General features: G+C 34.1%; 1 protein-coding gene across 1 annotated transcript; it reads right to left on the minus strand.

Annotated features, from left to right (window-relative positions):
* Nucleotides 1-39,185: 39,185 nt before the first annotated feature.
* On the minus strand, nt 39,186-58,296 carry LOC143069727 (uncharacterized). The gene is made up of 4 exons (XM_076244499.1): nt 57,341-58,296; nt 47,495-48,077; nt 46,305-46,331; nt 39,186-39,677 (listed from the first exon to the last, which is right to left on the minus strand). Exons 1-4 carry the CDS (start codon nt 58,016-58,018, stop codon nt 39,235-39,237), a joined length of 1,731 nt encoding a protein of 576 aa, XP_076100614.1. The 5' UTR covers nt 58,019-58,296; the 3' UTR covers nt 39,186-39,234.
* Nucleotides 58,297-72,089: the final 13,793 nt, after the last annotated feature.

Genomic DNA, 72,089 nt, shown 5'->3' on the forward strand with positions numbered 1-72,089 from the left:
AACTATTAAAGGTCGTCTGCTTAACATTAAATTATCATGAATTTATTATCATTGTCCTTATCCTTATATCTATGGTAATTAATGAGTTTTAAATCTAACGATCCATTTAATCTCGGCTTTGGTCAATTAAATTCGTTTCGATTTATCTCAGGTGAAAAATGTTTAACACACTAACATTCCGCTTGAACGATCAACAAAGGGGTGTTGATTATCGGTCACTATAAACATGTAATTTTAACTGTTATACAAACAAGTATGTTTACTCAGCTTTAATCTCTTTTGAAAATGATAAGTTGACATAAGAAATACATCCGATTTGAATTTTTATCATTAGGTCTGCATCTTTCGAAAATTTTTACTTTCGCAGTTCGAGACATCGAGGTCAATTTATATTATTTTACTTCGACGGGACTTTAAAATTTACTCGACTTTACCGAGTATTCGAATCAACCGAGTTCGACTCATCAGAAGTAATTATGCCTTGATTAAACGGCAATTTTAGAGGGACCGAGAAATTACTTCGACTCATCCGAGTTTTCGACTCAACCGAGTTCGACACAACGAGGTTCGACTCTATAAACACCATAAGATGGTGACAAGGGAGCGTCACCGTCTAAAAATGGAAAATTAACGATAGGAAATGAAAAATCATCTCTTTAATCATAATTTTTTGTATTAAGCTTCCCGTAAATGATATAGATATCAAGATCGAGGAAAGGGCAGTGGTCATTGTTAGTATCAGCTTTATTTAAAGTAAGTTCAACAGGATACATTTTTTTAGTATACATACTGAAGTCGTTATTATTGAGAGCCAATATATCATCCAAATATCTAAAAGAATTGTTATTTTTTCTATCAAATGTTGTTTTGATGGGTCTTGCTAATTTTAGTCATAAATTGTAACTCATAATAATACAAAAACAGGTCCGCAACAAGTGGTGCACAGTTAGTCCCCATTTGAATTCCAATAACTTGACGATAAACTGATATACTTGATGTTATCAAGTCTTTTTCATTTTAGGCCTTGGCGTAGTCAGTTTATTTTCGATTAATGGCTTTGATTGTCCCTCTGGTATCTTTCGTCCCTCTTCTTTGCAATATGAAGAAATACAATAGAATATGATTTTCTTTGTTTCAATCATTTGTAAAAGTAGAATAATGAAATAGTTCGTTTTTAGCAGCCAAATCAAAGGCTGGTATTAAGTTACATATAATGATATGTATAATTATAATTAAGTTTAATTTTACCAAAAATAAAATAAATATTAATTATCACCATGTTTTAAAATAAAAGATATATATGGGGAAAATACAAAAGCTTATTGTAAACCATCTCAAAGAGTGAAACAAAATAATCTACAAATGCACAAGGTTGACCCTCTTCTTTGTTTGAGTTTTGGTATTTATCTTATAAAATCAAAGATGGATTCCACTGTGGAACATAATATTATGTAGAACAGCATTTAAAATTTATACAAATAACTTCTTCTTTTAAAATTTCGCAAATATTTAAAAGTAAAAAAAAGTCAAATAAAAGATATAATGGTGATGAAATTATACTTAGTTTGAGTATTTGGTGCTAATCTGAAATAAACAATTGTTGACAACAATGAAAACAGATTAACATAGAACCCAATGAGAAAGACAAACATGCACACATGGGTACTAGGTTGGTGAACACCATACTTAGTATACATTGCAGTTATGTCAGTAAATTCAATAAGAAAAAAAATACCATCAAGGTCTGATAAAAAAGCAAAGACAGGAGTGACACCGCCATAATATATCTATTTGTATGATATCTTTTCGCGAAAAATTCAGATTGAAAGTACCAGAACTTAAACTCAACTATAATTACTATCCATACTGATCTGTGTCCACACTTGTAAACATTTACAATATAATTAATACAAAACCATTAATGTATATAAAGAGGAGTAACTGTTTCTTTTCAGTTGTTTTTTAACTGAATAACTCCAATAGGTTACAAGAGCGCAATTATTCGTAATATAGCGTATCACTGGTGTTCCGTATTATTTCCCCTTAGACTACACAAACTAGGGGAAAAGGGTAGCAGATCCTGTTTCTAGGAATGCTAATATCGCATTACAACCACAAAAATATATATGGTCATGCAACAAAAATTGACCTAAAATGCAGTTGATAAAGATCGTCTATTTTTTTCGTTAATCGAAAAAGGCATATTTTTAATGACTCCGACGTGCAGAAATGGAAGATATTTTCTATATTTTGTAAAATGTGAATATGATTTTCTGCATTCTTTAAACCTTATTGGATAAGCTTTGGATTAAATGTAATTCCAATCCTGTATCACTGAATCAGAAGCCATAAACGATTCTACTCTGAGTACCATCTTTTGGTAATATGTAAACAAATAATTGCCCTCTTGTAACCATCAATATAATGAAAATACGTTCTTCTATTTAACAGACAAGCAATTGCATTTTGATATGCACAATGTTTATCATGAATTAGTGGAAATTGGTATTAACCTATGAACTTTTGATCTTAAATATGTATTTGAAAATAACATTTTGTCAAATGGAAAAAGAAATGCTGATATATATATATCTCAAAACGATAGATTTTGGAACTATTTAAGTACTTTTTGTAATATAAAGTAAAGACATAACCTGAAATTGGAAGTAATGAATTTTCTTGAAATGTAATTGTTTTCGGCTATTTAAGTCTTCGAGGCAAAACTTTACTCTTTTAACATATTATAGATTTGCATACATTTAAAATTTATTCAGTCAAACAGTATTTGAAAACTATCTTAACAATTCCAGCATTCATTTTTTACCAAGTTTACTAAAACAATCTTTCATGTTTTTAAAATGTACGAACAAACAGAAACAAGTTTGTGAGAAAAGAAAACCCACCTTGTCCAGGTAAGGTTAAAAAAACGGGCATTATCACTGGTTCTACAACTATCACTGTGTATTATCGACTCCGGACATTGGGTTCTAACGAAGGTACTTATTTTCAATCCTGGAATCTATTATCGATTTATTTATAGACATTTTAATGTAAATGGAGTAATTGTCAACCCTATAAGCTTAGTGTCAGTAGGGGGTACCTTTCTCATTCTCTTTAAATTCCTTGATGTCTATTGTTGTGCCGCATATAAAATGTTTTTACATAAGACTCAAAAAATTTAAGGCAACTCGAATTTTTAGTAGTTTGTCGACACTTACTTTTTTATATATATTATACTTCTAAGAATTTTCAGATCTGTTCTTTGTTGATAAGGAAAGTTTGTTATATATGTTTGTAATATATTTACCACTATAGTCATTGTGTATCATCACCACCGAAAATTGGGTACTTACGAAGCAGAGAGAAAGGAAAAAATAAATAAACAAGTCTAGAATTCCTTTAATTTGATTCATTTATAGCGGTGTGATGAGGTTATCGCTTTGAAACGATTTACTGATGTATAAAGCTTTTTCTTTTATACCAACAAGTAGCAAACAAATACAAAAGTTTGTGTTATACTCCAAACCGGTGCACATAGTACCAGAAAATTTCGAGGCCAATGGCCCTTCGTCACGCCGTTTTCATGATACGCAGCTGTTTTTCATTTTTCTTACAAACACACATTTCGATTTCGATAATATAATTTCATATTTACTGAAATGAAATTCGCTATCATAAAGATGTTTTCAAAAGAATATGAACAAAATAGATTTTGTTTATTGTACAGCAACTTGTATCACGTAGTATGGCGAATTACTTCCTAGATAACAATACTGCGTTGGCCCAACGTTGGTGATTGTTTGACACAGTTGGTAAATAGTTGACGTTGGTAAGACAAAACGAGACCAATGTTGGCCCAACAAAACTCAGCTAACAGGTATTTTTCAGCAATTTTAATTTTTTTGTGGTTGGCCAAATGTTGGGCCAACATTTTCTTACCAACTGTTATTTAAGTATTATTGGGCCAAAATGCTCTCACCATCTGTTAATTTTGGATATTCTTACTTGATATAAATCACAGGGGCAAGAATCATGCAATTAGAATCAAACTTTATATGAATGATACTATGTTATCTAGCAAATAACGATTGTGTTTGAAGAGCAATGAGCCCGAGGACTCAGTAAATAAATCAAATAATGAAGTCATACCAAATAGGACTACGGTAATCTGAGCCTAGAAATCGAAAATTCTTTTTATATTGAACAGGTGAAATTTTGACATACAATTGACATCAAGAATGGAAATTGGGAATGTGTCAAAGTGACAAAACACTTGTATACATTTAGAAAAATATGCATTTTTCATGATGCTAAGGATTCAATAGGACTGCGATGCAAAATATTATGTATGATACATGTACGATGATCTACAATGCCGTTAGTCAAAATATATTTAATATATTTGATTTATGATTAAATTATTTAAAGTTGCTAGCTTAATGATTTGTATAAGCCGACCTTTAAAAAAAAATGCTATAAGTCTTGAAAAGGACGGCATAAACATACAATAAAACTATAAAAAAAAAAAACAGTTGCCATACAGTTGGAAAACAAGTTGCCGTAATGTAAATAAGGGAACAGAGGGAAGTTGTCGTACCCTAGGCTGAATTCATTTTTTCTGATATTCTTTGGAATACGTCTTTTTGAGCGCGAATTTCAATAAATTTGAAGTCATACTATCATAATCAAAAGATGTGTCAGGAAAAGGATGACAATCAGTTGAGTATCATGCAAACAGGGCGACTAAACCCGATTAACCCGTCGAAAATTTTCTGGTACTAAGTGCACCGTTTTGGAGTATAACATGACATCTTGAATGTTGCATATTGATTAAAAAAAATACTCACATGATAAATTGTAAGTAAGTAAGTACTGTTGTTTAGTTCCATCAGTAAACCTTGGTATAATACTGTTACGATCTTCATAGCTTTGATATTTTCGATTATTTTTTTTCCCGCGAGCGTAGATGATGAAAGTTAATGCATACATAAGAATCTTATGCTCTGAAATCTGTAAAATAAATTTGCAATATACTAATATACTAGTATGAAATCTAATTATTTGAATTATTGCTAGTGTGAATGCAGAAATATTTGCTCTACTTTCATTATTTCAAAAACACTTGCATTTTACCAATGTTTTATAAGTGGGTTCTATTTCTTGTGTATACATTCAACTGAATATCTTACTAGAATATGAGAAACTACTAGGGGTTCTATGTTTATTTGTGTATCATTGTCATTTTGTTTAGTTTATTTTGTTACCTATTCTGACATCGGGCTCGGATTTCTTTTAAATTGAGTTTAACTGTGCGTATTGCTGTGTGTTTGTTTTTTCGCATGTGGTGGTGGTATGCCGTAAATACTACACGGACGTTCTTAAGAATTAAATTTTGAATTCATCTACATTCAAGTCAATCCGCGCCACAGAGAGTCATATAGTAAACAAGCATATCACAACCACATCAAAGCTTAAGGCTTCTTCTGAACATTTGAAGGTCCCTACTATGTATTGGCTACCTAAACTACACAAAAAACCATTTAAATATCGTTTCATCTCGGCCTCCAGTAAGTGTTCTACAACTAATCTTTCAGTGCTCTCAACTAGTTCATTAGCTACTATTAAAGAGCTTATCATAAACTATTGTAATAAAATATATGAACATAGTGGTATAAACCATTTTTGGAGTGTCAAAAATCTTTGTATGTTTTAGATAAATTACGTGCTTTTGATGGTCCTTTTGAATCTGTTAATAGTTTTGATTTTTCTACTCTTTACACTACACTTCCACACTATCTTATTAAACAAAAGTTTTCCTATTTAATTAAATGGTCGTTTGGTAAAGCTGAATGTAGATATATTTGCTGCAACTCATTTAAAGCCTTCTTCTTTAATGAAAAAGGTAAATATGCTAGATATACTTACTGGAGGTGTGATGAGATGATTGAAGCTGTTAATTTTCTCCTTGATAATATGTTTGTACGTTTCGGCAACAAAGTTTATCGACAGGTTGCAGGTATCCCCATGGGCACTAATTGTGCCCCTTTAATAGCAGACTTGTTTTTGTACTTTTACGAATCACAGTTTATGACTAAACTCAGTAAAGACCCGTCGAAATTGCATTTAATTGATAAATTCAACAACACTTACCGTTATCTTGATGATATTTTTTCGTTAAATAATCAAGAATTTTCTCAATATACTGCTGAAATTTATCCCAAGGAACTTACTTTAAATAAATCAAATTTATTCGTTAATAACTGTCCTTTCCTGGATTTAGATATTTCGGTTTTAAACGGGAAACTCCACACTAAAATTTACGACAAAAGAGACGATTTTTCGTTCCCTATTGTTAATTTTCCATTTTTAGATGGTGATGTTCCTTTGGCACCATCTTACGGTGTTTATATTTCACAACTTGTTCGCTATGCCCGTGTCTCTTATGACGTTTTTGATTTTAACGAACGCAACCTATGTATTACTGGTAAATTATTAAACCAGGGATATCGTTACCATAAATTACTTAAAACCTTTACTAAATTTTCCCATAGATATAAAGATTTGGTTTTGAAGTTTGGTTGTACTTATTTCAAACGGGATAGCACATCCTCATTTTTACGGAAATGTTGTTAACCGTGCCCGGAAATTTAGAAATGATGTAAACTTGTCGCTCCTTTAAATAAACTTATTCTAAAAGGTTACCTTTTCAACAATGTAATAAGATCATTGGATATTGTTTTTATTGGTATAAATATTGATTTGGTTATCAGTAAATTAAACGCTAACTAAATATTACTAGTATGTTATATACATATACATACTTATGGATCTACAATCTGTCGATACCTGTAACTTGGCATTGCACAAGGTCATTTTTTTCTCTGGCTGTTTATTGCGTCTTTACACTAAATCCATTGGATGTTGGATGTGTACGGATTGATAGTTTAGTCTGAGATGCATGATTTTTTTATTAGTTGTTAGTGGCTTTGAACTAGCTGTCAGATAACTGCGAGTACTCTCAGATCTATTCATTGTGTCTTTTTGTGTCGGGATGTATAAGTACTCGACCACGTCCACTTGTATTTTTGTCCATCTGGTGAGTTAAGCCTTTTTCAACTGATTTTTATAGTTCGTTCTTATGTTGTGCTGTTATATCACTGGCCCAGGTTAGGGGGAGGGTTGGGATCCCGCTAACATGTTTAACCCCGCCATATTATTTATGTATGTGCCTGTCCCAAGTCAGGAGCCTGTTATTCAGTGGTTGTCGTTTGTTTATGTGTTACATATACATATATGTATGTGTTTTTGTTCATTTTTTTACATGAATAAGGCCGTTAGTTTTCTCGCTTGAATTGTTTTACATTGTCTTATCGGGGCCTTTTACAGCTGACTATGCGGTGTGGGCTTTGCTCATTGTTGAAGGCCGTACGGTGACCTATAGTTGTTAATGTCTGAGTCATTTTGGTCTTTTGTGGATAGTTGTCTCATTGGCAATCATACCACATCTTCTTTTTTATATTGGCTTGATATATTAGGGGAGGGTTGAGATCTCACAGAACATGTTTAACCCTGCTGCATTTGTACGACTGTCCCAAGTCAGGAGACTCTGGCCTTTGTAATTTTAGTATGATTTTCATTAAAGTTCATTCACATATTTCAGAGTTCAGTATGACGTCCATTATCACTGAACTGGTACACAGATTTAAGAAAAACATGATCTTTGTAATAACCAATAGTCATATTGAGCGAGAAATTCACATGACGTTTTTTCCAAAGGTCAATGTAGATGAACCGAAACTTGACCACATATCGCATCAGATGAAATCTGTCAGAAGGACTTGGACGCCTGACAATCATTCAATCGAGCCAATGGTTAATCTATCAATTGTATTATCGGAAAAACAGACCTATCGAAGAACACAATGCATCTTGAAAATGAGTTCAAGGTCAGACAATCCTGATAGACAGAGGTCGAACCCTGAACAGTTTGGACACAATATTTAAGATTGATACTGTCTGAATTTGGATTGTGATCAAATATTTGACATTATATATGTTTCTGACACAAAATGAATGTGGTACAAAATCTTAATTTTTTTAAATGGGTTGAAATATTTGTATTAATTTTCAATTGAAGAGTTCTTGCTACTGCGCAATACAGTGCAATTGGATATTATTTGTTATTGCGCAATACTGTGCAATAAGATATTTTTTGCTATTGCGCAAAGGCTTATTTCAAGCTTTTGTGCAAAACTGTGCAATTGAAGATTTCTTGCTATTGTGCTATACTGTCCAATTGAAGATAATACGCTATATGATTTGCTACTTACCCCCTACGCATTCATGGAGGGTTGGTAAAATCCATAAGGGATGAGGTCTGAGTCCGAATCTCCTATGGATTTTATTCACCCTTTATGGTCCGTAGTTGGTCTATAGTTAACCGTATAACGAATTTATCACATCCTGGACTGTTTAAGAAAAATAAACAAAGAAACACAACACCATTGATAGATGACGTCCCCATTAACAGCAAACGTGACGTCATTAACCCTCAATGAAATTAACTACCCCTCCTACGGATCCATAGGGGGTTACCACGTGACGGTGTAAAACAAATCACAACGTGCTTATTTACCCGCGGTGCGATAATTCTTGCTATTGTGCTTTTTAGATTTCTTGCGATAACACCATTCTTCGTATAATTGACACATCATGTTTGGTGTGTATCTCCTGCTTTATCAGTATTTTTTTCTTTTATATATAAATCAGAAAAAATCAATGGAAAATGGAAAACTTTTAGAAAACAAAACCTCAAAAATTGCGAAAAAAAGTCCACACCCTCAAAAGTTTTTAGCCCCCCTTTTATTTATTACCACCAAACTCAATCACAGCTTTCCCTTTATGGTATGGTACCTTGCATTAAATTTCAGAGAGATTCAAACACTTAAACACAAGCTATTATCTTGAAATTAGAACTAGATACTCTCAAGAGACTATGCGGCTCGCCTATATTTACTGTTGTTTTGGAAATAGATTCAAGATTAAAACAAAAAACTTAAAAATTCCCTTAAAATTACCAATTCAGGAGCAGCAATTCAACAACATTCGTCTAAAAAGATTGGTCAAATTTGGCTTAGTCGTTTCAGAGAAGATGTTTGTAAAAGCAAACGACGACCGACGACAACGACGGCGACGACGGACGGCAGACGCCAAGTGATGAGGAAAGCCTTCGGACCAGGTGTGCTACACATGCATGTTTTGGCCCTCTTCTGGCCCTTAATTTCTTAATTTCTAAACTATTGGTAACATAACCCCAAAATCGACCACAACCATTTTTTTTGTGGTACTGAACCTTCTAGTAAAATTTCATAGAGATCCATCCACTAGTTATCGTCTAGAAACAAAATGTGTCTTGCCGATGCGGACTACGACGACGACGACGCTGACGACAACTTCATACCAATATAAAACGCAAAACAAAAGTTTGAGGTCGTATAAAAATAGTTGACATAATTTAAATATCTTTTGTACACTAGAAACAAATCTTACATAAAATATTTAACTTTGACCAATGAATCATTGAAATGAGGTCAAAGTAGGATTAACTCTTTCGGAGCACCTGAGATCATCCCCCAATTTTTTAGTGGGTCTGTGTAACTCAGTCTTCCATGTGGTGTATTGTGTGCTGTCGTTTGTTTGTCTTTTTTTCTTTTTTTACAATGGCTTTCTGAGTTTAGTTTTTTAGTGATCTTTGGGTTTGAATAATCCTTTGGTATCTTTCATCTCTCTTTTACAAACAAGAACACATGTCGAAAATCTGCTGGAACGAAAAAGTATGTTTATATATATCGCATTTAAATTTGAAAGAGAAGTTGTTATAATGAAATTGGCTTTCAATTTCCCGGTTATAACTCGGGGTTGTGTAGCTCCCTTACAGAAAGCAACAAACACAAAGTAAAGGTAATGTTTATTCATCATAATATACTCATAACGTTATACAATGACATTAAAATAATAAGTTAATATTGTAATTACAGTTTCATAAATTTACATGACCGCATACTTCCTAAATACACAAGCAAGCTATGTACGATCCTTTAACGATCTACAAAGTTATTTACATAATGCACTTTTGAGGGAAACAATCATTTTTATGTTTTACATTTCCATATCACCAGTTTAGGGATATCTATAGCCGACTAAAAGGTATAGGATTTGTACATTGTTGAATGGCGACGCTGACTTGTAGCTGTACATCTTTGACATAATTGAACGGGACTGATAGCTGCTTCATTGGCGAACATACTTCATCTCGATTTGTTTTTATAATGAAATGTTTTATCACTTCGACACGGAATATGAGAATTCTTCAAAATGAAAATAGATAACACTACATAATATTATCTTACAATGGCTTACATAACTTACAAAGTATGGCTGATTGGTCTCACGAAAAAACAAAACCAATGAAAATCTAAGTACAAATACAATCAAATAAAAACTTAAAACCAATGACAAAAAAATCGAAGCCAAAGGTACACTAAGTACAAATACAATCACATCAAACAAAATCAAGCCAATGACATACTATGTACAAATATAATCACATAAAAAATTAAAAACAATGATATACTAAGTACAAATACAGTCCACATAAAAAATTAAAAACAATGTCATACTATGTATACAAATACAATCACAAAAAAAATGAAGCTAATGACATACTATGTACAAATACAACTACATCAAAAATTCAAAACAACGACATACTAAGTACAAATAAAATCACATGACAAATTTAAATCAATGACATATTAAGTACAAATACAATCACAAAAAAAAATCAAAGTCAATGACATACTATGTACAAATACAATAAAAAAAATCCAAACCAATGAAAATCTAGGTACAAATACAATCACATAAAAAATTAAAACCAATGACATACTAAGTACAAATACAATCACCAAACTAAATGATAGCCAATGACATACTATGTGCAGATACAATCACATCAATTTTCAAAAACAATGACAAACAAAGTACAAATACAATCACATGACAAATTTAAATCAATGATATATTAAGACAAATACAATCACATGACAAATTTAAATCAATGATATATTAAGACAAAGACAATCACATGACAAATTTAAATCAATGATATATTAAGACAAATACAATCACATGACAAATTAAATCAATGATATATTAAGACAAATACAATCACCAAACAAAATCTTAGTCAATGACATTATTATGTACAAATACAGTCACATAAAAAATAAAAAGCAATGACATATTTAGTATGCTTGACATGCTTAAATATCTAACAAATGGTCAACTAATGAAATATGGTTGTAGCTTGATAAAGACATGCAAACACCTTTAGATAGCTTTGTTATACTCTAAAGATGGCTAAAATATCAGGAATTGAGACATTCTGTAGAATAGAAGTGGTAAAGTGATAATTTTGCATCAATTTTTATGGCTTTTTCTGCCTTTTTTGCAGAGTTATCTCCCTTATCAATGCAAATCTCCATAGGCATTTTAAAATCATGATTTTTAGTTTTCCTCAAGTTAGATTTTATGGGACTGTTTTCTGTGGATATGTTGGGTATAATGCTAAAGATTAAAACTTAGAAGTCTTCTTTTGCAATTACTTCAAGGTAAGGGTCAAATTTATGCTAGATTGACAAATTTAAAAGCAACTAAATAGACATTCAAATTCATTAGTCCAAAAAACACTGTTATAACGCAATTACAGAAAAGAAAAAGATAAAAATATATACAACTGTATACCAAACAACATGGAAAACTAAAAACTGAGCTAGACAAACCTTACAAATATTTCATCAAATAAATGTAAGTAAAATATTCTTATGGAAATCCTTTCATATTGGATACAAACTTTATAAAATCTAAGGCAGACATTTTGAAGTCAAAGAGTTTCAACTGAAGTACTACACAGGCATCATTATGGGGTAAAGGGGTGGCGTCAAAAGGCATCATTATGGAGAAAAGGGTTAAGTTAGTCACTTTGGGGCCCTTCCTAGCTCAAAGTAGGCAAGACACTTAAGCTTGGTTCCATGGAACCCTTACAAATTTTCTGTTGAAAAGACCTAGAGGACTCAGCTGTTGAAGTTTTTTAAAATTAATTATTTAAATTATTTATAAAAATTATCTACCTTTAGATATTTTCATTTTACTATTCACAATATGTCTTATTTATTAACTTGGATACATGTGTGTTTGACATTTCAGAATATAGAAGGTGATGATGTTAAGAGTAAGTTACTTCTATAAGTCCAAGGAGATGACCCCGCCACATCTTGTCAGATACATGTGTGTTTGAAATTTCAGAATATAGAGGTGATGATGTTAAGAGTAAGTTAAAGTCCAAGGAGATGACCCCGCCACAGCTTGTCGTCTTCAAATCAGATTCAAAGAAGTTGTCTCTATATATAATTGGAGACTCTATTCACATCAGCTGTCAGGGAAATAGTGTAACCTCTGCACTAACCCAGTTGTTGGCTATATATTACGTTTTTGATATAGATTATCCTAAGTGTTACGCAATGGTTTTGGGATTGTTGCAAATATTTGTAAAGTTTTTTGCAAGGAAGTTTTTTGCAGTCTTTGACTCCTTTGCCAAAGATGACTAGATTTTTTTTATATTTCTACAAAATTGGGAAATTTGAGTCCGTCAATAATTTCCCTCAACATTTTTAACTGGGTTAAACAGACTCAAATTATTATAATTATATTTATTAAAATAACTATGTTAAGTAAACTACAGTCAATCAATTAATGATAAATATAATTTTTGGTGCTAAAAATAAGGTTAGGCCTTTTCATGCTAGTTGGTGAAAAGACATTATTTTATATATTTGCGTACGTTGCATATGGAACAAAATATTTTATTTTTGGGAAGTAGTTTAACCTTTGTTGGTTTTTGAGAAGAAGTAGAAAAGTTTTTTTTATTTTGTTATTGTTAAATTCTAGTATATAAATGATATTTATGCTTATTTGGATTTAATGGGAGATTGCACTTTTATAGTTTTTTTTTTGGTACTTTTCGTTTATTTTGACGAAGAAATGCAAATATATATGTTCTTATTGCTTCCAAATTCATAATTTTAAAATGATATCTTCTTATCCATCTTTTATGATTATTTTAGCTTTATTGAAGATTTTACTATGTTTTTGTTTTACATTTGTTGACATTTTATTAATGGTGTTGTGTGACTTGTAGTATGAAAATGTTTACTGTGCCAAAACCTTAAATTATCATGAAATCATGACTTCGCCAAAAATGTGTACTTATTTTTGATAATTATTTTTTGATGGTTTCAATCCATTCAATTTGTTTTGTTTTCATGTGTATAGTCATCTTTTTTTATTACTGCTGACGGGTAATTTCTTTAAATTGTTACACTCATTCAAGGTTAGTGTGTTATGTGTTAGTTAAAGATCCGATCTTCATCACCATAACTTATTTGCGCCTTATAGTTTCATTTGGTATTGTTGTGTAACTTTACTTTTAAGTGATAATCATGAATTGAGTCATGGAAATTTTTTATTTTCAAAGACTAATTTATGGAGCCAAGTAAAATGTTGGTTTTTTTTACCATACTTTTTTTGTTGTGGTTATATATAAAACAAATTTGAACCAGATGCTCCGCAGGGCGCAGCTTTATACGACCGCAGAGGTTCAACCCTGAACGGTTGGGGCAAGTATGGACACAACATTCAAGCTGGATTCAGCTCTAAATTTGGATTGTGATTAAATAGTTGACACAGCATAGGTTTCTGACACAGAATGAATGTTGTCTAATGAACTTAAAATACTTTTTTTCCGTTGAGCAATTCACTCAAAAAAAATGTTTGAAGAAATTTTCTTTTTATTTATGAAATCAGAAATGAGAGAAATTTACCCCCCCCCCCATTTTTTTCACATCCCCCTTTCCCTTTTTCCAAAACTGACATCAATTCCTAATGGAGTTTGCAACAATAACTACTCATTTAAATACATAATAAAATATTAAAATGTAACAAAAGGTGCTTGTTATCATTGAATGGTAAAGATTGTTTTAATTTATCAGTTGGTAATAAAAGTGAATATACATTGTATATTGTATAAAACAATGATTTAAGTTGATTCAACTACTATTCTGGACAAAAAAAGATAACTCCAATCAATTGAAAATTTTTTGCTATTGCACAATATTGTGCAATTAGATATTTCTTGCAATTGCGCAATATTGTGTAATTAAAAAATTTGCTATTGCACAGTATTGAAGATTTCTTGCTATTGCGCAATACTGTGCAATTGAAAATTTTTTGCTATTGCACAATACTGTGCAATTTAAGATTTCTTGCTATTGTTGAATACTGTGCAATTGAAAATTTCTTGCTATTGCACAATATTTGTACATGTTTAGATTCAGCATATCAAAAAAGCTCAAGAATTCAATTTTTGTTAAAATCAAACTTAGTTTAATTTTGGACCCTTTGGACTTTAATGTAGACCAATTTGAATACGTGACTAAAAATTAGGAATCTACATACACAGTAAGATTTGGCATATCAAAGAACCCCAATTATTCAATTTTTGATGAAATCAAACAAAGTTTAATTTGGACCCGATTTGAACCAACTTGAAAACTGGGCCAATAATAAAAAATCTAAGTACATTTTTAGAATCAGCATATCAAAGAACCCCAAGGATTCAATTTTTGTCAAAATCAAACTTAGTTTAATTTTGGACCCTTTGGACTTTAATGTAGACCAATTTGAATACGGGACTAAAAATTAAGAATCTACATACACAGTAAGATTTGGCATATCAAAGAACCCCAATTATTCAATTTTTGATGAAATCAAACAAAGTTTAATTTGGACCCGATTTGGACCAACTTGAAACTGGGCCAATAATAAAAAATCTAAGTACATTTTTAGATTCAGCATATCAAAGAACCCCAAGGATTCAATTTTTGTCAAAATCAAATTAAGTTTAATTTTGGACCCTTTGGACCTTAATGTAGACCAATTTGAAAACGGGACTAAAAATTAAGAATCTACATACACAGTTAGATTCGGCATATCAAAGAACCCCAATTATTCAATTTTTGATGAAATAAAACTAAGTTCAATTTTGGACCCTTTGGGGCCCCTTATTCCTAAACTGTTAGGACCAAAACTCCCAAAATTAAACCCAACCTTCCTTTAGTGGTCATAAACCTTGTGTTGAAATTTCATAGATTTCTATTTACTTAAACTAAAGTTATGGTGCGAAAACCAAGAATAATGCTTACTTGGGCCCCTTTTTGGCCCGTAATTCCTAAACTGTTCAGACCTCAACTCCCAAAATCAATCCCAACCTTCCTTTTGTGGTCATAAACCTTGTGTAAAAATTTCATAGATTTCTATTTACTTAAACTTAAGTTATTGTGCGAAAACCAAGAAAATGCTTATTTGGGCCCTTTTTGGCCCCTAATTCCTAACATGTTGGGATCAAAACTCCCAAAATCAATCCCAACCTTTCTTTTGTGGTCATAAACCTTGTGCTAAAATTTCATAGATTTCTATTCATTTTTACACTTTTAGAGTGCGAAAACTAAAAGTATTCGGACGACGACGACGACGACGCCAACGTGATAGCAATATACGACGAAAAATTGAAATTTTTGCGGTCGTATAAAAATTGATATCATGTTCATTCTAAACATGTGACTATGTACATACCACTATTTATTATCCTATTGCATGGTGTTGGTTTTTTTTTGTGCAATTATATATTAATTTTCTCCCATTCACCTCAATATATTTACCTCCCCCCCCCAACACTTTCTGAGTTAACTGTACAAGATTTTTCTGACATGTGAGTTTTTCTCATCATTTGGGGAGCGAAGTCCGGCGTCGGCGTAAACATTTTACATTTTGAACTTCTTCCAGAGAACCACTGAATGGAATGAAACCAAAAATGGCATGAATGTTCCTTATGAGGTGCTGACCAATCGTTGTTACTTTGTAGCCGAACCATCATCCAAGATGGCCGCCAAAGGGGGGGCTTAGTTTAACATAGAACCCAATGGGAAATACATATAAATGTCTTCTTTTAGAGAACCATTGAACTGAATGAAACCAAACATTGCATGAATGCTCCTTTCTAGTTTGACTTTGTGTAAATCTTTAGTTATATCTTGCATGTTGTATGAAACATCTGTTCCACATTATTTAAACAGTAAACTCATGGACTTAAATGAAAGGCTTTCATAACATGCATTGTACTTTACATATAAGGAATTATAGATATTATAATAATAATGGGTCAATTTTTGTTTTCAGTCATTTCTATGTTCCATTTATGGGCATTATGTTTTCTGGTCTCTTAGTCAGTTCATTTGTTTGTTTGTTGCAGGTTAAAGTTATTGGTCGAGGTAATTTTTTATGAAGTCCATGATGTACTGGGGACACATTCTTGTTTTATCTTATTTTACATAAGCCTAGCTAGATTTGAAATGGTACTATTAAAGGTCAAAAATTAAGTTATGTGGGTATAAATCAATTTTTTTTAGATAATGGACTTCACTATTTTTTTCTATAGATAAACTTTATCTTACACTTAATAGAAAAATGAAATAAAAATATTGGGTCACCGTACATTTAAGCTCACAATCTGCCTAAGAAAGAAAATTGCATTTTTGTTCTGGTACTTTTTTTCTTTTGAACAAATATGAGAAATAGAAGTAATATCCAAATATAAAAAGAAACTTTAAATTACAGAAATCAATTAAATTTTACAATAGTTAAGTTCAAGTCCAGCTTGTTTGAATAGAATGACAAAAAGTATAGATCTATTTCAATTTTTATGCAAAAAAGACAATTTTCACCAAAAGGAGATGATACGGAGCTTTTTTTAATGATATGAATATAAACTCATCATAGATACCAGGACTAAATTTTGTTTAGACGCGCGTTTCATCTACAATAGACTCAACAGTGACGCTCGAATCCAAAAAAGTTAAAAAAGCCGAATAAAGTACAAAGTTGAAGAGCATTGAGATCCAAAATTCCTAAAAGTGTTGCCAAATACAGCCTAGGTAATCTATGCCTGAAGTAGAAAAGTCTTATTATTTAAAACAATTCAAAATTTTGTAAACAGTTAATTTATAAATATAACAATATCAATGATAATTCATGTAAGCACAAAAAGTGCTGACTACTGGGCTTGTGATACCCTCGGGGAAATAAATCTCCACCAGCAGTGGCATCGACCCAGTGGTTGTAAATAAACTCATCATAGATACCAGCACTACATTTTGTATATACGCCAGACGCGTGTTTCGTCTACAAAAGACTCATCAGTGACGCTCGAATCCAAAAAAGTTTAAAAAGCCAAATAAAGTACAAAGTTGAAGAGCATTGAGATCAAAATTCCTAAAAGTGTTGCCAAATACAGCTAAGGTAATCTATGCCTGAGGTAGAAAAGCCTTATTATTTCAAAAAAATCAAAATTTTGTAAGCAGTTAATTTATAAATATAACAATATCAATGATAATTCATGTCAGCACTTTTTCTCCTGGGCTTGTGATACACAGGGAAATAAATCTCCACCAGCATGAACATTTTGAAAGTTATCTAGGGCCGAAACAAATCGATTTTTTTTGGTTGATTTTGGTAATATATCATAGTTACAACTACTAATGTTAGAAATAAAATTACTAATGAAAATTAAAAAAATGTTGATGAACTTTTGGTACCCTCTTGGGAGGTAGAGAATCAGCACTCTATAACATTTTTTATAATGGAGGTAAATTTTATCAGAATTTTTGCTTATCAAATGCACATTTGCTAACTGTCTTGTAATTATGAAGTTGACTGTATCTTAAAATATTGTACTACCATGAAAACATTGTTATTGAATAAAATAATTTAATTTGTTAATTATCGTTTATTTTTTTTAGTGCACATTATGTGTTCAGGATTTTAACACATATTTCTGGAACACAGTCCGAGCGTTCCAGAAGTGTTACGAGGCTTGGAACATATAAAGGCGTACAATTTTGCTCACAATGACATGTTCCAGAATGGAACCTTAGTGTTAATGGGATTAACACGATATGTTTCAGAGTTGAACATTACATGTTCAAAGAGATTCACACTATCTGTTCCAGAATTGAACAATATGTGTTAAAATATTCACAGTATCTGTTCCAGAAGTACACACATAGCGTTCAAGATTTGCATCCCTGATGTTGAATATTGGAACACTAATGTTAATATTAAGAACACTTTTACATGTTACAAAAGTGTTACAAAGGGGCATTCAAAACGTGTTCAGATTCTTAACACTTTTATTTACAGTGTACCTATTCTGAAATCAGACTCAGACTTCATTTGAACTGAGTTTTACGGTATGTTAGCTGTTATGGCACCGCTAAAGCCCACCTCCTCTGGAGGCGTGTTTTTTCTCGCTGTGTTGAAGATCCATTGGCAGACTTCGGATGTTTTCTGCCCTTTGGTTGGGTGTTTGGCTCTTTGACACATTCCCCATTTCCATTCTCAATTTTACTCACGAACTCATTACTCATTTAGAAGAAGAACTACAAAAGGGAAATCATTTCGTGCTCTTAAATGATTGGTTTAAGATTAATTGATGAATGATACATATTAAAGAGGCACGATTGTAACAATTGATATACAGACGGATTGTTCAGATTTCAATGGCCAGTGGTAAATGTAACATGCATATCAGGATTAATATGATAGGAATAGAAACCCTGCTATGTTCTAGACTTAATCGTCGAGAGCTTGCTCGTTACTCCAAAATCATACATGTTTAGTTGATAATCAGCAAATACTAATTTTGAGGTGGTTTAAACCAAAATGGAGATCAAGACTTTGACCTGCCACAACGACAAAAAAAAGCTACCAAAATATTAAGTTCATATGCAAAATTTTATTATAAAAATATCAATAAAGTAGTGTAGGTAATGAATGGACATTAGGTCGTTCATTTGGATGATACAAGTAAAACATATAACAATCAAGTGTGATCATTTTTAAAACTGATCATTTGGATAATACAAGTAAAATAAAATACAATCACGTGTGAAATGTTAGTTGATCATTTGGATAATACAAACAAAATATAATAGAATTAAGTGTGAAATGTAAGTTGATTATTTGGAAAATACAAGTAAAATATAATACAATTAAGTGTGAAATGTTAGTTGGTCATTTGGATAATACAAGTAATACATATAACAATCAAGTGTGATCCTTTTTTAAATTGATCATTTGAAAAATACAAAAAAATATAAGACAATCAAGTCTGATTTAAGCATATTGTAACAACTGGACAAATATAACATTTAATAATTTTTACAACCTGGAATTTACTATGCCAACAGAAGAAATAAGTCAACTACAGATGGATGAAAACTTTATTGGATGATGGCCTGCAACAGAAATATTATTGACTTTATGAACATTTATTTGAATTGGACATACTGTTATATTTGCAACTTTTTAACTTTATGCATTTTGTTTGGCAAGTGCCCCTTCCACTTGTTTACCAAACTCGTTTTACTGCATAACATATTTTTCATAGATTGTAAGGTGTCTGGCACGAATAAGCATATACCTGAGATTATATTTCAACCCATTATAAGTCATGAAAGTGTCTCAGTAAGGAAATATTTAAGTTTTACTATCGGTCCAAAGCATTTTTGTTGTTTCTCCGTGAAGAGCCATTTTACAGGTCATGTGACCGCAGTAGGAAATATTTTTGTCGTTGTCATTATATATCTTAAATCTCTTAAGGATTCTATAAGAGTAAGAAATAAGTCATTACATTAATAGTTTTATTAAGGCTCCATTATTTATATCTGTTAAAGATTAGTTTCTTAGGGATTATATTGTAACCAGTTTACTGCTGGAATTTAGTATCAGTACTCCCGGCGTCTGCTCTAGTCCTACGCACGGCTAGAAATTGGAAACAAGTCTAGTAACGAAGTTTTAAGCTTCTTTTGCTAAATTTAAATAAAGGAAAAGTTAGGACTTCGGCCCATTTGTATAATAATTAAAGAACAGGCATTTTACTGTCCATTTTACATGTGATTTTTAAATGTGCAGGTTTTCCTGTCAAGCCCCTATTTTATCGGACATTTTCCTGTCAGTCCTGACAGGGTTCTCATTGGCCCTCAGGGATCCCTGGCTAGATCCCTTATTTTTGATTGGCTTTCAGGGATCTCAAAAGTATATAAATAAGGTTCCACTCAGTGAAATGGCGGATAACTTGTTAGCTCAAGCCTAACTAGTAGCTTTAACTTGCAACTTGAAAGTTTATCTTTACCAGACCCAGCCCAACAGAAAAGCCAAGCAGGTTAATATGCTTTAATAATATAAGATGAAGTATTTTTAAGGAAATGTAAATATAAAGGCAGTTATCCCCACCACACTGAGTGACCTAAATGACCCGAAAAACTGATTACTGATTAAGCGTCTGCATGTCTGCATTTGTCTGTGTACTATATACCATGAACATGTAATAATAAATATAATATACGTTCGAACCTATAGTTTATGGACTGAGAAATATGAGTGCATTGCCTGGCATCCATTCGTCTTTAGAGGTGGAAGACGGAAAAACCCCAAGATGCAGAATATTCCTGACGAGAGCCCCAAAACTTGTCAACAGACCCTTCCACAATTACTCGGCCTGTGGCGGCGGTTTGTTACACTGGTGTCAGAAGTGGGATGTCAATTCTTCCAGACATCCCGTGATCGTACCCATAGCCAATTCGGGATTATTTTAGCTTCGACGTGTGGTGGAATATGTAAATAATAAATTTGTAAATAACGTTTCCAGTTACTGTTTTTATCGTATTTTGCGTTGTTCCGTTACCGTTGTATTTATGAATTAAAATTTAGATGAACGTTTAAACGACAGTATTTTAACCCTGTATGTAATTAGTTTTATAAAACAAACACAAAATAATGTTTGTTATCTTTTTAATAAAGCCAAGCAGCAGCAGAAATGTCAGACTTTGAATGTGATGATAATGAGATGCCCCAATTATTAAAACCTCGAGATGAATCTCCCGACCGAGAAATCATGTTCAGACGGAACATAGGGCCGAGTGGCAGCGGTACTGCCGGTGACGACGACGAAGCGGGTCAAGGTGACGTACCGATCAGAGACGAATACCGAGGAGTAGGCGAGAATTTTTACCGTAAAGAATACCAACTTGGACCAAACCAGAGAGATTTACCAGAAAGAAACCAAAATATCCGTGGCAACAATCCAGATTTTGACAACCAGATACCGACAGGATTTCCAAGAGGAAATATAAGTGGAACTACCATTAAACCAGAGCCCTACAATGGAAAGGACAGTTGGGAAGAATATATTTCTCACTTTGAAAACTGTGCAGACCTTGGAAGATGGAAAGAATCTGAAAAAGTTCTTTTGCTTGCTGCTAGCCTACGGGGACCAGCTAGGACGTTCTATATAAGCCTTACCAGTACTGAGAAAAAATCCTACTGTTTATTAGTCAGAACCCTTGAGCAGAGATTTGGAAATGCCAGACATCAGAATAGATGGCTTTCAAGATTTGAAACAAGAACCAGACAACCTCAAGAGCCCATTGCAAATTTTGGAGATGACTTACGCCAAATGGCCCAAAAAGCATACAGTAACCTAGACACAAGAGCCCAAGAAGTCCTTGCCCTTAACCAATTGTATAAAAATATTTCCCTTGAAATGAAGTGTCGTTGCATAGATAAAGATTGTCGTTCAGTTACTGAAGCAGTAGACCTAATAGAGAGATATGAGGCTCTCTTGGGGGATCCTAATGATAGAAAAAGGGGGAATATAAGACAAGTTTTAGATACTAAGACCTACCCAAACACCCAAGATACTGACATACCAGTCCAAAGCAAAGAAAATGAATCAATCCTACAGCAACTTATTAACAGAATAGATCGACTAGAACATGGTTCAAATAGTAGCCAGACCACTCAAAGAGGCCCAAGAACTTGTTTTACCTGTAACTCTCCTGACCACTTTTACAGGAATTGCCCTTTGTACAAGAGACCAGCAGGACCAAATCAAGCTTCCCCACCAAACTCAAATTGGTCGAAAAACAGTCCTAATTACCAAGGACAAAGAAGTGGAAATAACCAACAGAACCAGGGAAACGGTTACCCGTCAGCTCACCAGACCGGAGCCAGACGGAGTTAGAAGGGTCTGACACGGATATAGAGAGTAATGCTGAATTTAATGACAGAGTAATACAAGTAGGAAAACATTTAGACCAATGGGACAATGGATTGTATACCAATGGTACAATTTCTGGATACAAGCTAGATTTTCTGATAGATACTGGTTCTACAGTATCTCTTATATCAAACCAAGTTCATAAAGATATTTTCCAGTCCAGTCCAGATGTAAATCAGGAATACCTATCAAATGGTATCCAAACCAATAGTTTTAATTACCCCAATATTGAAAGTCCACAGGATGAATACAGTCTTCAGAACGTAAATGGGACCATATACATATGTAATGGTAACTCTTGAGTTTTCCTTAAGAAGCGCCATCTTTTGTCACCAATTTATTGTATGTGATATCACACCTGATGCCATTTTAGGACAAGATTTCCTACTTAAGCATGTGAAAAAGATTGACTACAGATCTCATATATTCCAAACAGAAAATTTAGATATTAAATGTTGGGTGGGGGGAGAATTTAGAATGACCTGTCGTGTGTTAGCCAAAGATACTGTTGTTGTACCATCAAACTCTAGTATGACCTTACCTGTTAATGTACCAAACAAGGAGCATGTTACTAGCATAGCTATAATAGAACCCTGCAATCTTTTATACGAAGAAAAAAATATCTCTGTAGTTAGTGGTATAATAAACTCTGATGACGATTATCCGTTCGTCCAAGTGGTTAATTACAGTGACTCAGATGTTAAGCTTTATCCTAACACCATGCTTGGTACTTGTGAATCTGTAGCAGCCTTCCCGGAGTTAAGACAAGACAGATGTGCAGGCGTCAACATTATTCCAAGCAGGCAAGTAGAACCTGATGAAAACGGAGTACCAGAGCACCTCCAAGACCTTTTGACAAGAAGTTGCACACATTTGACGCCCAAAGAAAAGATGACCCTTGCAGAACTCCTGAATAAATTCAAAGATGTATTCTCAAGGTCCCCTGAAGACATCGGAAGAACTAATAAAATCAAACACAGCATTGATACTGGAGATGCTCGTCCAGTTAGAGTACCACCCAGGAGACTACCAATTGGTAAGAGAGAAATAGAAAGGACAGAAGTTTCAAAAATGTTAGAACGTGGCATTATTGAGCCTTCAAACAGCCCCTGGAGTGCACCTTTAGTCTTAATAACCAAACCAGATCTAACTACCAGAGTATGTGTGGACTTCAGATCGTTAAACCAGCTGTCCAGAGTCGATTCGTACCCCGTTGGGCGAGTAGATGACTGTTTAGAGGCTTTATCTAACTCTAAATTGTATAATTTAATGGACTTAAATTCAGGATTTTGGCAAGTGGAGCTTTTAGAATCTGACAGAGAGAAAACAGCTTTTTCCACCAGTCAGGGCCTGTACCAATTCACTGTAATGCCATTTGGATTGTGTAACAGCCCAAGTACCTTTCAGCGTTTAATTGAAGATGTCCTCAGGGGTCTACAATGGAGGGAATGTTTAGTTTATATGGACGACATCATAGTACCTGGATCAACATTTGAAGAATGTGCCAAGCGACTGGAACATGTTTTTGAACGCCTTTTAGAAGCTAATTTAAAACTAAAGCCCTCAAAATGTAGTTTTTTCCAGAAGAAAGCAAAATTCCTAGGTCACATTGTTTCAGAAGAAGGTATAAGCACTGATCCAGGAAAAGTAGAATCTGTTAAAAACTGGCCAGTTCCCAAAACTATCAAGCAAGTTCGCAGTTTCCTAGGCCTAGCCTCGTATTACAGACGATTTGTGGAAGGATTTGCCAAAATAGCCCGCCCATTAAACAAATTATGTGAAAAAGGGGTAAAATTGACCTGGACTGACGAGTGTAATGACTCATTTCAGACCCTGAAAGTGGCACTTACAACGTCACCCATTCTTGCTTATCCTGTACCGGGCCAAACTTTTATTTTGGATACGGATGCCAGTCAACAAGCTGTTGGTGCTGTACTTTCACAAGAACAGGAAGGAAAGGAGCATGTGATAGCTTACATGAGTAAAGCTTTATCAAGGCCTGAACAATCTTACTGTGTAACTAGAAAAGAACTCCTAGCAGTTGTAGCAGCTTTAAAACATTTTCATTCATATCTATACGGTCAAAATGTACTTTTAAGAACAGACAATGCTGCAGTCAGTTGGATGAAAAATTTAAAGAAACCTACAGGTCAGACTGCAAGATGGCTCCAGGAGCTAGGTACCTATGATCTGAACGTCATTCACCGCCCTGGCCTGAAACATACCAATGCAGATGCCCTATCCAGAGTGCCCTGTACGTCCTGTCTAAACCAACAGACACAGAATGATGTGCAAAATATTGAAGAAGACAGCAAAGAGACAGCAATCCCCCAATGCACCCCACTTAATCAAATCAGAGCTGTAACCAGATCCAGACAGGTTATTCCAAGTGCAGGATTAACGAAAATTAAAGACCTAGTGATAGATGGTTGGGACCAAATCTCACTAAGAAAATCACAACTAGATGACCATGAGATATCTAAAATTCTAATGAGAATAGAAGACAAAAAGCGCCCAGAGTGGAACGAAATCTCCAATCAATCTGCAGTTATAAAAACCTTATGGAGACAATGGGATCGACTGGAAATACACCAAGGTCTTCTTTACAGGAAATGGATCGAAAATGAGACAGAAGAATTTCTTCAACTAATCGTACCAACATCAAAAAGACAGGAAGCTATCAGATATTTCCATGATATCCCAACAGGAGGTCACTTAGGCATAGATAAAACCTTAGATAGAATGCAGAAAACTTTTTATTGGCCCTCAATGAAAAACACCATTGTCGAATACATAAAACGATGTGACAGTTGTGCCGCCCAAAAGCAACTACAGGCAAGAAAGGCCCCTATGGGAAAATTCCTCACTGGTGAACCTATGGAGCGAGTCGCCATGGATATACTTGGTCCTCTCCCAATGTCTAAAAACAACAATAGATTTGTACTAGTTCTATCAGATCTGTTCACTAAGTGGACAGAAGCATATCCTCTACCAGACCAAGAAGCAAAAACAGTGGCCCAGGCCCTAACCAATGAATTTATAAGCAGATTTGGAACACCTCTCCAACTATACTCAGACCAAGGTCGGAATTTCGAGTCAACACTTTTAAAAGAAGTATGCAACCTGCTACAAATAGAAAAAACGAGAGCGACCAGTATGAGGCCACAAGCAAATGGCTCTGTTGAAAGATTTAATCGCACATTAGTATCCATGGTTAAAATGTATTGCCAAGACAATCAAGACTGTTGGGATGAGTTTATACCCCAGTTACTGATGGCATACCGGTCATCAAAACATGCAAGCACCGGTGTAACACCAAATAAAATGATGTTAGGAAGGGAGATAACTCTTCCAGTCCAAGCCTTTATCCCAGAACCAGAAATAGAAAATGAAAACAAGGTTAAACCCCATGAATATGTAGAATTGCTCCAAAGTTCCCTTATCAAAGCCCATGCCCATGCAAGAAAACACCTTAAAGGAAGTCAGGAATATCAGAAAAAATATTATGACCAAAGTGCCAAGAAGAGAGAATTAATTGCAGGACAACCAGTATGGCTACATGACCCAACCAGGAAACCAGGCGTTTGTTCAAAATTGTTGCCTAAATGGAAAGGACCCTTCATAGTTTTGAAGAAAATTGATGATCTTATATATATGGTGAAAAAGTCACCACGGCAACCAGCAAAAGTTTACCACATAGACCGGCTAATACCATACAAGGGCAGAAACCCACCAACCTGGTACAAGGATAAAGTAAAAAAAATAAATAATGAGAAATAAAAGTTGTAGCGATTGGCAGAAGATTTGACACATATGTATATACTGTTTATTGTTAATTGTGTATTATGAAGAGAGACAGGAAGAGTAATACTGGTGACGATGCGCACTTGCCAGTAAATTTTTTTGTTATAGATCCTGTGACGTCTAGACTCATTGGATACTTGAAGATAATCCTTTATTTTTAGAGTGGAATTATGGGATTGGCCATCCTAGGAGTTCCGCTAAATATTTTATGTTAAATTTTATACTCCTGAAGGTAGGAGAGAGATGAAGAAGAGAAGTCCTGTACAGTCAGCGAAGAGACTGCTGATGATGTATATAATCAGTTTACCATGCCATATGTAAAGATAACCATATTGTAATCCTTGTACCAGTGTTGAAATGTGACAAAAGAAATAAAGTTATTTCACTTGTAATTGAATTAGTTTTGTGTGTATCAAAAGGCCTGTCCTGTCCAAGCCTCCCTTGTAGCCAGGTACTCAGTGTGGATATACTGCCAGTATCCTTTACTATAGTAATACCTTAGTGTAGGAATATTTAGATGTATAATATACACCTGTATCATTTACCATACAGCCAGTTCCCAATGAGAAGTAGCTGAAGGGCTATATTATATTAAACAAAACCAAAACCAGATGCTAAGCCATCCTATTACCAGGATTCCAGTTGTTCCAGCCATTTAATTTCCATGAGTTATGTTATAATGAATATTCCAGAAAAAAAATATATACAGTTAAGGGGAGATAATTGAAAAGAAAATATTACTTAACCGCTTTCAAACCAGCCACAGAAATTACTAAGGGAGACCAGTTCCAAAATAACAAACCATGATTGCTTTCCTAAAGAAAAATACCCAGAACTACATGTAGCCATAAGAGAGACAGAATAGGAAGATATTTATGTATACCTATAACCAAGAAATAGATATCATACTGTTCAATGCTTAAATAAAATACCATATCACTGTTAACACCCTAACTTACCATCCGGTTCAAATTGATATCTTTCAGAATGAGACCACTGAACTTAGATGAGTGCTGGATTTGTCAACAGCAATTCCCTGGCCAGAAGACATTAAAGAGACATCTAGCCAGTAAGGGAACGCATGGAGGCCGACTATCTGTTGTTGGTCTGTGGTGTTTCTCCTATGAGAAGAGGTTCTCCAGGATCAGTGACCTGAAGTGCCACCTGGACGAGAAACACCCAGATATAGCACCAAAATTAGAAAAAACCTTCATGTCTGAGGCCAATGGATACTGGTTTAGCGTTTTTCCTGAGGACTATAGGAGAATTGTCACCAAAGTCACCCCAAAGGGAAGTCCTTCTGCAGTCCAGGCAAGGAGCCATGTCACCAGTTGGTTGGGGAAGTGCAAGTCCATACGCAGATTAAGACAGAGCTGGGTGGAGGATTGGGCAAACCATCCCAGAGATACAGATGTGGTTGGAACACCTAGACAGGGGATCAGGGAACCATCTGTGGAGTCGGCAGTGAGTGAGTGGGAGCAAGACGTGCCCACTATCACCTTGGAAGAGGACGCACCAATGGAGGAGTATGACCCCCTGTTGCCATCAGTGCTCACACTCCACAGCATTCAGATGAACACAGATGGACCCCTGATTGCCCTCTTCACCCTAACAGTTAAGGAGATGATCTGGTACAGGGTCGAGATTGACCAAGTGATAAGAATGGTGGAGAAGTTTAAGGCAGCATTAGAGAGGAAAGCCAATACCATCAGGCCAACTGACATTTCCACAATGTCCCATAGCGGATCACCAGTTTACGGGGAGGAATTTTATCACAAACAACAGATGTGTGCTGACACCCTTAACATCTCTCCTGCCTTAATAACCAGGATAGAAAGACGACCAGACATCTTCTCCTCAGTCTCCAAGACCAAACCCATCGTGGCTCCAACCAAATCTCCACTTGCTCCAACCAACCAGTCTCCATCTGCAACATCATCTGCATCCAAGTCTTCACCATCTATACCCAAGCCTCCATCATCTGTACCCAAGCCTCCATCATCAGCATCCAAGCCTCCATCATCAGCACCGAAGCCTCCATCATCTGTACCGAAGCCTCCATCATCTGTACCCAAGTCTCCATCATCTGTACCAAAGCCTCCATCATCTGTACCCAAGTCTCCATCACCTGCATCCAAGCCTCCAACATCTGCATCCAAATCTCCATCTTCTTTGATAGCCAGCCGTCCAGTGGTCCAACCCCCTTCAAGTTCAACAGATTTGACCCTCGCAGAGGAAACCCCCATCCAGAAGAAAGCCAGGGAGATCTTAACCCTGGGTTCCATGCCAGCAATACCACCTGCCAGAAGGGACTGGAAAACCAAATCTATTAAGATCCCAACTGGATCCACATTCTTGCAGTGGCCACCTAGGGAGTGGGAAACCCTAACACCAGACAGCAAGTTGTTGGCCTGGGAATTCGCCGCTTCCCAGTTGGAGTATCACTCCACTGGGAAATTTCCCAAACTGGATAGAGTTGATTTGTTGGACAAGTACAATTTCCTGGCCCTTCCTGGCACAAAAGAACAGAAGATCAAAGGCAAGGAAAACCTAGTTAGGAAATGTAGGTATTACAACTACGAAATCCTTAGGACCACCATCAACAAAGACAACCCGGACTTCAAAATAATAGTTAACCAGTTGTATATAACAAGGGATTTGAGGGACACTTCAACCGACAAAATAATTGATCTGTGCAACCATAGCAAAATACCTTTGCGTTTATTGTGAATTAACATACCATGTACTAACTTTACCATATATAGCAGATAGAATTTTAATCACAGTGGAAGTAATATGTCTTTTTGCGTTCTAAATAATGTCTCATACATTAACTATATTATATATAAAATTCAGGAGAATTTCCGTTTCTAAGGAGGGGATAGTGTAACAACTGGACAAATATAACATTTAATAATTTTTACAACCTGGAATTTACTATGCCAACAGAAGAAATAAGTCAACTACAGATGGATGAAAACTTTATTGGATGATGGCCTGCAACAGAAATATTATTGACTTTATGAACATTTATTTGAATTGGACATACTGTTATATTTGCAACTTTTTAACTTTATGCATTTTGTTTGGCAAGTGCCCCTTCCACTTGTTTACCAAACTCGTTTTACTGCATAACATATTTTTCATAGATTGTAAGGTGTCTGGCACGAATAAGCATATACCTGAGATTATATTTCAACCCATTATAAGTCCTGAAAGTGTCTCAGTAAGGAAATATTTAAGTTTTACTATCGGTCCAAAGCATTTTTGTTGTTTCTCCGTGAAGAGCCATTTTACAGGTCATGTGACCGCAGTAGGAAATATTTTTGTCGTTGTCATTATATATCTTAAATCTCTTAAGGATTCTATAAGAGTAAGAAATAAGTCATTACATTAATAGTTTTATTAAGGCTCCATTATTTATATCTGTTAAAGATTAGTTTCTTAGGGATTATATTGTAACCAGTTTACTGCTGGAATTTAGTATCAGTACTCCCGGCGTCTGCTCTAGTCCTACGCACGGCTAGAAATTGGAAACAAGTCTAGTAACGAAGTTTTAAGCTTCTTTTGCTAAATTTAAATAAAGGAAAAGTTAGGACTTCGGCCCATTTGTATAATAATTAAAGAACAGGCATTTTACTGTCCATTTTACATGTGATTTTTAAATGTGCAGGTTTTCCTGTCAAGCCCCTATTTTATCGGACATTTTCCTGTCAGTCCTGACAGGGTTCTCATTGGCCCTCAGGGATCCCTGGCTAGATCCCTTATTTTTGATTGGCTTTCAGGGATCTCAAAAGTATATAAATAAGGTTCCACTCAGTGAAATGGCGGATAACTTGTTAGCTCAAGCCTAACTAGTAGCTTTAACTTGCAACTTGAAAGTTTATCTTTACCAGACCCAGCCCAACAGAAAAGCCAAGCAGGTTAATATGCTTTAATAATATAAGATGAAGTATTTTTAAGGAAATGTAAATATAAAGGCAGTTATCCCCACCACACTGAGTGACCTAAATGACCCGAAAAACTGATTACTGATTAAGCGTCTGCATGTCTGCATTTGTCTGTGTACTATATACCATGAACATGTAATAATAAATATAATATACGTTCGAACCTATAGTTTATGGACTGAGAAATATGAGTGCATTGCCTGGCATCCATTCGTCTTTAGAGGTGGAAGACGGAAAAACCCCAAGATGCAGAATATTCCTGACGAGAGCCCCAAAACTTGTCAACAGACCCTTCCACAATTACTCGGCCTGTGGCGGCGGTTTGTTACAATATTATTAGGAAAATACAAGTAAGATTTAATACAATCAAGTGTAAAATAAAAAGTTGATCATTTGGATAATATAAGTAAAATATAATACAATAAAGTGTAAAATGTTAGTTGATTATTTGGGAAATACAAGTAAAATATAATACAATAAACTGTGAATATTTAGTTGATAATTTGGATAATACAAGTAAAATATATTACAATCAAATGTGAACAACAAGTTGATCATTGGATAAATGAAGTAATTATAGATTATCGTTGATCATCTCAACGAGATTGATATTCTCGCTTGAGCCGGGACGGCGAAATCGAGAAAGGCAATCGAGTTGAGATGATCAATGATAATCTGTTTATCACTATTTACCTATGACGACGTTGTCAATTTCATGTCAATTTCGTTAGCAACGCCACGTGCCTGCTTAGTTTCTAGCGATAATTTTCCATCTGAAGCGAGTAGCATGATATGAAAATTATCACAAAAAAAGATCAAAGGAAAAATGCACAAAATAGCGATAAAACACAATACAGTAAATAGTAAACATTTAAAACTAATAAGTGGATCATTCAAAAATAAAATAAGCCAAATATAAAACAGTAAATGTGAACATTTAGTTGATCATTTGGAAAAATACAAGCAGTAAAATGCAGTGCAGTGAATTGTGAATAATAGTGTGATCAGTTTTAAAATTGATCATTTGGATTATACAAGTAAAATATAATGCAATAAAGAGTGAATATTGAATTGATCATTATTTAGAAAATACGAGTAAACTATAGTAAAATAAATTATGATCATTTGGATTATACAACGAAAATATGATACAGTAAATATAGTGAACTTTAAGTTGATCATTGGAAGAAAAAAAACAAAACAAAACAAATCAAATATGATACAGAACAATGTGAATATTAAGTTGATCATTTGAAAAAAACCGAGAAAACCATAATAGTACACTAAAGTGTGAACATTTAGGTTTTTTTGGGGGAAAATACAAGTTAAATACATGTATGATACAATGAAGTGTGAACAGTAAGTTAATTATTTGGAATCTGCAAGAAAAAAGCTGTGCAGTGAAGTGTAAAAATTAAGGTGATCATTTGGATTATACAAGTAAACTATAATACAGTTTAGTGTGAACACCAAGTAGATCATGCTGATTGTAAAGGTAAATAATCATTACAGTATAATGGTATCTTTAAATAGAAAATGTTGATAATACAAGTAAAATAGAGTACAGTAATACATGACCATGTATGATTCAAACATTCAGATAATACAAATAATTGTTAAATACTCATTTTAAAGTATAGAAAAAAAGGAACTGAAAAAGAAGGAAAAAATTAAGGGTCCATGTGCTTGTTTTCGAGATATAAGCCTTTTAAAATTTGGCGGCAGATGATTCTCTATAGATTTTTCATACATTTCACATTAATATATTGTAACCTTTTTTTTTTCTATCAAAAACTATGAATAAATAACTAGAATATTATAGGATTCAATATGGCTTTTAAACATTTTGGAATAAATTTATGAAAAGAAAAGTAGGAATTAGTGGTCAAAATTTGCGATGGCTACATGGATAAACCAGAGGAATTCCGCATATCTGTCAAACATTCAAAAAATAAAAGGAGCGGCCATCCTTAAATCGTCATCATAAAGAAACATTTTTTCCCCTTACGTTCTGAAAATTATCTTATACGGATGTATTCGGCTTTTATTTTGTTCCTTACGTGATCAACTATGCATTCGTTTTTGTTTGTTTGTTAAACACTGCTAGTGATCGAAATATCCTCTCAGAAAAATGTTGAAAAGAAGCAAAATATCATTTACTAATATCATTGTAGATCATCCTTTTCAACCGCGAACTTACTCTTCGCCATCCATAGTCATAAGCTTTTCCCGACACTGCCTCTATATCACTTGTTGAACGATTAATATATTTTAGCAAAATGAGTACCAAGTTTTCATTTAAATGACTTTGACATGCTTCCATTATCGCAGTATTGAAGTTAAAATTTTCGCGATTAACCTTCTGAATGAGCAACTCAACAACGTCTGTTTCTCCACACCGACAAGCCTCATTCATCGCAGCAGTAAAATCAAACAGGGAATGGTCAACTCTTTCTAACAGTAAGGAAACAACTTCGTCCCAGCCTTTCTGGCATGAGATATTCATATTAATATTTACTCCTAGGAAACTTGTATCAATTTTCTCAAGCAATATTGAAACAATTTCAGTTTCGCCACTAATACAAGCATTTTTCATTGCTTCTTCCATAATTTTTTGGTCATTTTTGCATCTGTCTAAAATAGAGCTCACAATTTCCGTCCAACAATTTTTGCTTGCACTTTTAATAATGATATCTAAATGTGATTGTTTTAGGTCAAAGTTTTCGATTAAAAACTTTATCACACCTGCGTTGCCACAGTTATTACACGATTTATCTATCAATATCTTCACATCGAAGTAACTGGCGCCGTATTTTGAAAAAAATAGTTCGGCGATTTCAAGTCTACCTTGTGCGCATGCTTCGAACATGCATGATTTTAAATCAATAGATATATTAATTGTATCTATATTGTCAAACAACCAAAGGGTAATGTCTGTCCATCCGTATCCACAAGCTTTCTCCATAACTAATTTAGTATCAAACAACTTAGAATCGATATTTTCAAGAAGAAATTTTACAATTTCATATCGACCATATGAACAAGCCTCTTCCATTGAAGAACGCATATCAAAATTTTCTCTTTCAAATTTTGACAATAGCAACTTTACGATTTTTAACCAACCATAACCACATGATTCTACCATTACTGTTTGTACATCAATGTTTGTTAATTCAATGTTCTGCAGAAACCAGTCAGCTATTTCAAATTTGCCTGATTCACAGGCCGTGTTAACGATAGCTCTCGTATTAAACATGCTTTGTTCAGTGTTGTTCCATATCTGTTGTGCCATATCTAACTGTCCTATACTACTTACAGCTTTCATAACATCAGAGAAATCATTTCGTTCCAGCTCTTTAACCTTAGGATGCTTTAGCATATACCAAACAAGAGATTCGTGATCAGATTTCTCTTCATCATTTGATTTGTTTATTGTAGCTTTGATACTGTATATTAGCATTTCTTTAAATTCTGATGGCTGAATATCAGTATTGTCCAACAGCCATTCTACTATAGGTTGATTCGAGTGAACGCATGCTTCTTTCAGTACCTTTTTACAGTTTTCTGGTGTATTCATGTTTGGTTGTTCAAAAAGTAAAGAAATAACCCTATCACCTTCCTCATAATTCCGACAAGCCCGATACATTGCCTTGGATTTATCCAACATGTTTTCGTCCATTGTCTTGATAAGGTATGATAGCAATGGCTTGTTACAGTTATAACATGCATTGTTCCATGCGGTTTTCACATTTAATAATTTTCTATCTAGTGTTGTCCAGAACCATTCAACAACAGCAACTATGCCATAACGACATGCATTGTTCATTGCGCTTTCCAAATCCAACATAGTATGTGGAATGTTTTCCCAAAGCCATTTAACTGTTTCTAGAGAATTTGGTTTTGAACTGCGACATGCTTTATTCATTGCCGTCCTAACATCGAAACAATCTTTGTCCATATTTTCCATGACATATTTTATTATCTCTAAATTACTATTTAGGCAAGCCTCATTCATCACATATTTCATTTCAAATAATGAACTATCCTTATTTTGTAATAACCACAAAACTTTTTGAGTGTGGTTCAGACGAGAAGCTTGTTCGATAACAGTTCCTATATTAAACAAATTTGGACTGATGATTTGCAAGAGTAACTTGAAAATGTGAAGAGTTTCTTCGCTATCATGATGAATGAAAAGATTGAATGCAGTGTCTACATCAAACATAAAATGATCAATATTTTCAACTAACCATCTGACAATATTTAACCAACCGTTTCTGCAGGCTTCGTTCATTAGTATCTCCATATCAAGTAAGTCAGTTTTTACTTTCTGTAGTACTGATTCTATAAGTTTTTCATAACTACTACCGTCGTAAGTTTCAGCATCTATCGATTGGTTGCATGCTTTGTTTACTGCTTCCATTATATGCAACTTTTCATGATCGGTGTTTTCTAACAAAAACGTGACAACATCAACATAACCATAACAAAATGCGTCGTCTATTATCTCCTTCAAGTCAAGTAAGTCATGATCCACTTTTTTGAGAATCAGTTTGATTAAGAGTTTCTTCTTTTCTCTATTCTTATTGATATCATCCTCGTCGTCATCCCCACCCTTGTTTGAGCTATATGCACTGCTTACTGCTTTCATTATATCTAGTTTTTCATGATCTGTATTTTCTAACAAAAACGTGACAACATCTAGATAACCATAACGACATGCTTTGTTCATTAACTCTCCTAAGTCAAGTAAGTCATGATTTAATTTCTCGAGAATCTGTATGATCAAATGCTCCTTCTTTTCTCTCTGAACAGTAATATAATCCTCATCACCATCGTCATCCTCATTTTCATCCTCATCGTCATCCTCACTTTCAACCTCATCGTCATCCTCACTGTCATCCTCATCGTCATCCTCACTTTCAACCTCATCGTCATCCTCACTGTCATCCTCATCGTCATACTCATCGTCATCCTCATCGGCATCTTCGTCCTCATCATCATCGTCGACATTGACCCTTATTGGGATGCATGCATGGTTAACTGCTTTGATTATATCTAGCTTTTCATGATCGGTATTTTCTAACAAAAACGTGACAACGTCTAAAAATCCATAACGACATGCTTCGTTCATTATCTCTTTCAAGACAAGAAAGTCATGATCCACTTTTTCGAGAATCAATTTGATCATAGATTCCCTCTTTTCTCTTTGCTCATTGATATCATCATCGTCCCGAAATGACTCGTATGCATTTTTTACTGCTTTCATTATATCTAACTTTTTATGATCGATATTTTCTAACATGAACGTGAAAACGTCTGAACAAACATACAGACATGCTTGATTGAACACTTTTTTCAAGTCAAGTGAGGTATGATTTACTTGCTCGAGAATTAGTGTGATAAGAAGCTCATACTTTTGTTTTCTGCAGCCTAAGATATTGTTACCAAGTTGGTCGTACGCCATATTCATTGCTTCATTAAGATCTAATTTTTCATGATCGATATTGTCTAACACAAACTTGACAACGTCTAGATAACCATACCGACAGGATTGATTCAATACTTTTGCCAAATCAAGTGAGTTATGATTAACTTTCTCAAGAATCAGTTTGATCAAAGGTTCGCATTTTACAATTTGAACCGTTTTATCATCGTCACAGTCCCTTATTGAACTGCAAAGTCTGTTTACTGCTTCCGTTACATCCAACTTTTCATGATCGATATTTTCTAACAAAAATTTGACGATTTCTAAACAACCAAACCAACAGGCTTGATTTAATACTTTTTTCAAGACATGATTTGTCTTCTTTATAATGAGTAAGATTAAAGTCTCATAATTTTTTCTTATACTATCATTATCGCCGTTGTCCCACAGTGAGATATATACTCTATTTATTGCTTCAGTTACATCTACCTTTTCATGATCGACAGTTTCTAACACTAAAGTGACAACATCTATACAACCATAACGACATGCTTGATTCAGTACCATATTTAAGTCAAGAAAGTCATGATGCACTTTTTCAAGAATCAATTTCACCAAAGGAACATACTTTTTACTTATATCATTAATATCTCCGCCACAGCAGAAGGAGAATTCAATCTTCCAATTCTCGTAAACTATATTCATTGCTTTGTTCATATCCAACATTTCATGACTGCTATTTTCTAAAACTAATGTGACAACTTCTAATGCACCATAATGACATGCTGTATAAAATACTTTCTGTAAGTCAAGCATGTCAAGTGAGTTATGATTTACTTTCTCAAGAATCAGTATCATCATGGGTTCATACTTTTCCCTTCTATTACTAATTTCCTCGTCGCAGCATATGGTGAAGTCATACTTCCAATTGTCGTAAAATATGTTCATCTCTTCTTTTACATCTAATAGGGTATGATCTGCATTTTCTAAGACCCATTCGACAATGTCATACCAAAACTGCTCACATCCTATCTTAAATAATCTTGTCATATCAATTAGCTTATGATCGATATTACCAATCAAAAGCTTTACCAGAGAAACATTCAAATCAGAGTGGTTTGCATGTATGGCGTTATTAAATGCAGAAGGCAAGTCCAACAAGTTATTGCTTACATTCGATAATAACCATTCGACCAATTCAAAATGATTTCGGCTACATGCTGTATTCATAGCCTCTTTCATATCTAGTTGCTTGGAATCATTTTTTTCGCAGATTAGTTGTACTAAATCTAAGAGTCCCCACCAGCAACATTCTTTGATTATTTCAGTGGCATCAACTTTGTTATGAATTGGATATTGAAGTAATAGACTTACCAATGTATTATCAGGTCCCACAAATTCTCTATGCAATAAAGTATGCATAGCTGTATTTATATCTAATGATGAATGTTCTATGTTTTCTAACAACCACTTCACAATATGGGTCCATCCATACCTACAGGATTCTTTCAATACGTCATGTACATCATACAAACTATGATCAACATTGTACAAGAAAAATTCCAACAGCTCAATCTTTTCTACAACACAGACTGATGTTACTGCTTCTCTCATGTTTAATTTATCATGATCAACAACAGATAACAGAATTTTTATAAGTTCTAACTGTTTGTTTTTACATGCATTTCGAAGCACAGTGCTGTGATTTTCTTTAATATTTTTCAATAATATCTTAATTTCGTCATATTTTTTTTCTTCAAAAGCTTTTTCAATGACGTTTATTATGTCGATTTTTTTTAAATCAACATTTAAGCAAATCCATTGTATAAGATATTTATTGTCATCTTGCCATTTACTGTTTATCGAAGATATCAAGACCGACATGACATCCAATGGACCGAGATCAATATTATTAAATAAGTACTTTACTACTTCAGAGTCCTCGGTCAAGCATGCCAGATTTGACATTTCGAGCGTGTTCATTTTTTCTTTTTCTACATTTATTCCCATCCATTTTAATAGACTCTCTATACTGGTTCTTCCTTTTTTATATAGTTTATTGAACACTGCTTTTATGTCCAACATGCAGTTATCAACATGCTGTAATAAAAAATGTAAATCTTTCTCACATCCCACTTCAAGAACTTCACTTGTAATTTGTTTCATATCAAATAGTTGGAGGTCAATATTGTTAATCAACCATTTTGAGACAGACTCATCTGTATCATTCCAAACATTATTTATTGCTGCAACAAATGCAGCAGTAAAGTCCAGCTGATTGTAATTGATAGTTTCACATAGAAACTGTACGATATCAAGTCTTTTGAATTCACATGCCCTTTTCATTAATTGATTCATATCAAATATTTTTTGATCAATGTTGTTTAACATCCATCTCATCGTTGTCATTGGGCAACGTGAACACACTCTATTGATACTACTTCTAATGTATTCTGTAATCTCAGACATATCTAAACTTGTAACTGATACCCACATATTGTCTAGAATGTTTTCATTGTTTTCCAAATCACACACATTTAAAAAGGCATCTAACAAAAATGATTTACAAACAAATTCAATGTCTTCTTCGCCTTTTGAGTTAAGCATTAACGCTATGTGATCAACCAATATAGTGATACTAGCATTCATTTTGTTTTGATGTGTAATGCGCTCTAACAGAATTGCGGGTAAATAAAGTTTACAGAGTTTGCACACACCTTTGTATGTCACAAATCTTTGCAAATCGTAGTCCGGTTGAAAGTAAGCATCGTGTGCTTTTTCAATCAAAGATTTCATAAAACATTCATCGTTTTGCCTTATTATTTCTGATTCACACAACAACTGAAAATTTAATGACAGCGATTTGTTAAAATATTCAGACAGAATTATTTCTATTATTCGAATTGCTAGCATGGAATAAGATTTGGTGGATATTTTCATTACTATCTCCCCTTCTCTCACTGTATAATTTTGAAGTCGCACCATCTCTCTAATAAAATCAAAACTTAGTCTAGACAAGACTAATCCAGGATCAATTCTGCTGTACGATATTAGAATACTCTCAAATATAGTTTGATGCTGGAGGTGATATGTGCCATCATTGCTGTGAAAAATCAGATATCTGCCTATCATTTCATTTGCAGCATCTATAATATGACATGATGGTAACTCCTTATTTGAAATACCGTAGCACGACTTTAAAATGTCAAAGCAAATTTTCAATTCTATATCATCTGGATCAAGGACATCTTCTTTCAAAAGGATGTAGATTAATGTCACGTAAGACATTCTGTCCTGCTGGCTGTCTTTGCCATTTTTCCTTAGTTTCTCAATTTCTTCATATAAATACTTTGATGGGTGTTTGAAGAAACTTAAACCAAGACGAGTTAATTTCCTGTTACCCGTAAATAATGAACAAGCTTCAGGAAATCCCAAAAGCGGTTCTGATTCAACTATATTGTGTAATGTTACTCGATTGACAGTGACAGTAATTTGAGGGTCCATTATTGCTTCTTTGTTATAATTTTCTGGATCATTAAAGTCAAGAAGGCGAAAGTTATTTAAGACAAAATATTTTAATAGAAGCGATTCTTTTTCCGTTTTCGTCATTTTGAATTTTTCTGAACTAAGATCAACTTCACACTTCAACTTTGTATTTATTTGGCTTTTTTAACTATTTTGATATGAGCGTCACTGATGAGTCTGATGTAGACGAAACGCGCGTCTGGCGTATAAAATTATAATCCTGGTACTTTTGATAACTATTTACCATGGAATATCGTGTGTGAATTTAAAATCCATTCACACGACATTCTTATTGTATCTCTTACAGTTAAAACAACCTTAATGTTACCTTTAATAATACATGCGTGCAATCTATCGATAATTTGAACATCTGTATTTTCTGAAAACTTTGTATTTGTTCTGCCAAAAATATCTTCAAACAATACGACTAGGTTTTCTTCGTCTTGAACTAAATCTGTAAAATCATGTAAATCTGTCAGTTTAACTGACTTATATTCAGGATGTTTGATACCGAATTGATGGAGTATTTCTAAACTGTTTCTACTTTTTCCTGTACCAGCTGCCCCTGTTAAAATCAGAAGTGAGTTCGTTTCCAGTAGTTTGATACAAGCCTGTACAGCTGGTGTCTCCACAAATGTGCCTTTCTTTAGATGTCCATCAATTTCTGTCTGCGTTAAACCTGAAGTATAGGATATAAAGAATTTTTTTTTGGAAATACAGACGTATATGTAATAGCATTCAATTGTTATCATGTAGTTTACTGTTATCATGAAGTTAATACTTATGCATAGGTGACTTCGTTACCTTCCCCATCCTTGTAACTTCCATTATTAAAATAAAACGTGCAACGCAACTGTGGTTGTTATTACATGTTTTGACGTATTACACGCCGTAATTTAAGTAACAATTCAACTAATCCTGTCAGCAGTAATGTCCGGAAGATATTTAAGAGAATATTATTGCACAATTTGTGTACAACAGGTAACATTGATCAGTAACAAAATGGCAACTGGGTTTCAGTTCGAACACCCATCATTAAATTGGTATGCACCAGACGTGTTCCAAGAATTTCAACGATTTAAACAACATGTTGAGTTTACATTCAAGGGTCCCCTAATTAAGGCAGAGCCTGCTGACCGCGAAAGTTGGTTAGGACTATGGATTGGAAAACAAGGACGTGAAGTCTACAAAACTTTTTTGTTGCAAAAAAATGAGCAAGACAACCCCGACATAATTCTAGGAAAACTGGAAACATACATCCGCCCTAGGGCAAATAAACGTGTCGCCAGATTGAAAGCATGTCAAAGGAAGCAGACTGAAGGTGAGAATTTTTATAATTTTGTTAAAGATCTTCGACTATTATTAGATTGTGACTATGGAAAACCCGAGGATATCTTAATCGATCTAATAATCAGTAGCGTTAAACATTCAAAAGTTCAACAGAGAATGCTCGACAAAGGCTCAGATTTGACTATAGCAAAGGCTATTGAGATTGGGCAACAATTTGAACTATCACAAAAACAACTGAAAATGATTCGTGGCGAAGAAATTCTACGCGTCAGTGAACACTCTTACGACAAAAAGTAAGGTAACAAAGGTACAAAACAACAATACTGTAGACCCCCTTAAACACTCAAAATAACAATAGACAAGATAAAAGAAGACAAGATACCTATCATCAGTGAAAATGTGGAAATTGTGGAACAACGCATGGAAACAACAGATGTCCAGCAAAAGGCACAACATGTAAATACTGTAAAAAGCCTGATCATTGGTTAATAGTTTGTAGAATGAGACTTAGAAAAATCAACATGATTCAAGAAGTAGATAAGAGCAGTTGTGATAGTCGAGATAGTGGAGATGAATTATGATACATATCAACCGTAAAGACCGAGACTTGGCGAAACTCAGAAGATAGATGAATTGTAGACGTTCACATCGGTGACAAGGCACTTCCGGTCAAAATTGACACCGGTGTAAAGTGTAGTATAATTTCCAAGAAATCACTCAATAAATTTTAATTAAAGAGCAAAATGTTTGAAATTACCGAATCGAAGAAAATTCTGAAATCGTACACAGGACACAAGATTCAACACATCGGTAAAATTAGACTTCCGGTTATATTCAAGGATCGTGAAATCGATGAAACTTTTGAAATTGTCGATATGGAACAGGACAATATTATCAGTGGCAACTTTGCAGAGAGTTTGAATCTCGTGAAAAGAATAGACACAATTGACACTATAGAGGAAATTGTTAAGCCAAATAAATTGTCACATGATTTTCCAGAACTGATAAAAACTTCAGGAACACTACAAGGTGAATATCGACTCACAATAGCTGAAAATGCAAAGGGTGTAGTGCATGCACCGAGACGAATTCCTGCCGCTATTAAGGAAAAAGCAATAACTGAACTTAGAAACATGGAAGAAAACGGACAAAGTGTGTCAGTTCCAAAGTAGTTGCAGTCAGAAAGGACAAAGTTAGAATTTGTATAGACCCGAAAGATCTGAATGAAGTGGAAACTATCCGTTAAAGACAATTGAAGACGTAATACCGTTGATACCAGATGCGAAAGTATTTTCGGTACTAGATGTTAAGTCCGGATTCCTACAATTAAACTACAAGAACCGTCTTCATATTTGACAACTTTCAATACTCCGATTGGCCGATATAGATGGTTACGCTTACCGTTCGGAATCAAGTTCGCACCAGAAATATACCAGCGTATTATGGATCAGATGCTCGAAGTCATTATAGGAGCTACCGCTATAATAGATGACATTCTTATTGCAGGCCGAAACATGGAAGAACATGATTTTTTTTGAAACAAGTGGTTGAACGTGCTGAAAAAAAATAACTTACGTTTAAATTTTGATAAATGCTTTGTGAGAAAAGCAAGAGTTGCGTACATGGGTCATGTTATCACCGACAAAGGACTCCTACCGGATCCTGCTAAAATTCAGGCCGTAGTCGAAATGCCTGCTCCACAAAACAAGGAAGGTGTTCGTAGATTCTTAGGATTAGTTCAGTATCTTTCAAAGTTTATACCAAGTCTCAGTCAAGTGGACGCTCCGTTGAGGACACTATTGAAATCTGATGTTTTATTCATAAGGGAATATGAACAGGAAAAGAGCTTTCACAAATTAAAGCGTTTGTGTAGTATAACGCCAGTTCTTGCATTTTTCGAAGTAAAGAAATCTGTTGAAATCGAGTGTGACGCTAGTCAAGATGGACTAGGCGTCGTTTTGATGCAAGAAGGCCGTGTTATTGCTTATGCATCTCGTTCCTTATCTGAGTCTGAAAAACGTTATGCACAGATTGAGAAGGAGATGCTCTCCATAGTGTTCAGTACTAAGAAGTTTCATTGTTATAATTTTGGGAAGAAAACTGTAATACACAATGACCATAAACCGCTAGAACAAATTTAAAAAAAAGCCATTAATAGCAGCACCGCTTCGTATTCAGAAAATGATGTTAAAATTACAATGGTACGACATTCAAGTGTGTAATCGGAAGGGAAAAGACATGAACATATCCGATGCTTTATCGAGAGCGTTCTTGTCCGTTGAACACAAAACCGAAGAAGGAGATATCGTCCAGGACATGATTTGCATGATATCAGTCAGTAAGGACAAATGCTCTGAAATACAAGATGCAACGAAATCTGAATTACGTGAACTACATGAAATAATTCTTAAAGGATGGCCAGATCTTAAAGTCGATACTCCGTTGGAAGTCCGAGAGTACTGGGATTCTCGTGATTAGTTATTTGTTCTTGATGGAATTATTTACAAGGGACTCAAAATTGTGATTCCGCCCAGTTTGAAGAGACATGTATTGTCGAAATGCGCATCTGGTGCAAGAAAATTGGTACCGTTAATTTTATTACTACCACTGGGGCGATGCCTCTGCTGCTGGACTATTATTCCCAGAGGGTATCACCAGCCCAGTAGCCAGTACTTCGGTACTGACATGAAAATACGGATTTTTTTTATTAAAATTTGCTGTTACAAAATGATAGAAATTATTATAAATTAAAGAATGTATCTCCCTCATGCAAAGCTCTGATTCCTTTCAAGGATATGGCAATACTTTTTGGACCTTTTTGATTATAGCTCTTCATCTTTTATATAAGCTTTGGATTTCAAATATTTTGGACACGAGCATCACTGAAGAGACATGTATTGTCGAAATGCCCATCTGGTGCAAGAAAATTGATACCGTTAATTTTATTGCGTGACAACATGTCAAAACTCATACATAAATCTCATCTTGGCATGACAAAATTGAACAAACGTGCTCGAGAAGTAATGTACTGGCCACGTATGAATACGGAAATAGAGCGATACATTGAAGATTGTGCACTTTGCGCGTCATATCAAAATCAGCAACCAGCTGAACCGCTTAAACCCACTCCGACCCCGGATGTACCGTATATGTTAGTATACCAACTACATTACGTTTAGACAATGGACCGCAGTTCAGTTCGTCCGAGTTTGGGAAGTTCAGTAAGGAACTCGGAATTGACCACCAAACATCGAGTCCACATTTTCAAAGTGCAAATGGTGAAGCCGAAAGATCAATATAAACTGTCAAAAATCTCTGGAGAAAATCTGATGACAAACATTTGAGCCTTTGAAATTACAGGACTATGCCATTACAAGGAATTGACTTGTCGCCTTCCCAACTTCTAATGGATAGACGACCGAGAAATACTCTGCCTGCGTCAAGAGAAGTGTTGAAGCCAAATATGATCAACTCAAAGAATGTAAAAAGACATTTTGACCTCGAGAGAGAAAAGCAAAAGTTTTATTACGACAAACGCAAAGGAGTGAAAGAATTACCAAATTTAAATGATAAATGTGCTGTGCGTATGACACCTTTACCCGCCTCGCAGGAATGGAAACCAGGAACTATTGTCAAGCACAGCGAAAAACCGAGATCTTATATTCTGCAAAGGTCCGATTCAGAAAACAACCGCTTGTATAGGAGAAATCGTAAACACGTGCGTACTTCTACCGAAACAGCCTCCAAAGACATTAACCGCGGGACAACAAATGACAATTTCGAATTAGACAATAAACCAAATAGAATCTAGACCGTCCCGAAAGAAGCAATTGACAATACGCTAGATGTAAGTAAAGAACGCAACGAGGAAGTGAAGAGCTCAGATGTGACAACGACTAAATCAGAAAGGATTGTCAAGAAACCAGAGAAGCTTAATTTAGACTTTTAAGTTTTCTCATATTAGCGTTGAACTTTATGAGAAAGTTTCATTTTTTAGTTTTCTTTAGAATAGAAGTTGCTAGTTCCGAAATCCGAAAATTTCATATTATGACAATTCAAATTAATTCAATTTGTGAGTGCGATTAGTGACTTTTAAAATTCTTCAATTTGTTTCAATTGCGAGAGAAAGAGAGATGTAATATCATTCAATTGTTATCATGTAGTTTACTGTTATCATGTAGTTAATACTTATGCATAGGTGACTTCGTTACCTTCAACATCTTTGTAACTTCCATTATTAAAATAAAACGTGCAACTCAACTGTGGTTGTTATTACAGTATAGGAAGATAGTCTTTTTAATTTCATATTAAAATATTCATATGCGTCCGTGAAAGAAATGCATAAGATATTAAAGTGATATTCAAACACAAAAAATGCTAAAACAAACTGAAAACGCCATGGTGAAATAAAAAACGACGAACTATAATGTTAACTGGCCGATTTATATACTTCTTATGATAGCTCTTCTGAAATGTTGCTAATCAGAAATGGAAAGATTATACTTGAACAGTGTTTGAGCTTTCTAATTAAAAGTGAACCATTAAAAGCGCTTTAGACGCACCAAATTGATGTAGTATTATTTTCATTTAAAATCAACTATTTTGTTGTTGTCATTGTCTAAAGTAAGTCAAGATATGAGGTCGACTTTATTCTATTTATACATTATTTTTTGAATATTTTGGATAGCTGGTTAATGTCACATGACATAAATGCAGAATTTGTAAAATATGCTTTGAATCATTGCAACTAAATGATGATTACCTGTACAGTTAACATAGACACCAAATTTTGAATAAATTAGTGAAAAGACATCATTTATATAGCGGACATTGAAATTATCTTTAGCCTCCTATGCGTGAAATAGGATTCAGAAGTATAAAGATGTAAGTCGACAGAAGATTACCGTTAGTTCTCATGGGAATTCCAATTTGTTTGTTGAAAGGAAAATGTCATTTAAATGGAACGAGTTTATTTTCAATAAAAAGAAAGCAAGGCATTTAATTGACGTCAGTGACTTTTCTGCTAGAAATAATTAACGCCACAGTAGTTCACAGATGATCAAATGGTGTATCGACTGGGTAAACTTCTTGTGCTATGCATAAATCACTCGGCATGCGATTTCATACTCAGTGAAAATGACATCATCAAGAATATGACAGAATGACACTATTCGTTCAATTTATGAAACGAGTCTGGTATGTTCCATGCAATTGACAACAAAATCACAATTATTAAACTCAGGATGAGTCAAAGCTTGAAATGTTGTATAGATACTTGAACTATTGATTCACAATTAGTGTTAGAAAAATATACAAGTACAAATATAACAGAACACGTCTGTTTATAAATTATCAGGCATCTGAATATCATTCGTAATTTACAAAAAAAGACATATTTGAACTTATTTTTAGGTACATATAATAAGTATGCTGCCTTATATAATTTGGTTAGTCCATTGAAGCGACAGATTGTAATTATAAAAGGTGTAAACTGTGAAGCAGTCGATGATAAACCTTACATTTGTTATCTATGAGTATGAAATAAAAAAGAACGGATAGCATACCTATTGACAGTATCGAACCATGATTTAGGAGAAAATTATATTTTTACATGAAACTCCACTAGTAAACTTACTTTGGCTATCTTCGTTCAAACTTTGACGCATGAGTGATTTTTACAAATGTCAAAGTTGCTATTTTTCATTTTTCCATTAAAGCCATGTGCTAAAATGGAGCACCAGTTCGTGTATTTTTATTACACCAAAAAAATACATCCTGCTCCTTGTATGCATTTTTCAATATGGAAGTGTATACGGTGGACAATATTTTCTTAAAGTTAATCAGGTATAAATTTATTTCAAGACATAGATTAGCATACAAGTCAATGGGAGATTTTTTTTACTGAATTTACCCCTATATGAGGTCAATGGAGCTCTGTACTGAAATAAATGCTGCTGTAGTCTTGTCAAATTCAGATAATAAATCCTTGAAAATTGTATTATAAAACCTATCTTACCTATCAGTCGACTTCTTTTAGATGTTTCTGAAAAATGAAATAAAATGTAAATTTTAGTAGATAATGCCCTTAATGAAAGGTTGTGTGCTGATTTTTTGAAGTCTTTAAATATTCCCCATTTTTATATACAATTGAAATTAACCAATACAATGAATCTCTATTACAGTGAAAGAGGTAGTATAACTAGATTGTTTTTGTCTGTTTCCGAGGTCGCTGTAAAATATCAAGATCGATTTGCGTATCATTGCAATTCAGATCCGTTCAAAGATCTGACAACTCTCTATTCTACTTTCCATTACATCGGCGAACAGAATTTCAGACTTCAAATTGTTGAAGATTTGTTTTTTTTTTCAATACAATAAAGCAAGAGGATTCCGAAAGATCGCTTAATTAGAAAGTAGATCTGAGATTTGTAAGATCTTGGTAAGCGAAGCGTGGAGAAATATTAAGAAATGCCCACCTTCTACCTGTTTTCGGGACAAAGAGTTTGGTAAATTTTCAGATATTTAAGCACCCGCATACAAAGATTACATGCAAGTACCAACTCTATAATTTACAGAAACTGTTCATTTCATTGAAATACTGGATTTGCAATACCGAAAAGAACAACAGCGCCCTGTAAATGAGTACACATTATTCACGTGATTAGCTTAGATCTTTTTCAAAACAAACTTATAAAAAGAATGAGGGAAGTCCAACAAAATCAACAAAAATAACATGAGCAGCTCCTTGCAATTACCATCAACATCCGAAACACAAATGTGCGAGACAAAATTTTTCATCTACATATATATACTCAAACACCAACTTTGAGTATATATGGGTATAAAAAAAAGTCTCCTTTTTCACCTATGTTCAAGCATGCAAACTCACCTATCTTGGACAATTTATTAAAAATTTTATTAACAGAAAATGTACATAAAATGAACATATCAAAGGTGTGTCATGTATACACAAAAAGAATGACTGTTTGGCTGGTGATTACCTCAGGAAGAAACGTTCACCACCAGCAGAAGTAGTCTCATCAAATATAACAGGTTAATAAATTGCTACGCTATATGCGACAGTCGTCATCATATGAGGTAATTGTTCTTAAAACATTAACTAGATATTAAAATGATATCTATAGTTTTGGGGGTTTTCTCCTATCATATTCCAATTCACTAATAAATATGTGCAAAGTCACTTACCACATTTTGACAGACGTTCTTCAAGTTTTTGAATCTTATTGGCCGTACTTTCTTCTGCTTTGCGACTGGAATCTATGGCATCCATTGTTTTCTCTGTGTTTTCTTCAAATTTTAGTATCTTTACAGCAGTGTGCTCAACCAATCTCTGATTTGCCTGTATGGTTCTCTTTGAACTTTCCTCTAGTTTTTTCTCTATATTAGCAGTTGAGTGCTCTATTGATTTCTGACTTGACTCCACAGCCAGTATGGTTCTTTTTGAACTTTTCTCTAGTTTCTTCTCTATATTAGCAGTGGTGTATTCAACAGCTTGTAATGTTTCCTCTGTATTTTCATCCTGTTTCTTCTCTAACTTGGCAAAACTTATCTCTACTGATTCTTGACTTGCATCCACAGCTTTCAATGTTTTCTCTATATTGTCATTTAGTTTTTGTACTTTTGAAGCAGTGTGCTCTGCTATTGCTTTACATAACTCCACTTCTTGTAATGTTCTCTTTGTACTATTCTCCATTTTCTTTATCTCGGCAGCTGCATCCTTTTCTGCTTCACGACTAGATTCTATGTGGTCTTTCAGTCCTGATACACCCTAATGAAATAAATGTACACATATGGGAACAGAATGGTAACGACGTGTATTGAACTGAAAACATCAAAAGCCAGGACGGGCGCCGTTCAAATGAGATTTACAATAACCGAGAAACAATATCAAGTTTAAAAGTCGAACATTTGAAATATTTATGTATCGAAAGAAAAAATGAGGAAAAAAATATCAAGTTGAAATTTTTCAAGACAATTGCATAGATTATCCTACATGTTGTTAACATTTTGCTGTCAAATAGCATTAATTAAAGGTGAATGAATTTAACAAATATAGTAAAAATTCTATATCAAAAAGGTTTCTAAAGGAAGACAATACAGTGTTAGTGGAAAATCGGGGGGAAAAAACTTAATCTACCATTTCCTTGTAAATTCCATTGAGTCCCCATACTAATTTTTGCTTCGCATCATGGTGCTTAGTTATTAGTGTTAGTCGACATATATGCCATCTTGAAATAATTAATTATCACATATAGATTCTTATTGGCTGCTTTAGAATGCGGATGAGATACAATTTCAGCTATTGGCTTAAATGAGAAAAAGAATTACAGACTTTTCTCGTCTCAGGATAAGACAACAAATGCCGGAAAATAAATTATGTGTATTTCAGTTCCGATCAACTGTCATTAATTCAAGTTCGTTTTATTATGCTTATATTGCACACCGAAATTCAATATTGAAATATCAATTATTTTGAAATACGTGTTTATTTGCTTTTTTTAATTTCCAATATGCAAGATTTGTTTTCTAAACAATGTTCCTATACAATGTTAACAAAAATGCATACATGAACAAATACTGTTTTATTACTTATACCAATCTAGGCACATCTACACAGTCAACAAAATTTTAAAAGCATAGGTGTATATAAACGCACACTCTTAAAGTAGAACAACATCGCTTTCACTGAAACTTAATATTAATTGCAGTTTACATTCATATGTTAATATTTCGCATTGCAAGCTTTGGTAAATTAACACCCACATGCACACATCTATACTCAGGGTAAGACGAGGTTTTACTGTCAATAGCGGTCGCTATCATGTAAAAAAAAAAAGACAACGATAGCGACCGCCATTTTTGGTCACTCAAAAAGCTCCTGTGATCTTTTACCAAAGGAAGAGACCGATTTCATTGACCCGCAACTCTTCTGAAACCATACAGAGTCGGAATTATTTGCGATATGCATATGAATGTTGTTAGTTATCAATGGTACCAGGATTATAATTTAGTACGCCAGACGCGCGTTTCGTTCACATAAGACTCATCAGTGACGCTCATGTCAAAATATTTATAAAGCCAACAAGTAAAAAGTTATAGAGCATTGAGGATCCAAAATTCCAAAAAGTTGTGCCAAATACGGCTAAGGAAATCTATACCTGGGATAAGTGTTTTATACTTCCTAAATTTGTCTCAGAAACAATCTTTTTTTCCACAGAAAACGCCATTTTTTTTTTAGAAAATATGAAAATTCTGATCCCGTTATCGATCCGTGTCTTATACGCTTTCATGCATACTTATAGTCCGGCCGATCGGTGAAAAAATTGCTCAAATAATGAGGAAAGCACCAGTTTTTGCATGATGGTACATTTTTGTGTACTGAGCAATATTAGCTATGGACCCACCCTCAAAATTCAATATGGCGGCTTATTTCAAGATGGCTGCCGTACTTTCTAAAATATTTTCCAGTATTACACAAACCACAGTGGATTTGATGCTGGAAGCACAAAAATCAACATATTTGAATGAATTGGTGTACTCTTGCAAGATTTTGTTTTGATCTATCTTTGAAATACAAAATGGCGGCTATTTTCAAAATGGCCGCCTTAAAAAGGAGCAAATATTCATTATTGAGAATTGACCTGAATATAAGCATTTTATTGATATATAGTGTCATTTAGTATCTGTCCTTTTTGATTTTGCCTTGCTTGTCATTTCATACACAAAGTAGAAGCCGTCATATAAAGCTGCAGTAGTAGCTTTCATTAAAAGCTGCACTATTTGTTGTCTTGGGTCACACATAAAAGCTGTGATTTGAGATATCAAACTGTGAATTGAGAATCATTTAAACACATATCAGTGAAATGGCAGGAATTGGGGACAACAAGGACAAGAACATTGAAATGGCAGAACATTAATCACTTGGGGATATGGAGAAACCTACAGCTGAACTCGGACGCTTTAACAGAGGACAGCTCAGAAATGACTATTAAACAATTGTACCAAGAATTTTTAGCAGGTAGTAAATTTAATGCCCAAATAACAGCTGAGATTACCGCAATATAAAACAGAGCGAATCATCGCGAATTGATAAAATATGTGTATGTCTCATTACGTTTCAAGCTGAACAGAAAGAGGCAATGCATGTTAATTACGAACAGATGAGAGCAATATCTCAGCAACTTCAGCAGTCTGAAGACAGGATAGACCACAATAATTGCTTGGTGGAATTGATGGTCAGACCAATAAGATATTCAATGCTGTTGTGAGACGAATGGACAAGCTGACAATTCCTGAGGAAGTAGACACAGTTCAATTTAAAAGTGCATTTGAACAGCAGGGTACCTTCCAACAACTAGCATCTGTTGTAAATGAATTAGTGGACAATCGAAATAAAGAAGTTAAAATTCCTGAAATGGACACATCATCTAAGCCAAAATTTGACCTTAGCCAGTACAACGCAAGTTTACCAAAAGTACACAACAAAATCCATGCCTTGGGTCTTTCCCCAATTATAGTTCGCATGAACCATCAACCGCGCCAACTCTGTTGAAGGTGTCTTCACCTCAAGTCAAAAGTCCTGTCAGGGTTTTTGGCCCTGCATGAAACAGTTCAAATTATTCAACAACAATCTCCAATTAAGACCTACTAAAACCCTTTAGTACTTATCAAGGATACCAGCAACAGGCTTATGTGTCGTCTTACGCACACTTACCATCTACTATGAGTCAATAATATTTGGTTCAGAGCAGCACACCATTACAGAAACAATTGGCTGCAAGAGGATTCTATCAAGTTTCTCCAATGCTGAATGCAGTTCCTACTTACGGTATCATCCCCGTCGAGTCAATGGCAAATCCCACATTTATCACTCCAATTATGACAACCTCGTCAGCTCCTGGAACTCTAACAGGCTTCCCATAACAGCAAGCTGACTCCACTGGCCGGTCCAGGAAAGGGCAGAGGAAACCAAAAGAGTGTGGCAACACCTCTTCTTCAGACTCCTCATTGGAGAGAGAATATACCCGATGGCAAGAAAATCTTGGTGCAAGGGACCGGAGACGAAGCCCACAGCTCCCAAAAATTAAAAAAACTCAATTGAAGAGGATCCATGACTTGGGAGGCGTTCATTTGCCAATTTGAACGATTTGCCGGTAGATGACAATGGGAAAACAGAAAAATGTGTGTAGGCCCCATTTTGCAGGCCGATGTTGGCTTTGATGATGATTCCAAGGCCTTAAAAAAGCATTCATTTGGAGCAGCGCTTCAGCAAGAAAGACGACCAAACCTGATTGGAACCGAAGCATTCCATCGAGAATGTAAAGACAAAGATTCGTCAAGGCATGTAATAAAGAGGAACCCAGAAAATTTCAACGAGGCGTTGAATCAACTAAAAACCTCAATAGCAAACCAGATGGCAATATATGAATCAAAAAGTGCCAATTATAACCATCGACAAATCTACTTTGCTGATGGCGCAGTATCACCGACCGATAAAGGAAATATGAGCAGACCTTTGGATAATGAGGGGCATAACCTCGCACAAATTGTCACAAAACTAGCTGATATTATGCTTTCAACTAATCAGCATAGCCGTGGATTGACCGATCAGTATAACCTCGGATCTTCTGATTAAATAATCATGGAAGATCACCTGATCAATATACACATGGAGGATCTCCTGAGCAATACATTCGCGGTAGATCGCTTGATAGATTACACCCAAGCTTAATGCCTATCGATCAGCAACACACCCACTAAGGTAGAGATCATATAGTCCCCAAAGACAACGGTTAGCATTTCCACGGGCAAACTCCAGAAATACCGGTTATTTCAGACAACGATCACCTTCACAAGGATACGGAACAAATCAAAGTGCTACTCCAACAATGGAGTCTTTAAACAGCAAAGGGTCGGGCCAGTAGGCCAACACACGATTCCAAAGTCCATTGCCCATGAAACATCACCTCATCACAAAATCGAACAGAGGCCCACGGCCTCGTCCGATATTGTCATCAGACAAACCATTTGAAAGAGCTTAGCAGAGCGAGGTACTATACATGACCAGAATGTGAGCATGATTGTGGACACTGCTGCAATGATAACATTAGTAAATGAGAAATTAATTCCGGCAGAAAATGGAGACTTTGAGAACGTAACGCTACGTGGTTTGTGTTAACAGCTTGTTATTGGGAAGACTATAAAGAACGACTCTCGACATTAATAGAGTAAACAGACGATGTTATACTTAGGCTAGATATTTTGGACATACTGAGCGCAGTGATAAACCTGAGTACTCCCACAATTACCATCAACAATAAAGTGATAAATGCGGCATTTGTTAACGGTGGAAACGAGATTTCAACTCAGCAAGTTTGCATAAAACGAACCATCACAGTTCCACCAAACTCAGAAATGACTGTTACCATTAAAACTAATAAAAGTGCTGATCAGGAGTGCATTTTAGGACCATGCTCGCTGAATAGTTGCGAATTGGTTTCGCACGTCGTTGGAAAAGGAAATAGTAGCCCCTTAACCATTTTAAATGATGGGAATTGCCTATTCCGCCTGAAGAAAGGTACACCTATTGATTACATAGAACAATTTGACGATGTAGTGCGTACGGCAGATAAAAACGCGATAAGTGACGTAAGACGTTACATTGAAGAGACACGAGACAGGGTGCCCTCGGCACTGCCTCAAAGTTCAGATGAGTTATCTACTATTCCACCACATTTAACCGACCTGTATTAACGTTCAATCGACTCATTTCAACCTATTTCATTCCAACCATTAAAACTGAAAGCGTTTAAAGAAAACATGTAACATATTGATTAACATTTTGAATTTCACTATTTATTTTTGTATGTGCAGCCATATTTGCAAATGTATGTGTAATAGAAATAACCAAATTATTTTTTTTTTATATTTTAAAATTAATTGATAACAAATTCAAGAACATGAAGTCCATTTTTGAAGAATCATAACTTTAATTTCCGAAATTATATAGAATACCTTTAGGACAATCTTGATTTTTATACCGTTTTTCCGCCATCTTGAAAATGGCAGCCATATTGGATTTTTCAGAGTGGGTCCATAGCTGAAATCAAAGGGTATATAACCAAGAACTACTATGCAAAGTTTCATGCTTTCCTCATCAAGTGAACAATTCTGCTCTATATCTGCACTAATCGGCCGGACTATTAGTCAACGTACTGCCCGCAGACTGATTTAACTTAATGTATAAATAATAAAGACAATGTAATGGTGTAGATTAGAAATAATACCATACCAGGACCTTTCCCCCCCTATTATTTATATTATTTATATTACCAATAGTTAACAAATTCTGCGTCGAATTCAATACAATTTTCCTGATCCCTTGTTGCGTATTCAGGCGCTTTCAGGATTTGCTATTAACACGTGTAATAATCATTATACAGGGATTTACTGTGCACCTTGTAATCTGCGTGACTTTACCAAATGACAATACGAATTCTAAAAATACAGGTTAGAAATAAGGCGTAGGTTCTTTAATTCAGTCAAGGACCCGCGATGTCGGAGGTGCGGTCTGTTATTACCTTTAATTAAGTGCAGCGAAGCAGTCCACAGCTTTTTAGAAAGCTCAAACTTGTAAGTAAGTAATGTTGCATTGCACTTAAGGCTCGAGGGTACAAACATTTCAGCAAAAATTTAAACATTCTTTTTTCATTACAAATTTTGTTTATTACAATTTTAGTTATTTCTTTTTAATATTATGATATGTTACACAAATCAACCATAAAATCAATTCGTTTTAGACCCAAATGACTTTTATTTCTTTTATAACATTGACGAAGCTCCAATGTAAAATTGAGAATGGAAATGGGGAATGTGTCAAATAGACAACAGCCCGCCCATAGAAAAAACAACAGCAGAAGGTCACCAACAGGTCTTCAATGTAGCGAGAAATTCCCGCACCCGGAGGCGTCCTTCAGCTGGCCCCTAAACAAATATATACTAGTTCAGTGATAATGAACGCCATACAAATTTCCAAATTGTACACAAGAAACTAAAATTAAAATAATACAAGACTAACAAAGGTCAGAGGCTCCTGACTTGGGACAGGCGCAAAAATGCGGCGGGGTTAAACATGTTTGTGAGATCTCAACCCTCCCCCTATGCATCTAGCCATTGAGGAAAAGTAAACGCATAACAATACGCACATTAAAATTCAGTTCAAGAGAAGTCCGAGTGTGATGTCAGAAGATGTAACCAAAGAAAATAAACAAAATGATATCAAATAAGTTGTACTTAAACAATTGTAAAATTTAAACGATTTCTGTAATTTCAATATCACCTCTATTTCTACTATTAGTTCAACAGAAAAAAGGTACCTTAACAAAAATGCATGCTTCTTTCAAAGGCATATTGTGAGCTTAAATGAACGGTGATCACATATACTAAATATATCTATCTTATTACTCATTATATTTTACATGCAAAACATGGTTTTTTTTTCAAATAGTCGCTGACCCGTAAAAATGAGGTAATGAAAATGGACATATGACAGACGTTAACTCTAACATAGGGTATTACCAATGTTATTTCAATTGATCGGGCGGAGCTTATCTTTTAATTTGCATATGGACAGTCTATTTGAAGATGTATGTGATGAGGATGATTGCCGTTATAACTACCTATAAGTGTCACCAAACGCATATACAAAAGAACTGAGTGTATGGTACGGGACAAATAACTGGAGACTTCATTGATGAGTTTATCCCAAAACTCCTGTCTATAGATGGACTTTTCTTAAATAAGCAAACTTTTTAAACCCCGCCCAGTCAAGTGAAATAAATCTAGTAATATATGTATAAAAAGTTTTAAAGTTTCAGGTCTATTACCTCCTGATGTATCAAGCTTTATATTCAAACATAATTACATTGCATGTACATGTATGTTAATTTCACTATGCTACGTTAGTTTGACTGGCTAACAGCAATCAGTCGCGCCCTTCTGAAATAAACATAAACTAACATTCATTACACAATGAAATGGAACACTCATGAGGTCCAACAATAAAGTGCACAGGTGAATTAAAGTTAGATAGAAATAGTGTTTTCATGATCCTAGCTATAAAATGTCATTTTGAGTATTGATTCATAGTAATTTCATAGGGTTGTAAAAACGTTGACCGTGCGCACATTTTAAGAAAGAAGCGCTTCCGCATTTCATACAAAATTTACTTTAATCAACACCTTTACACCCTATGAATTTTCAAAAAAAACATTCAATTCTTAATTGGTCCTCAATGCTCTGCAACTTCGTACTTTATTTGGCCTTTTTAACCTTTTTTTGGATTCGAGCGTCACTGATGTGTCTTTTGTAGACGAAACGCGCGTCTGGCGTATATACTAAATTTAGTCCTGGTATCTATGATGAGTTTATTTACAACCACTGGGTCGATGCCACTACTGGTGGAGATTTATTTCCCCGAGGGTATCACAAGCCCAGTAGTCAGCACTTTTTGTGCTGACATGAATTGTCATTGATAAGGTTATATTTATAAATTTACTGTTTACAAAATTTTGCATTTTTTGAAATACTAAGGCTTTTCTACCTCAGGCATAGATAACCTTAGCTGTATTTGGCAAAACTTTTAGGAATTTTGATCCTCAATGCTCTTCAACTTCGTACTTTATTTGGCCTTTTTAACCTTTTTTTTTGGATTCGAGCGTCACTGATGAGTCTTTTGTAGACGAAACGCGCGTCTGGTGTATATACTAAATTTAGTCCTGGTATCTATGATGAGTTTATTTACTACACGGCCGATGCCGCCGGTTAGTAATCCCTATGTATCGCATATTGCGACTTTTGTCACAAGCGAGACAAAAATTTGAAACATCGAACTCATTTGCCAGATGCTTCGCAATTCACCTTAAAAAAACTCTTCTTTTTAATAAAATTAAGTGAAAGTTCTGACCAATTTTTGACGTTTTTTTTCAGTTGTAAAAGTCAAAATGAAAAAAATACGTTGAATGAAATCTAAAATGTCACTGTTTAGTGAAAGAGAGAGTGGAACGAACATCACTATCCTGGAAAAAAATACTAAACACAAAACAACAATGGTGACGCACCCGCCCCCATTTGTTATCAATTAAAGGACACTGCATCGTGTAAAATGGCATTTCTTTTTCCAGTAATCGGTACTAATTGTGTACTTTAAGTATAAAACGCAAAATCGATTCAATTTTCTATCAGCTTACTATATTTGATTATTATGTATGTAGATATTTTACCTGCCAGCTGTCATTTATTATATTTACTTACATTAGGGATTTCAAAAGTTCAAATGTGTTGTACGATTTTTCATCATCTGACAAAAACTGTTTTTCAATTTGTTGCCGCTACCGACGCAAACTAAACGCCCTAATCTCCTATCCGCTTCTTTATCAAGACCAGAAAAATAAATAATTGAAATATTTATTTCATTTTGATTTTGCAGGGGTCATTATGTTATCCATATCTATGGATTATGAATCTGCCTCGGGTTTCTGTTTGAACTTTTGAAAAGAATGTTGAACATATTTTTTAAGTTATACACTCTTTTCTCTTTAACAATATACTTAATTATTTCGTATAACCCATTAACCCATTTCTTTTTCCCCGAGAATATATGAAAATTTAACTCTTTATCCATTTTTTTCTGGGGGGGGGGGGGAGAAAGAAATGTAATGTCCAAATGTATTTTCCTTGAAATGTACAATTGAAATCCATACAGTCTCAAACCCAGCATCTTTCCAATTTACACATAACTCAAAAATAAAAAATAATTTACAAAAGTTTTAAATGTCAACATTTGGCGTTTCATGTCTTTTTTCAAAACATGTTCTAAGGAGCGGTTGTGTTTTATATCTGTTTTTCTTTTATAATATATTTGATATTGATACACTGAGGACATGTTACTTTGAAATATCGAAACTCCATGAGAGTCTTTGTTTATCATAAAATTTAAAAAAAACTGGTAAATCTGCCAACATAAACAGTTACCTGTAGAACTTGAACTTGCAAAATTGTGTGTTGCAGTTCTTTACAAATGCTTTCATCAAATGGTCTTTTCTCTGCATCTTTGAATTTAAGTTGCATGTCGTATGTCTTTCCATATACTTGAGCTAAGTCCAAAAGACATTTTTCAATCTGTGCTTTATAAGTCTGATAATCTTTGCTTGAAATCTCACCTTTAGCAGCATGGCAGCACTTGTTTCGCATTTCAATGAGATCTCCAAATGCAGTCCTCTCAACTGATCCGTGTGGGAGTATATTTGTAAAATTGAATAATAAGCACCTACAAAGCGTCAAGTCTAACTGATTTGTAGCAATATTTAGATTTGCATAGTTGTCATTTAACGTATGTGTACAAGTAGGTTTTCCATGTTTATGTAAGAAGCATGGAAAGTTGCTTCCTTTGGTATCTAGAAGAACGCCTAACTGTGTTTGAAAGAGTACTCTACCGTTAGGTGTATTGACAGTAGCATAATGACATCGGCAGCAACGACTATTATTGTTGCATAAATGAAATATCTCATGTTGGTTGTTTTCTATGAAATCTTTCAACGTGGAACCTTGCTTTGATAGATAATAATCCAACAATTCCCAAGCTGCTTCGTTGCCATTATCGACAATTAATGTCATACAACGGTAGAAATTGTCACGTGGTGATGGATTCATAGTTCAAATCAATTTCATACTGCGGTAGAAAGTGTTGAATCCATGGTTACAACGAATGTCATAGCGGTAGAAGTTGTCACGTGCTGATGGATTCATGGTGAAGTTTATTTGTGATATAGCGGAAGAGGTTGTCACATGGTGCATGATGGATTCATGGTCTAAGTTTAACTGTCATTTGGCGGTAGAAGTTGTCACGAGGTATTGAATTCCAGGTTTAATTGAATGTCATACAGCGTTCGGAGTTGTCACGTGGCGTTTGATCCATGATTTCAAGTAAATCTCAAAGATTCTGCAAAATAACATATCCATTAATGTATTTATAAGGTAATCTGCTGATACTTTTTTTGATAAACAACCTATAGTTATAAGAGCGGATAAAATGCTCAACAGCAGGGCACAGATTGATACGACTACGAACAGAGGTTGAGCAATGAACAGTTCGGGCAAGTATTAACACAACATTCGATCTTGATGCAGCTCTAAAATTTGATTGTATTTATAATTGTAAATATTTGAAAAAGCATAGGTTTCTGACAAAGAATAAATGTGGTCCAAGACCTTAACAGTTTGAAATTGGACATTTAACTACTATAACTATTGTTACTTTATTACTTTACTATATATAAAAATATTAATTTTCGCGAACCATTTAGGTCACGGAAATTCCAAAATATGGCATCAGTAAGGGACGACATCAAAAGTTCAATGAAGGATAAAAAAAACTTAATTCACATAGTTTTTTCACTAGCCCCCCCCCCCCCCACCCCCTCTTAACTTAATTTGGGAAAAATTGATTGACCCATATAGATATATGTAAAAATCAATGTCAGATAACCACATCTTGCAGCAGTTCAACCCCCACCCCCAAACTATTTGAATTAAGTTTTTTTTTTATCTTACATTGATCTTTTGATGTCGTCCCTAAGGAGAGTTGTACAAATAATGTGAATACACAGAACCCCCATCCAATTCATTTTTAGGTAAAAGTATTCATCATTTTCTATTTTATATGTACTAACAATATTCCATTTGTCTATAATTTGCATTAAAATGTGCAAAAATCTGAGTTGAAATAGGTCGAATGCCCCAAATAAACATTCCCTGATTGGTTAAAGCACTGTGGCGTCGATGTAAAGCATAGAAAGCCTCGATGTAAAGCACACGCTTCACAGGAATAAGGAGATTTTTACAAATAATGTGAATACACAGACCCTCAATCCAATTTATGTATTGCTAAAAATAATCAAGTGTTTATCGTTTTCTGTTTTGATTCTGCTAACAACATTCCATTTTTTCTATAATTCCAATTTAAATATGTGAAACCCCGAAATAAAAATAGCTGATGTAAAAGCAAAAATTTCCGTTAATATGTTAACATCTTGAACTTCGACCTTTGGTTCAAAGGGTTAATAAACCGATTCACAAATAGAGATATCCTTTCGCTCAAATGTAATCCTTAGTGAAGTATACAGGCAACTTCGTTTACAGAAATATATACACACTTTATCAGTAATTTATTGCCATGCTTCTGCATATTCACGTTTTTTTTTATGCTGAACCTCAGTCAATTTCAATTCTATACAAATTTTATTACGTAAAGCAATAGGAGTAAGAATATTTTTAGCGCCAATTTAACCAGCATTATCGCCAGTATCAAAATTGTTTATCGTAATCATTGTGAAATTTCACCTACACAGGGTTTATTAATATAGAGTAATTTTGGTAAGTATGGCTTATTTATATTAAAGTTTTCCAGATGTGCTTCTCTAGACCATTTTGACGGCCAGTTTAATCCCATTTATCTCAATCTTATCCCCGATGACAGAAATGTCAACCCGACCTATTCGTGTCAAAAGTGAAAATCTAATCTATTTGATGAACTAATTTCTTCTAAATAAAGGCAACAGTAGTATACCGCTGTTCAAAACTCATAAATCCATGGACAAAAAACAAAATCGGGGTAACAAACCAAAACCGAGCGAAACGCATTTAATATAAGAGGAGAACAACGACACAACACCGAAACGCAACACACACAGAAACAGACCAATCATCAGACAAAACACCACGAGAATAACAAATGTAACATGAAAACCAAATACATGAATTTGGGATAGACAAGTACCGTGCCACGTCTTATCTCAATATCTCAAAAATAAGAGAAAACACAAACGACTGAACGTTAAAATGCAACACAAAGAGAAACAAACAATATTATAACAATGACCATCTTCCTGACTTGGTACAGGACACTTTTAAAAGGGGAATAAAAGTGGTGGGTTGAACCTGGTTTTAAAACTTTACATGCATTATTTCTGTATTATTTGATAACCAATCACATTCGCGTTGCATGATAATGGGTACTGTATGAATGAACTGTGTAGTGTATTGCAAGATCGATGCAAATTGTGACGTTAGTGAGCGATCACGTGACATTATTATTTGTAAACAAACCGGCTCCACCTGTAACACGTGTCTCAGTCTGAATTATTCATTCAAAGTGCAATCAATCTTTCAATCGCTATTTTATGATCTTTTTGTGTCTGTTTTTTTGGTTTGCATATCAGAAGTCGAAGTAAATTAAAGGTTATTATATAAAATTATTTGTCTCTTTTCATCTGTAGTACATGCGTTTGAGGTCAGGTTTGTACGCATGCAATCTCTAGTCTAAAAAAAGCTAGTGATAGAACCTTAAACAGATAAGCAACTGTCTAGGGCCAAGTAAGGAAGGTAAAAAAAAACAGTATTGGTACTATTACGCAGAACCATAAAAAGATGCATAGACAGACCCAGGGGGTGGCAGTGGCGGATCCAGAACTTTTCATAAGGTGAGGTCCACTAACTGACCTAAGGCGAGCCCGCTCCAGTCATGCTTCAGTGATTCCCTATATAATAATAAAAAAAAAATCCAACGAAAAGGGGGGGGGTCTGCCCCCCTAGATCCTCCTATGGGTGGGAAAAATTTAGTAGATTATATAGGAAATCATCAAAGCTTGACAGGAGTGGGCAACCCTGGAAAGTCAGAGGCCACCCCTTTATGAAAAGTGCTGAATCGCCACTGAGATTTGCAGGTTTTCTTTGTAAAGATACCTTAAAATATCAGCAACTCAGACTGAGTACACAAATTGATTCATTTTAGCTCATTAGCTGGGCTCACTTGCCATAAAAGGTTCATTGCGGCTCACTGGCTTATATGTTTGAAAAAGCTGATAACCTATATACACATGAGGGTGGTAATGTCCTTCACCGTCAGGCCCCAAACAGTCATTTTCGGCTACCGTTAGCTTCAAATTGGTTAAAATTTAACTGTGATTCATCAAAATATCCTTAAGGTGATTTGTCAGATGTTTCATATAATTATAATTATTACTGTAATTTTTGGAAAACAAATAGCTTGATTCGTCAAAATCAGCAAATTTTTTTTATCGTTTGAAAAAAAGTGTACATTTTATCTTCATGTCTAAAAATTACCGTAAATGTCATTTGGCAAGAATATGACAATAAGGTACAATGTACCTTCATTACTACCCTCATACATGTACATGTATATGCTCAGATCATATGTTTTGGTATGTCATATGAATTTGTACTTTGCATGCCTTTTCAAATAAAATTGTGACACCAGAATGCATTCTTAATAGCATGATAACCGATGAAAAGAGGACACACTTGTCAACCAAAATTTTTCAGCCACATCAAAATGTGCGAGGACACCATATCAAGCTTGCGTTCACACCAAACTGAATGTAATTGAAAGACATCTAGAGGTCAATATACAGTCTCAAACAGAAGACAAAAAAAAAAAATATAGCTAAAGTTGGAAAATTTAAAAATGACTTGGGGAATGAAGATGTAGTAAAGACCGAATGTCAGTTTTAGTCTTATATGTGTAGTACTTTAAAATTTTAGTAATACATGTATATATGTGTTCATATATCACTGTTTCAGTGGCAATGGTAAATAGACACTGAAAAGTCTTAGATAACATTTTATAGTTTTCATTGTTTCTTCATCAACTAGTTGACTTCATTTAGGTGGAGCCAGATGGTGTGTTCTTATTTCCAACAGAGGGGCGCTCAACCTATATCAATTTGTGCATGAAGCAAGTTGATAGTTGCTAGATACTGAATGATTATACCACAAGAAAGTTTTAACCTGTGCATATATACTTAAAATACGATAAAAACATGTCTTTTTCAGGACTTCTGATCCAACCATGTAGTATGGCAATTTATTGAAGTATGGTTTTGGTCAATGGATGTTCATGAAGAACCTGTAGTACAAAGTATATCGCTGGATTTAGCTCTTTGTCTAAGTGTATTATTAAAGTACTTTGCTTTTAGCTCAGTTTATTGTTATGCAATTCATTCTTTGTGAAATAAAGATTTGATAGACAACTCTCATGTACAACGATTTGTCAAAGTAGTATCACCCCTTTCTTCAATGTAAGTAATAGAAAGATAAAAAGCATATATCGATTTGATCAATGCTACTCCTGCTACTAGCAATATGATGCTAGGTTGTTTTAATACATCTGTACTGCCTACTGATGACTTGGTCCTGAGTGTAAATGTTCATTCGATTATGTTTAAAAAAAATTATAAGGCCTATCTGGCCTAATTGATTTCTAAAACTATGTTTCAGTGTACATGTTCAACATTTTTCATTCAATGGTTTATTTCTTAATTTGTGTGAATTAACATTGTTACAGTAAATGTTAATTATTACACTTTCATACCACAAAAAATATTGTATTTGTGGTACATGTATCACTTATATTTGTATCTATATAACAAACAAAATGAAAAGAGAATAATTTTGCAATACCTTTTGAATACTATAACTTTTTAGATATTTAGACATATTAAGACTAATTAAGTAGATGTTGATAATATCCACTTGACATGCTTTAAATTCTATTAGATTACTTTTGGAGCAGTTATGAGTCTTTGAAGCATGCTCAAAAAAGTTCTTTTGGTGAAATCATTTTCATATTGGTCAATTTTTTTTTTGCTTCGACCAGCTTTGGTGGAAATATTATCAAAGAATTGATAAAAATCAGCACAGAAGTTTACTTCCTAGCTCATCTAGCCCCTAGCCACTGGTCAGGCATTGTCATTACTATAAACCAATAAATGTATTCTAATCTGAGGAACAATTCAACCTTAAAAAATTAACAATTTGTTTACTAATGATACTGACATTCCTCCACAAAGTAATATAAATAGAACCATACAAACAGTAAGCAAATACATATAAAAAGATGTGGTATGATTGCCAATGAGACAATTCTCCACAAGAGACCAAAATGACACCGAAATTAACAACTACAGGTCACCGTAAGGCCATCAACATTGAGCAAAGCCAATTCTGCATAATCATCTATAAAAGGCCCCGAAATGACAAGGTAAAACAATTCAAATGGGAAAACTAACTGCCTTATATATGTACAAAAAATAAACGAAAACGAATATGTAACACATAAATAAACGACAACCACTGAATTACAGGCTCCTTATATCATGTTCTCAAATCTAGATGTCATCTCCCATTTAGAAAGAAAAAAAACCACATGCAAAAATGAACCTAGAAAAATGTATTATGTGTTGCTCTCCTAGCTACAAAATGTATCCAAAATCAAAGATGTGGAACATATTCTATCATAATCATTTGGTAACTAATGCAATTTTTTTTAATTTTTTCAGTCACCAATCTGAAAACGAGGCCTAGAACAATTTCAAAATATTTATACACGGTTCGATTTAGCATATCAAAGAACCCAAAAAATTCAAACCTTCAAATAAAACCTATAGTAGATTTGCAGATAAATAAGCAATGTTTTCAAGTTAATAGAAAAGTATTTGTTTTTGCACTTTTTGGTCCTTAATTCCTACAAAGTACAAAAATAACCCACAAAATCAACCCCAACATTCCTTTTGAGATATGGAACTTTGTGGTACAATTTCATAGAGATCCTTACGTTTTATGTAAGTTATTGTCTAGAAACAAGAAAAATGCTGACTTTTGTTCCCTCTTCGGTCTTAATTTCTGAAAGGAAAATAACTCCAAAAAGATATCTCAAAAGTTTTGTACAGGTATGGAACTGTGTAGTACAATTTCATTGAGATCCATACACTTATACACAAGTGATTGTCAAGGAACAAGAACATGCTTTTTTGTGGGGGTTATACCATCATACTGCAGCAAACATTTTGCAGAGATCCTTTCAATAGAAAATCATAATTAAAAGACAACAAAGGAAGAAAAACACGACGTTAAATTGACAAACAATAACATAGAAAACCACAATACAGATTTGTATCAATATGTAAGAATCAGATTATATGAATGAGAATGAACAAGTTTAGTTAAGTTAAATTATTATTTTGACAGATATATATATATATATATAAACGCCTAAAAAGTGTACATAACAACACCAATGATATAAAAAGGAACTATAAATGTAATTATTTATAAATATTTTGGATAACAGATATCCTTCGTCAGTCAGATTCTGATGTTAAATGAAGCATCTTTAAGTCTTCTTAAATTAAACTTTTACTAAATCTTGAAATTTATACAATAAAAAAGGCAAACCGAACATCAGTTAAGACGCTTGCACCATTCTAAAAATTTGTTGAATATGACATAGGTTATATGACTAATTACATCAGAGAGTTCAAATATATGCTTTAAATAAAAATAATAATGTGCGATGTGAACTAGCACAATTTCAAAGCTTTAACGGTGTCGATATTATGATGTTACAAGAAAGATTGCGTCAATAAGAAATCCAAATAAACAGCACAGCAATAAGAGATCACAAACATCTGAGATTATCAAAATCAGCCATCAATACAAATGTAAAAAGATAAACAATAATATAAAAGTTATAGAACAATAGCTGGTTCATAACTACATGTATACTGAAGAGATTATTGGCTTGGTGTGGGCATGTAGCCGTGTGGCGCGGTAAACAGTATGTTTGAACACTTTTATAATCTTTTCAGTGTATTTCAAATAAGATGTTATTTTGCAAATTTGAATACAACGCCTTTCAACTCGCCGTACCGTAAACAATTACTGTTTTGGTCCATATTCTTCAAATAACATCGTTTTACAAGCAAATTTCAGTAAATATGAAGTCACACTATCATACTCTAAAAATTGGCTAGAAAAAGAATACAAACCGTTAAATAACTGGCCATCGTGACGTTGGAGAGCTCAACATTTTATGATAACAAATGCTATTTATAACACAAAATCTTGTATTTGTTTTCTACAGTTGGAATATGAAAATAAAGCACTATCTATCAGAAAAATCACTTCGCTAGCCAGCTATCATCAAATGTAATCCACTGTGTCTATATAAAAAAAATGCCAGTACCAAGTCAAAACTAAAAACTTTTATTTTACCATATTTCTTTTTTTTTTTTGTCATGTCGGCTATTCTGGTTGAAAGGCGAGATCATGGTATGTTTAAAAATAACAACAAAGTTTATTTACTATTACATGTATTGTTCATGGTAGTTGTAGGATATTTGTTAAATGAGGTTAATCTAACATTGATCACCTGATAATTTGAAATATCTGGCATTGCATGGATATCAAATATGTCTAGGTTCTCTCATTACTTTAAAAGAGAAGAAACGTGTATGTTTATTTAATTCACTGTTTCAGTTTCAGCATATAAAATCCGTACAAACAAAAAGAGCAGTCAATGCATAACTGGGTAAGGTTTTGAAATTTGTTATAACAAAACGTTTGTTTGAATTCTTTTTGTAAAATCAGGGTGTTCATCTTTCACTTGTTTGGTTTTTAACTAAACTTCAAGGAACCCATCATTTCCCCAGGGTGAACAATCTTTAAAAATATTATATTATTTTAACAAAAAAATTCAAAAATATGAAATGTATCTGTTTTAATATCGAAATAAGAAAATGTAGTATGAGTGCCAATGAGACAACTCTCAAGTCACACTGTGTTAAATTTAAACAATCAAAGCTCAAATTACGGCCTTCAACACAATACTTATATGTATGAGTACAAATAATGTTTTTCTATAATAAAGCTCCTTTAACGAACAACACATATTTGCATTGGTCCCTTTGGTCAGGTTCCTGAAATTGTATTTTGACGGTAAAACATTACGATTAATATGAAATGTACAATACAATAATAATTCATTGAAAGTATTAAAGAAATCTATGCTTGAGGCTATTAGACAATCACCCATATAATATATCAAAACAAATGAAGACCAATAAAAAAATCCTCTGACAGGTAAATCAAAATTATAACGTTGTGCATGATTTGTGTATTTCAACCTTGAAATATTAGTTTCTTCTGGTATAGTCAACTTCAAATTAACATAAACTCTTACAGCTCTTGAGTTGTTTAAAGGTACAAAGCGGACATAATTACAAACATGTTTAACATAAATATCGTGTTATTTCTACTTATTTTTGTATATTTGAGGATTAGTTGAAATAGATGATTTTGATCCCATTGATCGAATTTTTATTACGTTAATATTTTCAAAACATTATTTTTATCATTGTTTAACATATTTCGAACCAACAGTGTTCACTGGGGTATAATGATAGAATCGATTTCTCTAACCAGCATGCAGCCAAGATGAGGCCTAGATGACAGGTGGCAAGGCATGGTTTCTAAATTTTGTTTTATCCAGTAGTGCCATTACCAAAATTTCCCCACTTACCCCTACTTTTTTTATGATATTATTTCATATAGTTTAAGAAGCAATATTTTAAAATCCTATAAAATCCTTCTTATTTTTTCTTAAGTTTTGAATGAAAAAGGATGCCAATGTTAAATGTATAAAAAGTCTAGAGATAATTATTTCCCGCTAAATTTTCAATAGCTTGTTACGTTTAAGAAATAATGGGGTTCACCATGCATGCAGATATAATCGAAACTTTGAAATTTAAATATTAAAGCAAAAACCATATACAATTATGGACCGTATAAAAAGTGAATGTGTCCAACGTGTGTTTTATTCATTTAAAAAAGACTAATCAGCGATGCACAATTCAAAATGTTATAATTAAAATCAAGTTCAAAATTAAATAGCATAGAGGATCCAAAAGTCCGGAAAGTTTACTATTTTCAGCTTAGGTATTTTATTACTAGTGTAAACAGTCTGAAAGATTTCGAAAAATCTAAATTGTTGTAAAAAGTGTATTAATAATTTAGCCATTTCAATTATATATTCAATTCAGCACATACGTCATGGCTACTAGGTGGTGAAATCTTTCGAAGGAGCCTTCGAAAATAAAAAATGTTCGAGAATAGAACGATATTCGACCTTAAATGTTCGTGCTTTCGTTAGTACATTAGTTGACATTTTTGGTTAACCACAGTAAATTTGTTAGGGTAGGCCTCTTTTCTGTCAAGTGCATTTCCGCATATACTCATTCAAAATATAATTATTTTATCTACATAGACTATGTGTTTCTAACAATTTTGTTGTATCTAACAATAGACAGGGGCCAAACATATATCTTAAGAATGTTCAGGTTGGTTTTTTTTACATTTTTTTTCAAAAAGGAATTGTTCCGACTATTTTTGTTTAACAGATCATCATTATACCGAGATTAAAAAGTAATGTTACAAAAATACTGAACTCCGAGGACAATTCAAAACGGAAAATTCCTAATCAAATGGCCAACTCAAATGATAAAACACATCGAACGAATGGACAACAATTGTAATATTACTGACTTGTTACAGGCATAGTCAAATGTAGAAAATGGTGGATAAAACCTTGTTTTATAGCTATAAACCTCTCACTTGAATGATAATCGCATCCAATCTATTATATTTACAATGATGCGTGAATAAAACAAACATATAAGGTAAAATTGTCAAAAAATAGGTATAGCAGCCATCACTGTGTCACACTCTCAAAACAAAAAAAATATTTAACAAAGACGCACAAATGTAACAACCACATTCATTGCTTACTTATATGTGTATTTTAAATCAACTAATAACCATAGAAACTACTAGTACGGTGACCGAGTAAGAAAAAGTCGCTTATTTAAGGAGTTTAATTGTCATTCGGACTATACGACTAAAAATCACAGTATTGGTAGTTCAAAGGTTAAACATAACATTTTGACTTATCGCCAAAAAATCGTACGGTGCAATTTTCGTAAAATGGGCTTTGAAGTACGTTAGTTTACTTGAACGAAAAATCGACAAAGAAAAGTTTTGAGTTCAACATTGTAAAATAACATCCGTGATATGATTTCTGTCATTTCATACATTGTTGTTACACCTTATTCATGTTATTTTAACGATTTCAAATAAAGTTTAGCAAAATTAATTCGTTATTTAAGAGTTTTTGTAAAAGTTTAACACTACGAATACTAAAGCATTTAATAGAGTATGTTCCAATTTAATTTCATAAGTTTTTAACGCAAATTGTAAAATAATTAACATTTATATGATATTTCATACATTTGTACCTTTATTAATCAATAATATCAAATTCATTTTTGTCTCAGAAGCACTATTTCAGCAATTCAAGCCGGACAAAATTCATAACGCTCATATGACGGAGCTATTCGAAGCTCATATACAGCCTCTTATAGATACATATACGCAATTGTGATTTGATGTATTACTTACATTTACATACTAGGATATGTTCCTTGAAGCAGTAGACATTTAGCTGTCAAATGTTACAGCAGAACGAGAGGGAAATTGGTCTCTTCCTTGAGATTGTCATCTCAAATGTAACATTATATTTTTGAAACCAACCGTACCGCACGAAGGTGGATGCCAGGTTACATACTCGATATGCTTCAATTTTCTGAGAACATTGATTTTGATCACCTTTTATAGATGGCTACTTTGCTTTTTAGACAGATTCCTGGACATTTTAACAGTACTATGAAATGGTAACAGGAAATACCGTTATAAAAGCATCAAGGGGATAAGGTGGCACTGTAGGTATAACAAATCAAAAGTTTGCGCTTGTTAGATGGACCCTTACTAGACATTTCATAGAATTCATAAGACGTGTAATGCTGAAAAGGGATAGAATTGCTGCAAATAATGCAAATTCACAAGACGAAACAAAGCCAACAGCAATGAAAAGAGATGAAGAACATGTTATTGCCATTCTGAACCATCAAAATGATCCATGACTGATCCCTTTGAAGTGGAATCCCACCCTCAATGTCTTATCAATATCTCTTCTTAAATGCTTGCTTCAAGACATATACGAGGTTTTTGACTCACAGTTGTCGAGGAAGGCTTGAACATGTATAAACATTTTGTCACTATTGCTCTTTCTTAAGATCACAAGGAGTTCTTATAGTTCAATATCAAAGCCAAACACAAACCTTAAATATGAATCGGGGGAAAATACTTTCAGGTCGCATAAATCCATAACTTGTGATTAGACGTGCACTGATTCCGGCAAAATGTAGAGTTGATGTTATCATAGATCATACGTTGACGCACCCATTCCATTATCCCCTTTTCAAAATGACGATACCATGAGAAAATCATGCAAGTCGGATTTTGTGAAGCAATTCGAATCTTAAGTCTCTTGTGCACTTTCCCTACCATCCTTTATACCATCACTCCCAACTTACATAAGAGATGGTATGGCATTGGTTCAATTTATAAATGCTTTAATAAAGGTAAAACATTCGGCGACCTTTAAGCTAAATATTAAAATAAAATATGCCCCAATGAATTTCTATAACGCACATAGCAGCACATGTTTTTGACCGCTACGACACGAACAACTCTATAAAGTCTGCCGAAAGGGAACGACGCACAGAGACTACAGCTTCCATCAAAGTGTATCAGATTATAGAGCGGAGAAGTATTCCTGACTGGAAAACTTTGACAAATGCCATAAGATTCCACCTGATGTGAGCTTTACATAGTCAGAACGTTTGTTAATTCCGACATTGTTAAAGTTATTTATACCAACACTATTCATGGCTGTCGTAACCTGTTCAGCACTCAAGAGAAGGCCTATGCCCAATGCCTTAAACTTTGACACAGAATTTAGGGAAATGTAAAAGGGTGGAAGAACAATCATACGGACCTCTTTAACACTTGTAATTGTTCTGTGTGTTCGCTACTATAAAAATAGGACACATACAAGCGAGTTGTGGTTGCAGATTTGGAACATAAGCAGTGTAAATGATGGGCGGAGATTTTCGCCCATTCAATAACTATGTGTCTGTCTTTCCCTAACAATTTGTAAACTATTGCCTGCTGCACATGTTCTTACCGGATGCGACGCAACTTCGTCTCTGTTTGGAGTAGGTATACAAACTATCTACAAGACTTCGAAGGACACGCACGACTATTTCACTTGTTTTTAGAGTTTCGGTAATATTGACAATGATGAAGCCCTTGCTTTGGCATGAAAGATAATTTCAAAGGTTTATGATCAGAACTATCTCATTAAACCCACTCCATCATAATAATTATTCAAGTTTGCCACTAGTAAAGATGTAAGTTTAGTCAGGTTACCTTCCTGTGAGACGGCACTGAAACAGTATGTTTCACGTACTTCGTTTCAAACTAAAAATTTGGACCGCATTACACATTGCTGAACCCCTATCCGGTCACCTTTAGAATACGGTTGATGAGAGTAAAATGATGCATTACACCCTGTGTATTTTATAGGGCATATTTCAGCAGGATCTTGTGTCTTCATTGAAAGGAAAATCTGCATGTGATAGAGCGGCATGTGATGTTCACTACAAAACCTTACGTATCCGGGGCTTTGATCCTGTAAAGGGTCAGAATTATGTAGAAATTTCAAATCATGATCCTTGACAATTAACCAGAAGATATAAATCTGTTGTGTGGATCTCTTTGATTGGAATGTTGAATTGTAACTATTTGCGAAGTAGTGAGTGCTTTTTAGTTTTAATGAATTTCATGAATGATCTTATGCAAAATATGCCTTCATGACAGTAGGATGCAGGTAAAAAGAATATTTACCATTTATTGATGAGGTTGAATGTCAGCCGACAATGTAACTACTGTAATTTTAACAGAATATGTGTTGATCATGTGAAATAGAACAAATGTTTGAAAAACTCCAATTTCCAGAATAAATCGATTTCTTATTCATTTTCTTTTAACATTTTCGAGATAATTCATTGATAATTGATATAAGACAATGTCTGTATCTAGAATTTAACCTAAATTGTTGTATATTTCTTCAAATTTTCAAAGTATGGAAGAAAAAAATAAAAACAGAATATGATCTTTGACCTCATTTTATGCAAAACTGTTACCACATTTCTTTTTGACGACATCGATATTTCAATAATACTAATTTTTCCGAATTCAATGATATATAATATAGCCATATAGTATGTTTGACGATTAAATCTAAAAAATATTGGATCTGGTCACCATACTATACTACTTTAGACTAATATATACCTCTTTATCATCTATAGATGAGATATGTTTGAGTCTTTTTATAAGATTTGTTTGTGTTTTTTGTTTACTCTCATCGTAGTCTTTAGGAAGATTTAGATTTGTACAGTTTTAACATATCAGTTGTTATTAGACAAATTCCATTAACGTTATAATAGTTATCAAAGGTACCAGAATTATAATTTAATACACATAAGACTCATCAGTGACGCTCGGATCAAAATAATTCTTTATAAGTCAAACAAGTACAAAGTTGAAGAGCATCGAGGACCCACAGTTCAAAGGAAAAAATAGTGTGCTATTAATACACACCTACTAGTTAATGATTCATGAACCATACCGATGCCGTAAGTGAGATATTTTAAAAAGTAAGGATTTTTTCCCGTAATTTTGTTGTAAAAAATATGTCTTTTGCGTACAATCACTGAATTTTATATTAAGACAATTTCAATTCATTGTTATAAAGTTGTCAGTAACTGATTTATTCAAAACAGTTCACCAGATATGGGACATTTTGTCAATTACGGAAAACTATTTATAACATTAACACTGAAAAGGAAGATTTGAAATCAGACACTATCATCAAACGTTTAACCGCATAGTCGACGGGTAACAA

This window comes from Mytilus galloprovincialis, chromosome 3, assembly GCF_965363235.1.
Source record: "Mytilus galloprovincialis chromosome 3, xbMytGall1.hap1.1, whole genome shotgun sequence".
NCBI lineage: Eukaryota > Metazoa > Mollusca > Bivalvia > Mytilida > Mytilidae > Mytilus > Mytilus galloprovincialis.

Excerpts from the sequence above, each read along its gene's own strand:
- LOC143069727 (XM_076244499.1), bottom strand. The coding sequence starts at position 58,018 with ATGAATCCATCACCACGTGACAATTTCTACCGTTGTATGACATTAATT. Across the intron at positions 48,078-57,340 it reads TGCAAGTTCAAGTTCTACAG|GGTGTATCAGGACTGAAAGA; the intron begins GTAACTGTTTAT and ends TTATTTCATTAG. Across the intron at positions 46,332-47,494 it reads AGAACGTCTGTCAAAATGTG|AAACATCTAAAAGAAGTCGA; the intron begins GTAAGTGACTTT and ends TTCATTTTTCAG.